Source organism: Zea mays, chromosome 8, assembly GCF_902167145.1.
Source record: "Zea mays cultivar B73 chromosome 8, Zm-B73-REFERENCE-NAM-5.0, whole genome shotgun sequence".
NCBI lineage: Eukaryota > Viridiplantae > Streptophyta > Magnoliopsida > Poales > Poaceae > Zea > Zea mays.
Window position 1 is genome coordinate 122,095,896 of NC_050103.1, and position 71,837 is coordinate 122,167,732.

The following is a 71,837-nucleotide window of genomic DNA, read 5'->3' on the forward strand; positions in this document are numbered from 1 at the left end:
CTTAGCCGTCGTGCCGTCAATGGGGCTCGGTGTATGCGGCTCGCTCTGCCAAGTTTGGGTTCGCCCCTTGGGGAGGAGTGCGGTGCATTTAGGAAACCTAACGGGTGGCTACAGCCCCGGGGAATCTTTGTAAAGGCTTCGTAGTGAATCCCTGGCCATTCACCTCGGGAGTGAATAAGGGTCTTGCAAGCCCGGGCTAGAGAGGGAATCACGGCTTGTGGGTAAAGTGCACAACCTCTGCAGAGTGTTATGAAACTGATATATCAGCCGTGCTCGCGGTTATGAGCGGCCAAGGGAGCTCCAGAGATTAGTGATACTTGATCAGAGATATTTTGGTACAGATGGTTATGAGATTGATGGTTCTGGTTATGATTATGGTGCTGGTAAGTGGTATTCTTTCCGTTTGGAAAGGGTACATCGGGTTAATAACTTGGGTTAATGCTAAAACTTGGCTTTCTACTAGTAAATAATAATCTGACCAACTAAAAGCAACCGCTTGACTTATCCCCACATAAAGCTAGTCCACTACAGCCAAACAGGATGCTTGCTGAGTATGTTGATGTGTACTCACCCTTGCTCTACACACCAAACCCCCCCCCCCCCAGGTTGTCAGCATTGCAACCACTGCTCAGGCGAAGATGAAGCTGTGGAAGGAGACTTCCAGGAGTTCCAAGATTACGACGAGTTCTAGGTGTGGGTTAGCGGCAACCCCCAGTCGGCTGCCTGTGAAGGCCGCGTTATCTACGTTTCTTTTCCGCACTTTGATTTATTGTAAGAACTATATGGACGTCTCAGACGTATGATGTAATCGACTATTTCCCTTATTAATACTATTTTGAGCACTGTGTGATGATGTCCATATTATGTAACTGCTGTGTACGTGAATAACTGATCCTGGCACGTACATGGTTCGCATTCGGTTTGCCTTCTAAAAACCGGGTGTGACATAAGTGGTATCAGAGCCGTGCTGACTGTAGGACCGCTAACCTAGAGTAGAATGGTCGTTCTAAGGATTATAGACCTCTGTCTCTTCCTTGACTTTGATATCCCTTCAAAAGTTGGTCCTACTGACCAAACCTATGTTCTACTACATATTATACCTTGCTGAAAATCATGTTTTATTCTAATCCTTCATTTATTTATGATTCATTACTTGCTGGTCATATTAATTCTGTTCTCACCCTTTTGCTTGCGATGTCTTTTGTAGATGGCTCGACTTAGACACACTGCACGAAAGTCAGTCATCCCCTTCTTACCTTCCCGCCTTGCTGAGCGTCCGCTTCGCCGTCCCGTGGCCGGACAGTCCAGCCACTTGGAGAGACTACACCACCGCCTGCGTGAGGAGCAGGAGCGTCGACGACAGGAGCAGCAGAGCTCTTCCCTCTCGCTCCACCAGGAGATAGAGTCTGTGAGGAGCTGCTCCCCTGTGCTTCCTCTGGAGCCGCCCCCTGCACCACCACTGGGCGCCCCAGCTTCTGGAGTAGCTGCTGGAGGAGACCCAGACGACGAAGGAGGCGACGACAGCTCGAGCCACGACACCGACTTCTCTGCTAACCCTGAGCCGGAAGGATGGGTTGCTCGACCCATCACTCGCGACGCTGCTCGCGGGTGTCACTTCCACGATGCGCTCGACACCCTGCTACGTCGGGCATTTGACCGGCATACTTGGTCTGTCGAGTATCGCTGTGTGGTCTACCAGCATAGTCGCGGGGTCTACCCGGACCGCTGGGAGGCAACTTGCTTGGTGCGCTGCCCGGAGGACAGTCTCCAGGGTGCAGAGGCCTGTTCAGAGCACTATTCTATCTCTGAACGGGACTCAGCTGAGGCAGCCATGCAAGATGCTGCACGGCGTGCGCTTTCGCACTACTGCTCGGTTTTCGGTGGGGCAGCTGACGGTCTTGACCTGAAGTATTACCCCCGCCGTTCATCTGGCAGCACAGGAGGCGTGATTGTCTCACCTGTCGGTGAGGGCAATCCTAGGTTGAGCAGCACAGTCAACCTAGCCACCGTGCTAAACACGGAGCTGGACCATGCACTAGACGAGCTGAGTAGGGCTCGTGCTGAGATCGCCCTGCTGCGGGCTGAGCGCGCGGAGCGTCGTTTTCTGGACGGTGGTTCCCCCGCTCCCGTTGGGACTCAGCACCCGTACCGCTCACCTCAGCGTGGACACCAGTCTTATGGCAATCCCGCCTGCAAGACCAAGATAAATCTAGAACCATAGATCGTTAGAGTTGGATCTTGTAATTAAAATACGAAATAAATATATACATGGAAGCTTCAGTCTTAGCGTTAGTCTCGATCTTAGTTAGTTTTAGTTAGACAGGGTAGTTTGCTATATCCTGTGCATTTATGTTTGTCATGATGAACTATGTTTGGTTTGGATCTTTGTAATGATTGTCACCAGAGTGTGGGTATCCCCTGCATTTTGGTTTACATACTATGTCAATAAAGTTAGTTATATAGTTGGGAAACCCATTATTCTCCTTTCCTCTTTATCTGAGAAGCTGTGTGGTCTGTGTTGGAGATCAGTGAAGATGCTCATCTGTTCAGTGCTGTTGGAGAATTCTATACTCTTTTCTTATGCTGCAAGCTTTGCCAGATCAGTTCTGATGTGTGGTTGCGTTCTGCAGATGTCAGAGAACAGGCGTAGAGGAGGAAGGCGTGCTCAGCAGGAGCGAGCCGCTCCGCAGGATGAGGTGCCCCAGCAGCAGCACCTGCCGCCCCCGCCCCCGATGTCGATTGAGCAGATGTTTCTGATGCAGACTCAGGCAGTTCAAGCCATCGGTCAGACTCTGGCCGCCATTCAGCAGCAGCAGCAGCAGCAACAGCAGCAAGCACCACCCCAGCCTCAGATGCCTCAGATGCCTAGAGATAAGCGTGCTGAATTCATGAGAGGTCATCCACCAACGTTCGCTCACTCTTCTGACCCCATGGATGCTGAAGATTGGCTGCGCACTGTGGAGCGGGAGTTGCATACCGCTCAGTGCGATGACCGGGAGAAAGTCTTGTATGGTCCCCGTCTGTTGAGAGGAGCAGCCCAGTCATGGTGGGAGTCTTACCTCGCCACCCATGCCAACCCCGACACCATCACCTGGGAAGAATTCAGATGTAGCTTTCGTCAGTACCATGTGCCTGCAGGTCTGATGACAGTGAAGAAGGAGGAGTTCCTGGCCCTTAAGCAAGGGTCATCGTCTGTCAGTGAGTATCGGGACAGGTTTCTGCAATTGTCTCGCTATGCTCCTGAGGATGTCAACACCGATGCCAAGCGACAATACCGTTTCCTGAGAGGCTTGGTTGACCCTCTGCAGTATCAGCTGATGAACCACACCTTCCCGACATTCCAGCACCTGATTGACAGAGCAATCATGACAGAAAGGAAGCGCAAGGAGATGGAAGATCGTAAGCGCAAGATCAGTGGACCCCAGCCTGGAAGCAGCAGCCGTCCCCGTTTCTCAGGCAATCAACCTCAGCAGTTCAGGCAGAACCAGCGTCCACCTCAGCAGCATCAGCAGCGTCAGCAGTATCAGCAGTTCCAAAGGCAGTATCCTCAGCATCAGTACCAGAACCGTCAGAGCAATCAGTCAGGAGGTCAGTTTCAAAAGCAGAATCAGCAAGCACCTCGTCTTCCTGCCCCAGCAAATCAGCAGAACAGTCAGGCAGCACCAGCTCAGGTTGGAAACAGAGCGTGTTTCCACTGTGGAGAGCAAGGCCACTGGGTGATGCAATGTCCGAAGAAGGCAGCCCAGCAGCAGTCAGGCCCCAATGCCCCAGCAAAGCAGAATGTGTCTCAGCCTGGAGCAGGCAATCGCTCTCAGCCGCGCTATAATCATGGAAGACTGAACCACTTGGAAGCTGAAGCAGTTCAGGAGACCCCCGACATGATAGTAGGTATGTTCCCAGTCGACTCCCATATTGCAGAAGTGTTATTTGATACTGGAGCAACACATTCTTTCATTACTGCATCATGGGTAGAAGCACATAATCTTCCAACTACTACCATGTTAACCCCCATTCAAATTGACTCAGCCGGTGGTAGAATTCGAGCTGATAGCATTTGTTTAAATGTAAGTGTGGAAATAAGGGGGATAGCATTTCCCGCCAACCTTATAGTAATGGGTACTCAGGGAATAGAGGTCATCCTAGGGATGAATTGGTTAGATAAGTATCAGGCAGTTATCAGTTGTGATAAAAGGACAATCAAGTTAGTGTCCCCACTAGGAGAGGAAGTGGTGACCGAGTTAGTCCCGCCTGAGCCAAAGAAAGGAAGTTGTTATCAGATGGCTGTTGATAGCAGTGAAGCAGACCCAATTGAGAGTATCAAGGTTGTGTCTGAATTCCCAGATGTGTTTCCAAAGGATTTACCGGGTATGCCACCAGAGCGGAAAGTTGAGTTTGCTATAGAGCTTCTTCCTGGAACCGCCCCCATCTCTAAGAGAGCTTACAGAATATCTGGACCAGAGTTGGTTGAGCTTAAGAAGCAGATTGATGAGCTGTCAGAGAAAGGTTACATCCGGCCAAGCACCTCGCCTTGGGCCGCCCCTGTCTTGTTTGTGGAGAAGAAAGATGGTACCAAGAGGATGTGTATCGATTATCGAGCTTTGAATGAGGTCACGATCAAGAACAAGTATCCTTTGCCCAGAATAGAAGATCTGTTCGACCAATTGAGAGGAGCCAGTGTGTTCTCCAAGATCGATCTGAGGTCAGGTTATCATCAGCTCAGGATCCGACCTTCGGACATTCCGAAGACGGCATTCATTACCAAGTATGGTTTATATGAGTTCACAGTGATGTCCTTTGGTTTGACCAATGCGCCAGCGTTCTTTATGAACTTGATGAACAGTGTATTCATGGATTATCTTGATAAGTTCGTGGTGGTATTCATTGATGACATTCTGGTTTATTCTCAAAGTGAAGAAGAGCATGCAGATCATTTGAGGATGGTATTGCAGAGATTGCGAGAGCACCAGTTGTATGCAAAGTTGAGCAAGTGTGAGTTCTGGATCAGTGAAGTCCTGTTCTTGGGTCACATAATCAACAAAGAAGGATTGGCTGTGGATCCGAAGAAAGTGGCAGACATTCTAAACTGGAAAGCGCCAACGGATGCTAGAGGAATCAAGAGCTTCATTGGAATGGCCGGATATTATCGGCGATTCATTGAAGGGTTTTCGAAGATTGCGAAGCCAATGACAGCGTTGCTAGGCAACAAGGTTGAGTTCAAGTGGACCCAGAAATGCCAAGAGGCCTTTGAAGCGCTGAAAGAGAAGTTGACTACAGCGCCCGTCCTAGTCTTGCCCGATGTGCACAAGCCCTTCTCGGTGTATTGCGATGCTTGTTACACAGGTTTGGGATGCGTGTTGATGCAAGAGGGAAGAGTTGTGGCTTACTCGTCCCGACAGCTGAAGGTTCATGAGAAGAACTACCCAATCCATGATCTAGAGTTGGCAGCAGTGGTTCACGCACTGAAGACATGGAGGCACTATCTGTATGGACAGAAATGCGATGTTTACACAGACCACAAGAGTCTGAAGTACATATTCACTCAGTCAGAATTGAACATGAGGCAACGAAGATGGTTAGAATTGATCAAAGACTATGAGTTGGAGATTCATTACCATCCAGGCAAAGCAAACGTAGTGGCAGATGCCCTGAGCAGAAAGAGTCAAGTCAATCTGATGGTCGCTCGCCCGATGCCTTATGAGTTGGCCAAGGAGTTTGACAGGTTGAGTCTCGGATTTCTGAACAATTCGCGAGGAGTCACAGTTGAATTGGAACCTACCTTGGAGCGCGAAATCAAAGAAGCGCAGAAGAATGATGAAAAGATCAGTGAGATTCGGCGATTGATTCTAGAAGGCAAAGGCAAAGATTTTCGAGAAGATGCAGAAGGCGTGATATGGTTCAAAGACCGCTTGTGTGTTCCCAATGTCCAGTCTATTCGGGAGTTGATTCTTAAGGAAGCTCATGAGACAGCTTATTCGATTCACCCTGGCAGTGAGAAGATGTATCAGGATCTGAAGAAGAAATTCTGGTGGTACGGAATGAAAAGAGAAATCGCAGAGCATGTGGCTATGTGCGATAGTTGTCGAAGAATTAAGGCAGAACACCAGAGACCAGCTGGATTGTTGCAACCGTTGCAGATCCCTCAGTGGAAATGGGATGAAATTGGTATGGATTTCATAGTCGGATTGCCTCGCACTCGAGCCGGCTACGATTCCATTTGGGTAGTAGTGGACCGCTTGACCAAGTCAGCCCACTTCATACCTGTCAAGACCAACTACAACAGTGCAGTATTGGCAGAGTTGTATATGTCTCGGATCGTTTGTCTTCATGGTGTGCCAAAGAAGATAGTGTCAGACAGAGGAACGCAGTTCACCTCTCATTTCTGGCAGCAGTTGCATGAAGCCTTGGGCACGCATCTGAATTTCAGTTCAGCTTATCACCCGCAGACAGATGGTCAGACTGAAAGAACCAATCAAATTCTTGAAGATATGTTGAGAGCCTGTGCGTTGCAAGATCAGTCCGGATGGGACAAGCGATTGCCTTATGCGGAGTTTTCCTATAACAACAGTTATCAGGCCAGTTTGAAGATGTCACCATTTCAAGCGCTGTATGGAAGGAGTTGCAGAACTCCGTTGCAATGGGATCAGCCTGGAGAGAAGCAAGTGTTTGGGCCAGACATTCTGCTTGAAGCCGAAGAGAACATCAAGATGGTTCGAGAGAATCTGAAGATAGCGCAATCGAGGCAGCGAAGCTATGCAGACACAAGAAGAAGAGAGCTGAGTTTCGAAGTCGGAGACTTTGTTTATCTGAAAGTGTCACCGATCAGAGGAGTCAGAAGATTCGGAGTCAAAGGCAAGCTAGCACCCCGCTACATTGGTCCGTATCAGATTCTTGCAAGACGAGGAGAAGTGGCTTATCAGCTCAGTTTGCCAGAGAATTTGTCTGCTGTGCATGATGTCTTTCATGTGTCTCAGTTAAAGAAGTGCTTGCGTGTGCCGGAAGAGCAGTTGCCAGTGGAAGGTCTGGAAGTCCAGGAGGACTTGACCTATGTTGAGAAGCCAGCTCAGATCCTTGAGGTTGCAGATAGAGTCACCCGAAGGAAGACCGTCAGAATGTGCAAAGTCAGATGGAGTCACCACTCTGAGGAAGAAGCAACCTGGGAGCGTGAAGATGATCTGATGGCTAAGTACCCGGAGCTCTTTGCTAGTCAGCCCTGAATCTCGAGGGCGAGATTCTTTTAAGGGGGATAGGTTTGTAACGCCCCGAATTTTGCAGTTGAATTTTTTCTTTTCTTTACTCGCCAAAATTCGGGCGTTACCTTTTCCTTTTCTTTTTCCCCTCGCTAAACCTTGACCTTTTCCAAAGTTCTAAGCGGGATTCGGTTTGGATTTCCCGTACGTATAAAAACCCTAAATACTTTATGTTGTTTGATGCACCATGCCGCCCTTGCATTTCTTTTGATTGCTTTGAAAGCGCAATTGCATTCATGTAGAAAGATCGGATTTCGAAAATGTGGAGAAGATCTTTTCTTTCTTTTTCTTCCTCCCTCTCTTTTTCTCTCCTCTTTTCCTCTCTCTCCCGCGCCGTGGGCCGACCCCGGCCGGCCCAGGCCCCTGCGCGCCCCCCCCCCCCTTGGGCCCAATAGGCCCAACCGCCCCCCCCCCACCTCCCCTTTTTCCCCCAATTCTTTCTCCCTCCCTCTCATTTTCTCTCATTTTCTCTCCCTCTCCCTAAGCCGCCGCCCCTACCCCTGCCCTAAGCCGCCGCCGCCCCCTGCCCAACCGCCGCCCTCGGCCGCCCCTGCCGCCGGCCGCCCCTCGCCGTCGCGCCCCTCCCCGGTGAGCTCCCCCCTCCCCCTCTCCTCCCTCCCCCATCCCCTCTCCCCTTTCCCCATGGCCGGTTCGGCCGCCTCCCTGCCCGCCCGGTTCGGCCGCCTCCTGCCACGGCCGGCTCGGCCGCCCCCTGCGCCGCCCCCTGCCCCGCCGGTTCGGCCGCCCCTGCGCTCCGCCGGTTCGGCCGCCCCGCCCTCGCCAGCTCGGCCGCCCCTGCGCGCCCCGCCTAGGGCCGGTTCAACCGCCCTAGGGCCGGTTCAACCGCCCCCCCCCCCTCTGTTTTTTTTATTTTTTTATTTTATTTTATTTACTTTCTGTGATCATAATTACTGTATTTTAAGTAGGCTAATCACTGTTCATGCTATGGGAAAATAGGAAGTTTAATTTAAAATTCCGTTATGCTATTGATTCACGTAGTTAATTGTTTACCCTGTGCAATGTTGATCAACTAAAAGTGATTAGGTTTCCATTAGTATATATAAATATGTATAACAGAATTATTTTGTTAAAAACCAATTGTGTCATTAGTGCATAAGATTTAACCCCCCCTGCGAGACCTTTCCCGTTTCTTTCTAACCATAACAAATGCGTTATCGAATGTCATACTTGATGCATATTCGCTTTATTTGTTATCTTGTATGGTGTACTGTTCTTTTGTATTAAATATGTGGATGTATGTATGTATGTTTGCGCTCGCATAGAGAACGATCCGGTCGAAGAGCCCGAGGAATTCGCAGGAGAAGCCCCTGAGCAGCAGTCGGTTGGTGGAGGCAAGTGTCCTTTGACCTATCTATGTCCTATTCATTCTTTAATTCACCTCCCGCATTACACATTTATACCTAAGGATTGACTAGCTTTTGTTATCCATGTCCTTGTTTACCTATTTGGGTCGGATTATTACTACTTAGTCTGATGCTATTGCTCAACTCTAATCAATGAACATGATGTGATTATCTATGATACGCTGTTTTCCCGTTCTTCTTTATGATTATACTTGTGGTTTTCAAGGGGACTCGAGCGGTTTCTCGAGTGCCTCTCCGTAAGGACCTGTTCTATGGATGACCGCCCGGGAAAACAGTGCAACCATGAGGGTGGAATGGGGTGCCCTTAGCTGAATAATTAGAGGATCCGGGGTGTAGTTCACTTAGCCGTCGTGCCGTCAATGGGGCTCGGTGTATGCGGCTCGCTCTGCCAAGTTTGGGTTCGCCCCTTGGGGAGGAGTGCGGTGCATTTAGGAAACCTAACGGGTGGCTACAGCCCCGGGGAATCTTTGTAAAGGCTTCGTAGTGAATCCCTGGCCATTCACCTCGGGAGTGAATAAGGGTCTTGCAAGCCCGGGCTAGAGAGGGAATCACGGCTTGTGGGTAAAGTGCACAACCTCTGCAGAGTGTTATGAAACTGATATATCAGCCGTGCTCGCGGTTATGAGCGGCCAAGGGAGCTCCAGAGATTAGTGATACTTGATCAGAGATATTTTGGTACAGATGGTTATGAGATTGATGGTTCTGGTTATGATTATGGTGCTGGTAAGTGGTATTCTTTCCGTTTGGAAAGGGTACATCGGGTTAATAACTTGGGTTAATGCTAAAACTTGGCTTTCTACTAGTAAATAATAATCTGACCAACTAAAAGCAACCGCTTGACTTATCCCCACATAAAGCTAGTCCACTACAGCCAAACAGGATGCTTGCTGAGTATGTTGATGTGTACTCACCCTTGCTCTACACACCAAACCCCCCCCCAGGTTGTCAGCATTGCAACCACTGCTCAGGCGAAGATGAAGCTGTGGAAGGAGACTTCCAGGAGTTCCAAGATTACGACGAGTTCTAGGTGTGGGTTAGCGGCAACCCCCAGTCGGCTGCCTGTGAAGGCCGCGTTATCTACGTTTCTTTTCCGCACTTTGATTTATTGTAAGAACTATATGGACGTCTCAGACGTATGATGTAATCGACTATTTCCCTTATTAATACTATTTTGAGCACTGTGTGATGATGTCCATATTATGTAACTGCTGTGTACGTGAATAACTGATCCTGGCACGTACATGGTTCGCATTCGGTTTGCCTTCTAAAAACCGGGTGTGACAATGGCTATCCCTGATTATCAGTGCTTAGATTAATTACTGTTGGTGTTTTCACTTACATATATTGTCAATATGCTTATTGCTTATTGTTTGGTTTTCAATTTCTTCTCATGTATCAGTTTTTTTTATTTCTTTTATCCCTGTTGATTAAATGTTTGTATACCATTAAGGTGTTTGATAATCATTAGGCCAAATGTGCTTATGGCCACATACATCATGGAAGTACATAGCCATGACAATGTTATTATCTCCCTGTGTTATAAGACTTGTTCTTATCTCCCTTCTAAGTTTTTTGAATACCTATCTTTGCTTCCCAACCCTATGTTATAAGACTTGTTCTTATCTCCCATCTTTGACTTGTCCATAGCCATGACAATGTTATTTGGACCCCTCTTTTTGCCCTATAAGCCACATCCTTGTTTTCCCTCTGATCCCTGCCTTTGTTGCGATCTCAATTTTGATTGTGAGACTTGGTCATTTTCAGTATCAGAGATGGAAAAAGAGCCACTTGACATGGTTGAGAGCTCAGTTCGAGTCATCGAGACACATGTTGACATCATTCGCAGTCTAGTGACTGATGGGGTTGTGGATACTAGTGAACCGGAATCAGTGTACACACTTAAGACCACTTTGTTTCAAATTGGAGATGTATGCGACATGCTTGAGAAGTGTGCTCTGTCCATCAAAAAGTATGCTGACTCCAAGAGGGCTAAAATTATTCAAGATGAAGCCCTGCAATATGCTGAAGATGATGAAACTGCAGATGATTTGGAGGAACTCCCAAGCCCAGATCTCCTTACTCAAGCCAACATATTGGAAAAATATTTTGGAATTCAGTATGATAGCGACCAGTCAAGGGGTTGTTGATGTTTAGTCCTAAACAACACGATATGAGTATCGTAGGTTTCACTCTTAGAGATAATGTATTTTGTATGAACCTCTTAGAGAGTGTCAAGTCAATGAACTATCTTCGAGTACTATTGGGAAGTGGATCTCTTTGATGTATTTGTTTTCCCTAGTGATATCGATGGTGCCGAGTAGCACCAAATTTGGACTTGTGTCCATATCTATAGATGCTAGTAGTTGAGCACTAGCGCCTACAATCTTGACTACCTCATCCATATTCTCTGTTTGGGACTTATATGGAGAATGGCATCGGCTGAATGCCTGAATCGGGTCGGGAAGCACGGAGCAGATAGAAGTGCACTTTCCAATGCAGTTAGACAGAGAAGGCATGGTTGTGATGTTTCCAGCCCTTGGTGAAGCCCACAAATAACGGGCAGTGGTGGATGACAGGGCATAATCTCTTCTTGGGGTCCTTCAGCATTATAACATCACAGCCATGCCTTCTCTGTCTAACTGCATTGGAAAGTGCACTTCTATCTGCTCCGTGCTTCCCGGCCCGATCCTGCCCCGGAGGCAGGTTTGGGCTTTCTATTTGGGGGGTAAAGGAGGGACACGAAGGCGGGTTTGGGCTCAATTTCTTTTGAATCACCTTTTCTCCAAGTTCCCTTATTGATGGAACCAGTATATCAGACTAACAGTATATCCCTTTATCGATGGAACCAGCTTGAATGGCAGACAACGAGCAGCCTAGGATGGATGTGGTCTGCACCGGTGCGTCTAACAAAGTTGATGAAGACGCGACCAAACTTGAATGGCAGACAACGAGCAGCTCCGGTGAAGGGAGCGGGTGAGAGCACCTAGAGGGGGGTGAATAGGTGATCCTATAAAACTTGAAACTTAAGCCACAAAAACTTGGTTAAGTGTTAGCACAATAATTGCCAAGTGGCTAGAGAGGAGTCTCAACAAAACACAATAACCACAAAGATATCAATCACAGAGATGGCACGGTGGTTATCCCATGGTTCGGCCAAGACCAATGCTTGCCTACTCCACGTTTTGGCGTCCCAACGGACGAGGGTTGCAATCAACCCCTCTCAAGCGGTCCAAAGACCCACTTGAATACCACGGTGTTTTGCTTTGCTTTTCTTAATCCCGTTCACGAGGAATCTCTACAACTTGGAGCCTCTCGCCCTTACACTTGAAGTTCACAAAGAAGCATGGAGTAAGGGAGGGATGAGCAACGCACACAAGACACAAAATCAGAATGTCAACACGCACACAAGTCGCAACAAGAGCTCGCAACACAACCCGACGATTTCACAACTCAACAAGAGCTCTAGATGCTATCACGAAGAAATAAATGCATGGAATCGAAGTCTTGGTGCTTAGGAATTCTTTGAGTATGCTTGTTCTTCTCCTCCATGCTCCTAGGGGTCCCTTTTATAGCCCCAAGACAGCTAGGAGCCGTTGAGAACATTCCAGGAAGGCTGATCTTGCCTTCTGTCGCCTGGCGCACCGGACACTGTCCGGTGCGGATATCCTTCCTTATTTGGCGAAGCCGACCGTTGGGGTTTGAGAGCCGTTGGTGCACTGGACAGTCCGGTGCCTCCTTCTAGTCGTTGGCTCGGCCACGTGTCCCGCGCAGATCGCGCGGCCGACCGTTGGCCCGGTCGATCGTTGGCTCACCGGACACTGTCCGGTGCACACCGGACAGTCCGGTGAATTATAGTCGGACGCCGTTAATTTCTTCCCGAGAGCAGCCAGTTCGCCTGAGCCAGCCTGGTGCACCGGACAGTCCGGTGCACCTAGACCGAGCTGACTTTGGCTGAACAGAGCCATCTCATTTCCAATTCAATCTTTCCTGTTTCCAGCACTTAGACACAATACATTAGTCCATAAAACAATGTACTAAGTCTAGAAACATACCTTTTGACATGATTTGCACTTTGTTCACCACATTGCATAGATCAACACAAAAGCACTTGCGTTGGCACTCAATCACCAAAATACTTAGAAATGGCCCAAAGGCACATTTCCCTTTCAATCTCCCCCTTTTTGGTGATTTATGCCAACACAACATAAAGCAACTAGAACAAGTGCAATATCAATGCAAATGAGAACTCAAAATTGTTTTGATTCGTATTTGGCATATATGGATCACTCTTTGCCACCACTTGGTTTGTTTTTGCAAATCAAACTCAAATTTCTATCTCTAAGTCAAACACACATGTTAAGACATAAAGAGAGTCATTCCAAGAGAAATTGATTCAAGATTTCAAAGACTCCCCTTTTTCCCATAATCAATACTTCTCCCCACAAGAAGCCAACTTTTGACGAGAGAACAATAGAAGAGTTTTGACAAACCAAAAGCTCTATTCTACTATTTTCAAAAACTCTCAAGTGGTAGCTGATCCATTTATTGCTTTGGCTTTTATTTTCTCCCCCTTTGGCATCAAGCACCAAAACGGGATCAATCTTGGCCCTAGAACCCCATTGCCTCACCAAAATCTTCAAATAAGAATACAAAGGCAATAAGAGTACGTGAGATGAACTTGGAATAAGTTACCCTCTCATCGGAGTGCAGTGGAAGTCTTTCATGGTCCAAGTCCACCTTTTTCCTTTCAAACCTCCTTTGAGACTAAAACAAGCAAACTCAAGCACCCGGTTAGTCTCAAAGGGTCAAGTTGTAGCACAGCTCCCCCTAAATGTGTGCATCACTTGCAAAAAGGACTTGTGAGGTCCAGGGAGTGTTTGTACAACTTGAGCACCACAAGTAAGCAACAAGATGCATAAGGAACATGATCAAAGGCATAAATACATGTATGCTATAAATCAGTCCAAGTTCCGCGAATCTAGGACATTTAGCTCACTACGCAGCCTGCAAAAGGTCTTCTCATCTAAAGGCTTGGTAAAGATATCGGCTAGCTGGTTCTCGGTGCTAACATGAAACACTTCGATATCTCCCTTTTGCTGGTGGTCTCTCAAAAAGTGATGCCGGATGTCAATGTGCTTTGTGCGGCTGTGCTCAACAGGATTTTCCGCTATTCGGATAGCACTCTCATTATCACATAGGAGTGGGACCTTGCTCAGATTGTAGCCAAAGTCCCAGAGGGTTTGCCTCATCCAAAGTAGTTGCGCGCAACACTGTCCTGCGGCAACGTACTCGGCCTCAGCGGTGGATAGGGCAACGGAAGTTTGTTTCTTGGAATTCCATGACACCAGGGACCTTCCTAAGAATTGGCACGTCCCCGATGTACTCTTCCTATCGACCTTACATCCAGCATAGTCGGAATCTGAATATCCAATCAAGTCAAAGTTAGACCCCTTTGGATACCAGATCCCAAAGCAAGGCGTAGCGACTAAATATCTAAGAATTCGCGTCACGGCCACCAAGTGACATTCCCTTGGATCGGATTGAAATCTAGCACACATGCATACGCTAAGCATAATATCCGGTCTACTAGCACATAAATAAAGTAAAGACCCTATCATTGACCGGTATGCTTTTTGATCAACGGACTTACCTCCTTTGTTGAGGTCAGTGTGTCCGTCGGTTCCCATCGGCGTCTTTGCGGGCTTGGCGTCCTTCATCCCAAACCGCTTTAGCAAGTCTTGCGTGTACTTCGTTTGGGAGATGAAGGTACCATCCTTGAGTTGCTTCACTTGGAACCCAAGGAAGTAGTTCAACTCGCCCATCATCGACATCTCGAATTTTTGCGTCATCACCCTGCTAAACTCTTCACAAGACTTTTGATTAGTAGGACCAAATATTATGTCATCGACATAAATTTGGCACACAAAGAGATCACCATCGCAAGTCTTAGTGAAAAGAGTTGGATCGGCTTTCCCAACCTTGAAAGCATTAGCAATTAAAAAGTCTCTAAGGCATTCATACCATGCTCTTGGGGCTTGCTTAAGTCCATAGAGCGCCTTAGAGAGCTTACACACGTGGTCGGGGTACCGTTCATCCTCGAAGCCAGGGGGTTGCTCCACGTACACCTCCTCCTTGATTTGCTCGTTGAGGAAAGCGCTCTTAACATCCATTTGGTACAACCTGAAAGAATGGTGAGCGCCATATGCTATCAAAATACGAATAGATTCTAGCCTAGCCACAGGAGCAAAAGTCTCCTCAAAGTCCAAACCTGCGACTTGGGCATAACCTTTTGCCACAAGTCGAGCCTTGTTCCTCGTCACCACCCCGTGCTCGTCCTGTTTGTTGCGGAACACCCACTTGGTTCCCACAACGTTTTGCTTGGGACAGGGCACCAGTGTCCAAACTTCATTACGCTTGAAGTTGTTTAGCTCATCCTGCATGGCCAACACCCAGTCCGGATCTAGCAAGGCCTCTTCTACCCTGAAAGGCTCAATAGAAGAGACAAAGGAGTAATGCTCACAAAAATTAACTAATCTAGAGCGAGTAGTTACTCCCTTGCTAATATCACCCAAAATTTGGTCGACGGGATGATCCCTTTGAATCGTCGCTCGAACTTGGGTTGGAGGTGCCGGTTGTGCTTCTTCCTCCATCACATGATCATCTTGTGCTCCCCCTTGATCACACGCCTCCTCCTGATGAACATGTTCATCGTCTTGAGTTGGGGGATGCACCATTGTTGAGGAAGAAGGTTGATCTTGCTCCAATTGTTCCTGTGGTCGCACATCGCCAATCGCCATGGTGCGCATTGCGGTCGTTGGAACGTCTTCTTCATCTACATCATCAAGATCAACAACTTGCTCTCTTGGAGAGCCATTAGTCTCATCAAATACAACGTCGCTAGAGACTTCAACCAAACCCGATGATTTTTTGAAGACCCTATACGCCTTTGTATTTGAACCATAACCTAATAAAAACCCTTCTACAGCTTTGGGAGCAAATTTAGAAGTTCTACCTTTCTTTACAAGAATATAACACTTGCTCCCAAATACACGAAAATAAGACACATTGGGTTTGTTACCAGTTAGCAGCTCATACGAAGTCTTCTTGAGGAGGCGGTGAAGGTAGACCCGGTTGATGGCATGGCAAGCCGTGTTCACGGCTTCCGACCAAAAGCGCTCGGGGGTCTTGAACTCTCCAAGCATAGTCCTCGCCATATCGATGAGTGTCCTGTTCTTCCTCTCTACCACACCATTTTGTTGTGGTGTGTAGGGAGCGGAGAACTCGTGCTTGATCCCTTCCTCCTCAAGGAACTCCTCCACTTGAAGGTTCTTGAACTCGGACCCGTTGTCGCTCCTTATCTTCTTCACTTTGAGCTCAAACTCATTTTGAGCTCTCCTGAGGAAGCGCTTGAGGGTCCCTTGGGTTTCAGATTTATCCTGCAAAAAGAATACCCAAGTGAAGCGGGAAAAATCATCAACTATAACAAGACCATACTTACTTCCTCCTATACTTAGATAGGCGACGGGTCCGAAGAGGTCCATATGAAGCATCTCCAAGGGTCTTGATGTGGTCATCACATTTTTGGTGTGATGAGAGCCTCCCACCTGTTTCCCTGCTTGACAAGCTGCACAAGGTCTATCTTTTTCGAAATGTACGTTAGTTAGACCTATCACATGTTCTCCCTTTAGAAGCTTGTGGAGGTTCTTCATCCCCACATGTGCTAAGCGGCGATGCCACAGCCAGCCCATGCAAGTCTTAGCAATTAAGCATGCATCTAGACCGGCCTCTTATTTTGCAAAATCAACCAAATAAAGTTTGTCGTCTAGTACACCCTTAAAAGCTAGTGAACCATCACATCTTCTAAAGACAGACACACCTACATTTGTGAATAGACAATTATATCCCATATTGCATAATTGACTAACAGATAACAAATTATATCCAAGAGACTCAACTAAAAACACATTAGATATAGAGTGTTCAGATGAAATAGCAATTTTACCTAACCCTTTTACCTTGCCTTGGTTCCCATCACCGAATATTATTGAATCTTGGGAATCCTTGTTTTTGACGTAGGAGGTGAACATCTTCTTCTCCCCCGTCATATGGTTTGTGCATCCGTTGTCGATAATCCAGCTTGAACCTCCGGATGCATAAACCTGCAAGGCAAATTTAGGCTTGGGTCTTAGGTACCCAACTCTTGTTGGGTCCTACAAGGTTACTGACAATGGTCTTAGGGACCCAAATGCAAGTTTTGTCTCCCTTACATTTGGCCCCTAACTTCCTAGCAATTACCTTCTTATCCTTTCTACAAATAGCAAAGGAAGCATTGCAAGCATAATAAATTGTAGAAGGTTCATTCATTACTTTCCTAGGAGCATGAACAATATTCCTCCTAGACATATCTCTACCATGCATATGGGAAGAACTAGAAGCAAACATGGCATGGGAATCAAAAGTATCATAAGCATTATAACTCCTATAAGCATTTCTAGACTGTCTCCTATGATGGTACATAAAAGCATGGTTCTTTTGCACACTACTAGCCATAGGGGCCTTCCCTTTCTCCTTGGTGGAGATGGAAGCCTTATGGCTTGTTAAGTTCTTGGCTTCCCTCTTGAAGCCAAGTCCATCCTTAATTGAGGGGTGTCTACCAATCGTGTAGGCATCCCTTGCAAATTTTAGCTTGTCAAATTCACTCTTGCTAGTCTTAAGTTGGGCATTAAGACTAGCCACTTCATCATTTAATTTAGAAATGCAAACTAGGTGTTCACTACAAGCATCAATGTCAAAATCTTTACACCTAGTGCAAATCATAACATGTTCTACACAAGAGTTAGATTTATTTGCTGCTTCTAGTTTAGTATTTAAATCATTGTTAATTCTCTTTAAACTAGAGATAGAGTCATGACATAGACACTTCACTAGAAAGCATTTCATTCCTTTTAACTTCTAGAGCAAGTGAATTTTGTGCACTAACAAATTTATCATGCTCTTCATATAAGAGGTCCTCCTGTTTTTCTAAAAGTCTATCCTTTTCATTCAAGGCATCAATCAATTCATTAATCTTATCTATTTTAGTTCTATCCAATCCCTTGAATAAACTAGAGTAATCTATTTCTTTATCACTAGACTCATCATCACTAGAAGAATCATAAGTAGTACTGTCTCGAGTACATACCTTCTTCTCCTTTGCCATGAGGCATGTGTGACGCTCGTTGGGGAAGAGGAATGACTTGTTGAAGGCGGTGGCGGCGAGTCCTTCATTTTCGGAGTCGGATGACGAACAATCCGAGTCCCATTCCTTGCCAAGGTGTGCCTCGCCCTTAGCCTTCTTGTATGCCTTCTTCTTCTCCCTCTTTCCCCCTTGTTCCTGGTCACTATCATTATCGGGACAGTTAGCAATAAAATGACCAATCTTACCACATTTGAAGCATGAGCGCTTCCCCTTTGTCTTGGTCTTGCTTGGCTGTCCCTTGTGACCCTTTAGCGTCGTCTTGAAGCGCTTGATGATGAGGGCCATCTCTTCATCATTGAGCTCGGCCGCCTCAACTTGCGCCACCTTGCTAGGTAGCGCCTCCTTGCTCCTTGTTGCCTTGAGAGCAATGGGTTGAGGCTCATGGATTGGACCGTTCAACGCGTCGTCCATGTACCTTGCCTCCTTGATCATCATTCGCCCGCTTACGAACTTTCCAAGGACTTCTTCGGGCGACATCTTGGTGTACCTAGGATTTTCACGAATATTGTTTACCAAGTGTGGATCAAGTACAGTAAAGTACCTTAGCATTAGGCGGACGACGTCGTGGTCCGTCCATCGCGTGCTTCCGTAGCTCCTTATTTTGTTGATGAGGGTCTTGAGCCGGTTGTATGTTTGGGTTGGCTCCTCGCCCCTTATCATCGCGAATCTTCCAAGCTCGCCCTCCACCAACTCCATCTTGGTGAGTAAGGTGACGTCGTTCCCCTCATGAGATATCTTGAGGGTGTCCCAGATCTGCTTGGCATTGTCCAAGCCGCTCACCTTATTGTACTCGTCCCTGCACAAAGAGGCTAACAGCACAGTAGTAGCTTGTGCATTTTTATGAATCTGTTCATTAATAAATATAGGACTATCCGAGCTATCAAATTTCATTCCATTCTCAACAATCTCCCATATGCTTGGATGGAGAGAGAACAAGTGACTACGCATTTTGTGACTCCAAAATCCGTAGTCCTCCCCATCAAAGTGTGGAGGTTTGCCAAGAGGGATGGAAAGCAAATGTGCATTTGAGCTATGCGGGATACGCGAATAATCGAAAGAAAAGTTTGAGTTAACCGTCTTTCATTTGTCATAGTCGTTGTCTTCGTTGTCCTTTTGGGAAGAAGTGGACTCATCGCTGTCGTCGTAGTAGACGATCTCCTTGATGTGTCTCGTCTTCTTCTTCTTCCCATCTTTGCGTCTGTGGCCCGAGCCCGAGTCGGTAGGCTTGTCATCCTTCGGCTCGTTGACGAAGGACTCCTTCTCCTTATCGTTGATCACGATTCCCTTCCCCTTAGGATCCATCTCTTCGGGCGATTAGTCCCTTCGTGAAGAGAACGACTCTGATACCAATTGAGAGCACCTAGAGGGGGGTGAATAGGTGATCCTATAAAACTTGAAACTTAAGCCACAAAACTTGGTTAAGTGTTAGCACAATAATTGCCAAGTGGCTAGAGAGGAGTCTCAACAAAACACAATAACCACAAAGATATCAATCACAGAGATGGCACGGTGGTTATCCCGTGGTTCGGCCAAGACCAACGCTTGCCTACTCCACGTTGTGGCGTCCCAACGGACGAGGGTTGCAATCAACCCCTCTCAAGTGGTCCAAAGACCCACTTGAATACCACGGTGTTTTGCTTTGCTTTTCTTAATCCCGTTCGCGAGGAATCTCCACAACTTGGAGCCTCTCGCCCTTACACTTGAAGTTCACAAAGAAGCACGGAGTAAGGGAGGGATGAGCAACGCACACAAGACACAAAATCAGAATGTCAACACGCACACAAGTCGCAACAAGAGCTCACAACACAACCCGACGATTTCACAACTCAACAAGAGTTCTAGATGTTATCACGAAGAAATAAATGCGTGGAATCGAAGTCTTGGTGCTTAGGAATGCTTTGAGTATGCTTATTCTTCTCCTCCATGCGCCTAGGGGTCCCTTTTATAGCCCCAAGACAGCTAGGAGCCGTTGAGAACATTCCAGGAAGGCTGATCTTGCCTTCTGTCGCCTGGCGCACCGGACAGTCCGGTGCACCACCGGACACTGTCCGGTGCGGATATCCTTCCTTATTTGGTGAAGCCGACCGTTGGGGTTTGAGAACCGTTGGCGCACCGGACACTGTCCGGTGCACACCGGACAGTCCGGTGCCTCCTTCTAGCCGTTGGCTCGACCACGTGTCCCGCGCAGATCGCGCGGCCGACCGTTGGCCCGGTCGACCGTTGGCTCACCGGACACTGTCCGGTGCACACCGGACAGTCTGGTGAATTATAGCCGTACGCCGTTAATTTCTTCCCGAGAGCAGCCAGTTCGCCTGAGCCAGCCTGGTGCACCCAGACCGAGCTGACTTTGGCTGAACAGAGCCATCTCATTTCCAATTCAATCTTTCCTGTTTCCAGCACTTAGACACAATACATTAGTCCATAAAACAATGTACTAAGTCTAGAAACATACCTTTTGACATGATTTGCACTTTGTTCACCACATTGCATAGATCAACACAAAAGCACTTGCGTTGGCACTCAATCACCAAAATACTTAGAAATGGCCCAAAGGCACATTTCCCTTTCAGTGGGGAGGATAGTTCTAGTGACGACAATCCTTGTACTCCTATACCTCCAAGGAAGAAAAAACATCAGATGAGCTTGATGCCGACTATATTCCCAACGATGAAGAGGTAAATAGAAATATGCCGACTATATTCTAAGATAATGTTCATATATGAAAAGGTCATTAATTGTTTCAATATATAGATTTCAAATGAAGAGAAGAAAGAGGATGCATGTTCTACACGAAACACGGAGGATGCTCCGATGCCTGAATCATCCGTTTCACATAAGCAGAAACGAGGGCGACGAGGTCCGAACCAGATGAAAGAAGGTGCAGTTATGTATGTAACAAAACTAAATGCAGAGGGGTTTCCTGAAGAACCACTTGACGTGGTTACAAAGTTTCAAAATTCCTGCGGGTCTACTGTTAGAGATATAGTGCCAATCACACTTCAAAAATGGAAGGATTTAGATGAAGACACCCGCAAAAAGCTATGGGCCAAGTTGTCTGAGTCATTCAAGTTCCCAAAAGGCACAGAGGATGCAGTAAGGAAGTCGATGCTCTCTGCTATGGCCAAGATGTTTCGTGGGTGGAAGGCCGAGATGAATAGGGAATTTGTTAAGAAGAATAAGGTTCCTCCGCCTAAGAAAATGGGGAAAATCACTCAAGCTCAGTGGGAGGAATTTGTTCGTCAGAAGATCGAACTGAAGGCCAAAGAACTGGGCGAAACTAATTCTCAGAGAGCGAAGATGAACAAACACCCCCATCGCCTGGGGTCAACCGGATATCACCATAAAGTTATGCAGTGGAACAGGATAATCGAGGAAGCTATAGCTAACGGCACTTTGGACCCAATATTAAAAGATATCGATGAGCGAGCTATTCGTTGGATCTTAGGTCGGGCAGGTTTGAGTGAGGACGGCAAACTTTTGCATCCAGAATTGGTAGGCGAAGTTTCGACAAAAATTCAAGAATATGCAGATAAGAGAAAAAAGGCAAATTTAAGCCTCGGAGGGAGAATGACATACTAACTGCAGCACTAGGCAATCCTGAACACATTGGACGGGCTCGGGGAATCTCTTCTAAGATTTCCTGGAGAGAGGCGTTTCCAGAGTATGCGTCGGCATATAGGAAACACGAGAAGTCGAAAAGGACCCTTGAAGAGACTATTGATGAAAGGGTACAAAAGGCTATTAATGACGTGATGAACAAAATGAAGAAAACATAATGCATATCATTTGAACTCACGCCAAGCCACATGAGTCCACCTATAGTCCCTAGCAGCGTAGGATCTGTGCAAGACTTCACCAAGTACCCTGTAGACGATATTGTTGAGGACAAGCCTTGCTTTCTTCATATTCCAATCAATCGATCTGGGACAAAAACAAAACAAGCTGCTACTGGTTTGGTAAAACTAGGACTTGTTAACTACAAGGATAATCAATGTCGACGTAAACATCAAAAAGGAAGCAAAGGTTGACACCAATGTTGAAGGGCCAACTATTTCAAAGAAAATTCATCAGCGAATCACCACTGACGATGTCAAGAAACCGTCAGAATCAGTGTCACGCTACCTGCATAAATTGCGGAGAGTTATGACAAATCAATCAAAAGCGGAATCAGCATCTCATGGAGTAGGCACACGGTCCTAAATAGACAATTTCGAAGTATGGGAAGAAGATGGAATGATTCATACTCGAGAATCATTACGTCTTAAAACCAATATCTCGATATACAAGAAGGAGGATGTTCCTCCTAAATTTGTGAATGGGAGGTCGTTCTTGACGACGGTGCAACTTTCTAAGTTGTCGACTCCGGAGATTAGAATGCATGAGTGGTACATGGTGGCTAGCAACAAATACAAACTCGAGGACTTCACATTTGTTGTGCCAGAAGATGCATTTTGGAGCAAAGATAATATAGATCCTGTGCGGCATTTATTCTTTGACGATATCTGGTCGTTGTACCACCGACAAAGGATGGAAACCAACTACTTAACCCTCTTTTGCTTGTAAGTACCTCTAAACTTTCATATTTGTTAGTTTTGTACACGCACACATAAACGAGAGTCTAACGATTAACACTTTTACACGTAGGATGCAATACATGGATGATAAGAAGAAACAACTTAAGACAGGGTTTCTTGACCCGTTGATGATATCCCAAGCTCGCTACAAAGAAGTTGCTCGGAGACATGGAGAAGAATACAAAGACTTGGACGATGCTGAATTTGAGAAAGCCATCAAACAGAATCAGAGAAAGAAAATGAAGGTAATGGCGGCATACATTGGACGAGCCATGTATAATCATGTACAACATGGCAAGGACTTAATAATAGCTCTGCACCACTTTAAGTAAGTTATCGACATGGTTTTGAACTATAAATTATGGCAATCGTGATCTTAACATGTGTTTTCGTCTATGTCTATATAGTGACCACTACATTTGTATCATGATCTTTCCAAAGGATGGTAAAGTCGTGGTCTTCGACTCACTGAGAATGGAAAAGGCTACGTATAATGACTTCTTGAAGATTTTAGAGAAGTATGATTATTATTGCACACTTGTACTTATTACAACTTAACAAATGTATTCTTAATCTCACAATGCTATTCTTATATGCAGTGCATACCGTTTTTATTGGAAAGATCTTGGCGGCGAACATCCAGAGGACAAGCCTAATTTGTCAATATCATTATTTCCATATGGTGACAAACAACCTCTGGGTACTGTCCTGTGCGGTTATTATGTATGCGAATGGTGTCGTGTCACCTTCCATTACATGGTCAATCGTGAGGATGTAAGTTCGCTATCATTGTCTATGTTGCAATTTTTATGTTATATTGTTGCTCATCACATTACTCTTAGCACTGCTTGCTTTTTGCTTTCATTGCAGGTTCCTAAATCTAAGATCAATGCTAAATGGTTAGAAAGAGATATGGTTTCCGTCGGCGTGGCTAAGGTTGTAAGAGACTTGCTTTACTTTATGCGTCGTGAAGTTCTTCATCAACAAGGGCTATTCTACAATACAAATGGAAATTTGCAACAATTCCCAGAACTAAGCTTGTACACGATATCACACAGTGTTTAGGTCTTTAGTTAGGAACTTTAGATGTTTAGTTGTCTATGGAACTTTGAGATGTTTAGTTGTCTATGGAACTTGATATGTGTATAAATCTGTGTATGACGATGGAACTTGATATGTGGATGAATCTGTGTATGGAACCTATTATGGAACTTGATATGTATAAATTTGTGTATGCAATCTGTGTGAATCTGTGTGTGAAATCTGTGTATAATCTGTGTATTGAATCTGTGTTTGAAAATTCTGTATATGAATCTGTATATTGAAAACCGTCTGTGATTTATATTGTATGCAGTCGGACTTATATTAAAAACCGTCTGTGATGTGTGGCTAATACAAGCGGCTAGGATAAGAAACCGCCTGTGATGTGTGTCTATCACAGGCGGTTCCTTTGAACTGGACCGCCTGTAATGTGTGTCTTTCACAGACAGTTTTTGATTGACCGTCTGTGATGTTGTTTTACATCACAGGCGGTGCACCACAAGCGGTTCCTGGAACCGCCTGTGTAGAGGCTAACCAAACCGCCTGTACAGAGGTTTGCTGTAGTAGTGCTAGATCTCGTCCCCTGGGGGAGAGATCTTAGGGTGCTTCGGGTCAACAGGTCACCCGGAGCGTCCCCTGACGATGTGAAGTCGCCTAAAAATTAAGAGACATACGAGGTAGAGTATCTTTAAAGGACAACTAGATCTTTCCCCCGGGAGGAGTAAGATCCTATGGTCGTCTTGGGATCAGTAGGTCACCTAAGATGGATATAGACGACGAAGAGTCGAATAGGGGTGGAGGTGGATAAGCGAAAAGCTATAACTAGAACTACGCTACATCCCAAAAAGTGTGTTGATGTCGATCTAGGCAACGCCAATCACTAGGAGTGTACCACCTGGCGATGCCCTCTGCGGCAGCGCAGACGGTCCACGGCTCTGGGCCGCACGGTCCGCGACCTGGGCGCAGCGGTGGCGCCTTCCCTGTGTCGCTCCGGATGGACGGCGCACAGGGCCAGACGGTCCGCTATGGCGTATGGTTGTCTTCGTCCTCGCTTTAATCTAGATTTCGATCCCTAAGGGAGAGATCTTAGGATGCTTCGGGTCGACAGGTTACCCGGAGCGTCCCCAGACAATGTGGGGTCGTCTAGGAATTAAGAGATAGTCGAGGTAGAGTATCTTTGGTCGGTAGGCCACACAAGACTGGTCTAGACGACGTAAAGTCAAATAGGGGTGGAGTTTGATACGCGGAAATCTATAACTAGAACTACGTTACATCTATTACTAGGACAGAAATAATAAAGAAAGTATTTAGACGATAGCTAACAAATCTCACGTGATTAAATAGATAACCACTCACGATATAGCAATAATTTCCCGAGTTAATCTGATCGCGGTGGCGCGGACCCGTCCGCCAGTGTAGTGTTCACTAGTAAACACGGTACAGCATGCATACACCAGGACTTGCTGGTGTAAATAAATGTTAAGATAAAAGTATATATAACTCCCATTACAATGATTGTTTTTTAAACCCCATTACAGTGATTTGAGAGGGCATCTCAAGATTACATCAATAGATATATCCGTGCGTTCTCATTTGGCTCACCCCCACCCAACGTCCCTTCTCCCTTCCCTAGGCTTCCTTCGTCTTTGTTCTTTTTGATGATTTTATTTCGCCGAGCAGCACAGGAATGGATTAGTTAGACTGGATGGTCAGAACACGAGGTGAAAACGGCGCCTTCGTCGTCTTTAGCGCGCGGGGGCGTAGGATGGCGGCAGCGGCAGCCCCACGACCTTGCCGCAGCGGAGGGCGTTGTCGGGCATGTTGTACTCGTCGCGCAGCGACCGCGCCGGCGAGATGACGCTGATGTAGAACTGCTCCCCGAGGTAGTACCGCTCCCAGACGTTGGACCGGACGCTCCACATGCCCGCGTTGTCGAATGTCAGCATGATCGCCGTCCATGACCGCGGGTACACCTGGATCGTGTGCCGGCTCACCGTGTCCAGTAGGTTGTACGTCTTCCTCATCTCCGGCGACCACGTCCCAGGCCCCATCCTACAGATATTTGCTAAAGAAGAAGAAAAAGAAATATAATCGAGCACGTAACGTAGCCGTAGCGTACGTACCCGACGCCGAAGAAGGCGTAGCCGTCGAGGTGGAGGGAGTCTATGCTCTTCTCGGGGTTCTCGAAGACGATCTCGATGAAGGTCCGGAACTCGGCGGTGATGACGTTGGGGATGACATGGAGTGGCCCGTTAACGGCGGGGGGCACGTCGCCCATCTGGTTGTAGCTGAACACCCCGTCGGTGACGTTGAAGTACTCGGCGAGCTTGAGGGGGGTCTCGGTGTCCCTGTGGGAGATGCCGTTGAAGCCGTAGCGGAGCTTGCCGTCGATGTGGCCGCGGGAGACCATGACCTTGATGGTGCGGGTGATGTTGATCTGGCCGTAGTGGTAGGAGCCCTGCGGGTTGGGGCGCGCGGCGCTGGCCGTCAGGTTCCAGCGGAACGACCTGGCCTGGTTGATGGACCAGGCCCAGCCGGCCGGTGGCTCGGTCATGTTGGGCGCCGGCGGGGCGCCGCTGGAGCCGGCGTAGCGGATGACGGCGGAGGCGGACTTGGCGTCGTGGATGAACCGCGTGGAGGCCACCATGTAGTAGTCGCCGGGCGCCTGGTCGGCGTCGACCAGCACGGAGAGGCAGTGGCCGACGTGCACGTCCAGCGAGTCGTACACGTCCTGCAGGGTATGTGAGCCCTCCAGCTCCACGAGCTTCATGTCGTGGCCCTGGATGCGGAAGTTGAGCGACGCCTTGATCCCGGTGTTGCACACGCGGAGGCGGTACGTCTTGCCCGCCTCGAAGGTGAGCATGGGCGCGGCGGCCTCCAGGTCCTTGCCTCCCTTGCCGTTGATGAGCACGCCCGCGGGGCGGCCCACGCTCTTGCCGGCGTCGAGCTGGCGCGCCAGCACCTCGTGGTCCTTGGTGTACCAGTCGCCGATGAGCACCGCGTGGTCGCTCTCCGGCGGCGGCTGGTCGAAGGGGACCGGGATGAGGAGGCGGCTCACCACGCTGATGGCGCCGTACCCGCCCGCCGCCCGCTGCATGCCGATGGACGGGAAGTAGAAGAAGCTGCCGATCTGGTCCTTGGGCTGCCACTTGTACGTGAAGTTGGTGTTGGGCGCGATGGGGCACTGCGTGCCTGGCATCCCGTCCATCCACGAGTTCTTCCTGTGCTGCATCCCGTTCCTGCGCGCGTGCAAAGCCATGTCATGTCATGTCATGTATCGAAATGAAATGCACGCATGCATGCATATTCATCACACGGCCGGACCAGGTGAAAAGGAGCGGATGGTCGAGCTGGTTGAAGACGTTGACGACGATGTTGTTGTTGGAGGAGCAGTTGATCCTGGGGCCAGGGAACTCGCCGTTGATGAGGATGACCTTCTGGGGCACTCCCAGCAGGGACCTGGTCCCGTACGTCACCTTCCACTCGAAGAACAGGTAGGGGTCCTCGGCCCGGGCCAAGGTCGCCAGCGCCGACACGACCAGCAGCACGCCGGCGGCAACGCGCATCGTCGACGTCGCCATGACTCTCCTCGACCGATCAGCAGCTAGCTCTCGGCGGGCCGGCGGATCGGAGGAGGGGCGCTCGACCTCTCTCTAATGTAGTGTAGTGTAGTGCTGCTCTCTTGAAGGATTGTAATGAGGAGTTGTTGCGGTGAGATAGAGCTTATTCTATGAGGAGGCCATGGAAGACGTCCCGGGTGGTGGTAGTGGTCAGGTGGAGGCCGGGGGATAACCGGGGAGGCTTCGGTTTGACGAGGGGACGCCGGGGTGGGGCTTTATAGCGCCAACGGGCGGTGCTCGTTTTAGAATGCGTGCCGGCCATGGCCCCAAGTGGAAGGTCGCGCGCGCGGGGCGGGCGGGTTGGTCGCGCGTCCGCCCGTCGTTCGCCACCGCGTCCTGGGCTGGCCGTTCCTTTTTCTTTTTCGATATTGCCGGAGTCCGACACTGAGCTGGACCGCTGGACGGATGGAGCCATGGACCATCCAGGGAAACGCATAAGCACTGCAAATTAGCGTGTCTGCAGCATTCGAAGTGGAGTGAATCCCTTTGCTAACCATTCATGAACCCAGAATATATATAATTCAGCAATTTGGACCGGAAAATCACGGTGAGGGAAATTGTGACTTCGGTAACAACAGGACAACTTATAATGCATGGTAGAATTAAACTCGATAAACCAATTTATATTCACGTGACAGCATCGACTAATATGCAAGCAAGTACTAGGTGTAAACAAATATGCAAGCAAGTACTAGGTGTAAACATGTGTGACAGCATCGACTAATATGCAAGCAAGTACTAAGTGTAAACATGCAAGTAGATTTTTTAGTCGGTAGATAAATTGTGGTTTGTTAGGAATCTTGTGATGGAAGTATAAATGTGACCAGCTGCGACCCGCACGATGGAGCATATCGGCCCAATCAAGCACATCTGGAGAAACAAAACAAGCCCTTATCCAAGATGAGTTAAGAATATGAACGGTCATTTTTTTTCAGGCATAAATATAAATCCGTTCTCTTGCCATGGTATTTAGCACGCACAAGCAACGCTTGAATAAGTCTTGCAAATTCAACACAGGTTCTACGAAAGTGGCTTTGGCTAAGGAACGACTGCAATGTCGAGAAACGACACTAAGTTCTTTCAGCGCTTCCCACCACCGCCGCCCAACTTGGGGCCCTTGGAACCCTTCTGGACCGCACCCTTTGTCTGCGTCTTCTGGGACTTGCTCACCTCCGCCTTCTTCGCTTTCTTCTCATCCTTGGTCTTCTTGATGCGCTCCTTGATCTCACTGCATGGTCACGACAGTTCAAATGAGCGGAGAGGTATTGAGCATCGGTATCTATTTGTTATGGTAATATAGAACTGGCAGACATACCGAAGAGCAGCTTCTCTAGCAGCATCGCGGACCTCTGGCTTCTCAGCTCTCTTCTTCTGGATTACTTCCAAGGAAGCACCCACAATTGACCTGGAGTATGGCTTCTTGGTGGCGCGGCGCCTCTTCTTTACCGCTTCAGCATGGATATCCTACAGACAAAAAAAAAAGCATGTAAGCTATAGACTTATAGCACTATTATAAGCATGGCAGAAATAATTTGCAAACGATGACATGATCAAATGGATCGATACAAAGATAATGATGAAATGTTCTCTACAAAGGATGCAACAAACACATGACTCAGAAGACAGCTAATTATATTAAATAACTTTAAGGGACCGTTTGGGCAGATTCAGAAAAATCGTGATTCCAAATGGGGTTTCCATGCAGGGAAACAGAACTGGAGCATTTCATTTTTTGCACAAACTTCAAAACAGCCTTCTGGTTTCACAGTGATTCTCTGGACCTCCAGTCCTCCACATATCCTTTCTTTTGTTGATAATTACAGGGACTGCACCCAGCTGGCCTAACTAATCAACCAGTATGGTAACAGGCAAGAGCCAAATGCTTTACTTTCTCAAAAAAATGTTGGTATAAAATCAGTGATATAATTTTATAGAAAAATATTGGATGTGATAAAATCTCAAAAAATCATCGATCTATAAATGTTTTATCTTCTCAAATTGGTGCAGCCCGGTGCATGTGCTCCTGCTTGCAGTTGCAGAGTCCAGGGAAGGGGCGAACCCATTTAGGTCTCTAGTATGCTGTCTTTCCCAGCATTTGCAAGAGGCTATTTCCACAACTCGAATCGATGACCTCTATCACAAGGCAGCAGCTTTACCACTCCACCAAGGCTTCCCTTCTATAATATATTTTTATATAGAAACTTATTGACTAATAAATTCTAAAATACTATCTGTAAATGCTCCATTTGAACCGTAATAACTCAAGGAAAACTCAGCATATGTCAATGGCACTTTGGTCTATTCAACCATATTCTCCTCTGTTCAGAATCTGAAAAGACAGACAGCCAACAAGTTCCAGCAAGTGGTCCTGTTTCTCAGGGAAATGTTTCTCCAAAATAAACTAGAACTAAAACGTTTTTAAGAATCTAAAACCCTACCAAATGAGCCCTAAATGTACATTAACACCTGAAAGGTAGCTAGTTAATGTTATATATCAGCACTGCATATAAACACAGAAGTTAATATATCAATCGTAATCCAGAATGGCGAGAAATTTTCCGAAGCTGAGGTTTATTGGAATTCTGGTCCAAAATTAAAAAAACTTGTAATTAGCTAATACAAGAAAGCTGAAGCTAATCTATAACCAAAAAGCATGGAATCATCATAAGGGAAATGAATGAATGACATTCTTATTGAAGTTGGCCGGGTAATATCACATACCTTCTTGTGCTGCTTCCTGTACATTGCTGTCCAGGTAAGCTTTGCAGGCTTCAGGCGGTTGTGGAAGTAGCGCTTGCATTTCGAGTTGGCAAAAAGGAAGACCTATAGAACAAATGTAAGTTCTTTCCATAACAAACATTTTCTATAAGCTTATAAATCTCTTATAAAAATGTAACAGCGAGTAACCTGAGAATCAGCACGGATAAATCTAATGCCTTTCCCAGGATAAATCTTCTGGCCGCTGAAGCGGCAAAGTTCCGTCCTGCAAGGAGATGAATGTACTTAGAATAACTTCACGATCCATAACTCTTTCTAATAACATTAGTTCGACAATTATTAATCAATCACAGAAAATACATTAGCCATGCAGAAAAATAAGGACATAGAGTCATAGACTAACCAGATCTATTAACATATTTCAATTGCAATAAAAGAAGTAGAAACTTACTTCAGCACCATGTTCTCAGCCTCAAGAAACCTTCACCAACTACATATTTTACAAGAACCAAAGAAATAAATCAGAATTGATTATATGTACATTAGACAATGCAGCTGTTCATGTAACAATATATTAAGCAACAAAGAAAGCTAGCTTCCACACAAAAACCAGGACTTGACAGGCAGCAGAAACCTATAAGTTTGCAGCGACACAAATTCAAGGATTTGAAAAGCAGAAGAAACACAACCAAAACTAATTTCCTGCTGCATGGGTGCTATCCTGCCATCCTGGTGCATCTCGCACATCAATGAAATAGGCAAATATGAAATGTCAAAAGCCATAGCAACTCAAACCAAAAAGATTTAGCTGTTGGGTGACTACTGGCAGCAGAAATACAGAACAAATCTCTGCCGCAAAGCGGGTTCCCTTGTCCATATAGCACAGACAGAAAAATTGGCAACTACACTATTAAAACAGATATATCGCCACAGTACATGTGCTCTGATCCGTCCCAGAGAAAGCAATCCTAAATCGCAACACAGCCATCGCAAAGGCATAATACCTCCCTATGACTATCTGCTTGCAAGACAGTGGCTACTGGCTACAACTAATCAGCTACAGGTGCAATAGAAACCATATGACCACGTAACTATATAAGTACAAAAACTGCAAAATCAATGGAAATCAATCAAACCAAGTAAATATGCAGCAAATAAATATCAGGGTTTGACAGGCAGCAGAAAAGCAACCAAAAGTGAGTTTCTGCCGCAAGGGTGCTATCCTGGTGCATCTCGCACACCAATTAAATAGGCAACTATGAAATGCCAAAGGCCATAGCACCTGAGTGCGTGTGCTTCGATTCAGAAGGATCTCCCAAACACCTAAGAAACCAACATCTTTCAGAACTCGAAAGATTAAACTGCCATGCGACTACTGGCAGCAGAACACGTAACAAATCTCTGCTGCAAAGAGGGTTCCTTAATCCATATAGGACGCACAAAACAATATACGCGATTGAAACAGCTATAGCGTCTCAGACACTCAGTATGGTGCTTCGATACGTCCCTGGTAAGGGAAAGCTAAACACAAACAGCCAACTCAAAACTCAACTGGACGTACTTACCTGCATGACAGTGACTACAGTCACACCTAATCACCTACAGATGCAACAACGAAACCATCTAATGACCAAAACCATCAGAACATGGGAATGAAATTAGGGACGTTTCCAGCGACAACAAGAGATAACGCGAACGCGTAAGCTAGTCCAAGGCAAGAACACAAAGTGAGAAGGTTTTGACGGTTGCCATACCTTCCGTGCGGAAACGCGGAGCCGCAGGCGGCCGCGAGGCGGTGGTAGCGGCGGCGGCGGCGGCGGCGGCGCAGGAAGGAGGCGACTGTGTTAGTGGCTCCGCTAGGGTTTCTTATATCAGTTCGTGCATTGGACACTTGGGCTGGCTAGCTGGCTGGCGGCGAAGTGGCCTCTTTTGGGCCCGAAACTGCATTGTGGGCTTTAGGCTTAACAATCAGCCCATAGCCGTTTTAGGGCGCAATTAGGGTGTCGTTTGGTTCACGCAATGTAACGTAAATGGTAATGCTAATTATTTACACTCGAATACATGGGATAACAAGTTTGAATAAACCGATATCCATTTAATGTGTAGTATCGATTACGGTTGGACTTAAACAAACATAATTTAATATTATGTGTTGCACATTACATTACCAATATGTGAATCAAACGACACCTAGAAAAAAGTTATTTCTACTTTCACCTTCATGAACTATGAACTATCTTGTTTAAAACATGTCATCTCATCTGTCAACTTCTAGATTGTTCAAATTACCTTTCCTACCAAGTTAGAAATGTTTTTCAAGCATGTTTCATCTTTTTATAGTTAAAATCTACTCAATAGCTTATGAAGTTTTAATTTACAAAAAAATATCTCTAAACTTATGAAAATCTTAGAAGAATTCAAGAGATAGTGTAGGATAAGAAAAACTAAAATAAAATATTTATAACTCGTGAAAAATAAATTTGGAAGCTTATAAAAAAGTTGACCAGCTTGAGGGAAAAAATATCTAATGTCTGGAAATATCCCAAAACTTCATGTTTGATGTCTACATGCATTCTAAAACTTTCTATAATAAAAGTATAAGATGAAATCAAAAAAATATAATATACATTTAATGTTTATACATACATGATGGTTGCATCTTGTGTTTTTAGTGTGGAAAGTTTTTGGAACATATTTAAACATCGATTAAAATGTTTTGGGAATTTTCTACATATTTCCCGTTTTTCTAGAGCTAAGTCTAATTGTTAATTTAGTTTGTTTTTAGTTTAGATCTTGATGATCCAACTAATGCATATCCACACAACCCCTCAATAACCACCACCCGCGATGAGTGTTGGTTTTGCATCTCATGTTCATATTTGTTTCCATAAAACCTTATTTCAAAAGGCATTTCTTAAAATAATCATATCTTTCTCGTATGAAGTTAAAATCATGCAATAGTATTATATCTATGGACATCTATATAATAATCCACATTTGATTCTGGAAGATTATCGACCAGGAAACGACTGTAAGTTGTCCGGGAGCCGGCACACGTGGAGTTAAAAAGTGTGTTGTTGTTACGGTCGTCACTACCCATTGCGACTCTAAGTATGAGAGGTTATAGGCATGCCACCTGGCTTGACCTGCAAGTGAAAGTTGTGCTCATGTTGGTAGATCACTCTAGAAGCACGAAAATAAATTATATGTTAAATTTCAACTAGATCGCGTGAATCGGTCTATGTTGGTTACGCCGATTGGCTTCTCTGGATAGGTTATTATCATATTTAATGAAAATAATAATGCATTAAAAGTCATCGATGAAGAGAGTAAAGTTGTCTAAATATATTTGAATCGGTTGTTACTCTAGAGCGATGCAGGCTACGTGCATGGCTAAAGACATGACAACGGACCAAAAACCACCATTATTATCCATGCTATTAATCAAATATAGAGCCAGATAAACAGTAAGCCATCTTAAAGAACATCCCATGAATTAGGGCCTCTAAAGAAATCCATCTAAAATATACAATGAGACTAAACATGTAATACATGATGATACATGTATATCGACCTCTTGTGACTGACGTGCGAGAGACAAACATGAGCAACTGGCTGCGAGAACAATGGTGTATCTCTTATATTTGATATCTTTCGATGTCTTCCTGACGTTAACTTCCAACAATCCTAGGATTAGCTATCGGAAGTCAATTTAACTTCCAACAGTAACTATGTCGAAGTCATATTGGTTGTCAGATATTGTTTAGAATGTTGGGTTTCTTGTGTCTGTCAACCTGGCCTAACCTCGCGAGCCCAGAAAGCAAACACGTCTAGTGCACCACACTTGTCACTTGCATACCGTGAAACAACCAAGGCCAGCCCTAGCAATAGAGGCGAACCTCGGGGTTCCAAAAAGGAGATAGGCCCAAAGTTTAATAGAATATAATAGAACAGCAATGATATTGTTAGTTGTCGTCTTGTCGAAACGCACAGAAGCAGTGGTCCCACACGTCGGGCTAGAGCACCGATTGAAGGCCTCCTGCAATGCTGCACGAAGCCGGTCTCACCCTCATTGTCATCTCTAGTGGCAGGCTCGCAGCTCCTATATTTTTTAGCAGTTCATTTCTTTATTTATCTAGCATCTAACATCGTAAACTTTCATCTCCAGTGAAATAATTACTTCTTTTCTGGTTAGCTCTTAGATGTTGCCGAAGAAGTATATTTTTATGAGAAATAATGGATGTACTGAAGTTCTATTCTTTATTAAGGTAATCATATTAGCTCCAAAGTATAAATATATTGTTATTTTGGTTGACTTTATTCCTCGATAATTATCAGACATGTTAAATTAAATATACCAGTGTATTTTTTTGTTTTGCAGGTAAAATAAACGTATATTATATATATCATAAAGAATTTTATATAGTCTAGAGAACCTATCATTTGTTGGCTTGTGGTCCTAAAAATGATAGGACCCCGGCTAGAAACAACTGCCAAGTTGAGTTTATGTCAGAGCACAGTACACTCTGCGTACATGTACATGTCAGTACAACTTTCATGCTGACACAAAAAAAAAATTAGTCGGCGATAGACCCGGCATGGCCAACTTTCTGCTCTAGCGTTGTGATCCGAAACCATATCACTGCATGCCATCCCTAGTAGAAAGCTTGTGTTGACGATCCAGCGTGATCTTAGGATGTGTTTGTTTGCAGGTCAGCTAGGACAGGGACGTCACCTGGCGTCCTCTCTCGTCCCTCCAATTTTGAGAGACAACAGGGGATAACACTGGGATAGTCCTGTCCCAACCCTTAACCCAGAACCAAACAACCTAATTTGAGTGATCGTCCCATCCCATCTCGTCCTGTCATTGCAACCAAACGCACTCTTACACAACAGATCAGGCGAGAGCAAAGCGTCGTTCACACGGCCACCCGGGAAAGCTAACGGCTGCCACTGCGCTGTCCCTGTCCCCGCCGGCCGCCGCCTCACCGGGCGCGCATCGCGCCGGTGGATTCGCCGTCGAAACCGGCCGGTTTCCCAGCCAGCCCGGATCGTTCGAGGCGCGCAGGTCTTCGATTCGCCATGCACGTCTCTTTCCTTTCCGGTCGCAAGTCATGAGAGGCAGGCAACGTGGCGGCGGCGCGCGCGCTCGGATCCGGCGGTGGGATCGACGAGATGTCGATGTCCTGACCAGACCGCCGCCGAGTCCGATCCGGCACATGGCGTTAGCTTCTCCCGAGTGACCCGATCAACGGGAGTACTGGAGGGATCGGACGACGCGACCACACCCGGCCTTTTACGCGCCGCGCGCGCGTGCGGCCTCCCCGCCCGGCGCTCGATCGGCGTCAGCGCGCGCCTTCTTCTCTCCATCGCGGACGCTGAAATGCATTTGGTGCCGCTGGCCGGACCACCATGCATTATTCACACGTGCGCGCGAGGGCAGAGGCAGACAACTCATCACCGGGGCCCGGCCATCATGACCAGTGATTGAACGAACAAAAGAAGCTATAGCTTCCAGTGACACAGCTAGTCAGGCCACACACCACTCTTGCATTGGTGTGTGCTGCTCGGCTGGTCCCAGCCCCACACGGCCCCGGCTGTGCCGTGTGCCTAATTTTCTGCAGCCGCAAAACAACGGGCGGGCATGCAAGTGTAGGATCTTGCATTCTCAATACCCTAGCTACAAATAAAGTTACTATGGGGGCGTTTGGTTGGTTTCTTGCTCATCCAAAAACCCGTGTTTGTTTGGTTGGTTGGATCCCGACGAGTGGTGGATATCTCGCTCGGTTTTCACCGAAAAAACGGTAAAATTTCCCATTCCTGTTACTGGGAAACGAAAACAAGTCCGTTTTTCAGTGTGTCTCGGTTTAAAATTTGAAAATATAAAATTTAAATTTGGTCAAGAAAACGGCTTTTTCAAAAGAATCAAAATAAACATATAATTAGTGTGTATTAAATAATTTTAACATATAATTAATATCTATTAATAGATTTTCGTTTATTTAACACTTTTTAACTTATACAACAAGTATTAATGCAAGTAACCAAACAACATCTCTAAAACTGGCCATATACATACAACCAAACACGCTAGACTACATGCACTCAGTCAGGTTAATCAGAGCCAGACTTACCAGATAAAAGCCACTCATGTAAGCAACTAATGTGTTTGATTCGGTGTCAACGAGGGATGGAACAGGATCAACCTTAGGTTGACCCCGTCCCTTATTTTTTGAGAAATGACCTCGTCCATTATTTTTGAAGAATGTTTCTTGACCCTAACTTTGAACCTTCAAACCAAACATGAGTCAAGTTAAAATGATCCCACCCCATCCCTCTTCATCATTCCTCATCCATCCATCCAAACACTATATATTGCGGCGACAAAAGTAATGCTGTTCTTCACAGCTCTGACTCGGAACTTAAGCGGAAGGTCATCATCTTAGTTGTTTGTTGGAGCCAAGTCACTCTGCAGAGCGAAGTCAAATGGACAGCAGGAGTTCTGAAACGCTTTCCTTCCCGAAATGCAGAGTTCGGCGCGATCGGATCGAGTGCCGCCCGCACAGGGTCACCCTGCACTGTGCATTCCCGGAAGCACGGTCGCATGATGAACTTGGGCGAGATGGGCAAGCCAAAATTCGAAAGGGACTGGACTGGAGCTTGCATGGGAGCTGTTGATGCGCGGTGAGTGCCGGCCGGTAGTGCATGCCCAATTAGGGCTTGTTCGGTTATTTACAATCCATATGGATTGAAGGGGATTGATACGGATTGGAAGGGATTTTGACTTACTAGGGATTGAAACCCCCTCAATCCCCCTCAATCCATATGGATTGGGGTAGAACCGAACAAGCCCTTAGGGTTGACGAGTTTCAGTAAAAGACTTCGCACACCACACAAGGCCGGGTGGTGGTGACCTGCCAACCTCCACCGCCTCTGCCCTGTGGCGTCTCAAACGAGAACTGTGGACGGGTGCAGCAAGTATATACGAAAGCAAAATTGTTGTCCAACGTTGTTGTACTGTACAAACCGGAAAGAAAATCCTTGCTTCTATGCATCCCATGAAAGCTTTATTTCGATGCTAGTTATTATTCCTCCTAATGGTTCTGAACTAGAGATGTTAAAGCGATTGGATTACTATTGTATTAATAATCAAGCAAATATGAAGCTCCTTTATTTGACTTGGAAATATTGTAATCTATAGTGCAGTAAGTGGCCACATAATTAATTTCAATGGTTAGGTGTGCCACTCAATATCTATCTTTATACATGCCTTGATATTATTCTTACCAAATTTCAAATATGGCATGTGCCAAGGCACGAGAGTTATAAGGCTAACATGTCGGCTTAATAGACATCTTGCTTTGACGTTGGTTTGCGTAACTTCTCCATCAAAGAAAACCCGATGTTATTGCTTTTATTTGACTCAAAACAATTAGAGTCAGCCAGGATGGTTTTAAAAGTTGGTTAGTCTAGCTTTGATAGTATTTCTTCGCATGGGGTATACCCATCTAGGCTATCTCCTAATCATTGTTCAATGTTGTACTATAGAAACCGGAAACAAAATCTCTACTTCTACCTAATGGAAGTTTTATTTCGATGGATCGGCTTGTAAAGAAAATCAAGGTATTTGTATAGTTATTATTTTTCCTAACGGTTTTGAATTTGGGATGTTAAGCCGATTAAATTACTAGTGCATCAACAATCAAACCGAATATAGAACTCTTTTATTTGAGTTAGAAATATTGCAATTTATAGAGGTAAAACATGTTGAGCCCTTTGGTGATTCCTTTCTAATAGTGCAGTAAGAAAATTTAAATGTTTAGATGTGTCATCCAATGGTTGGGGGCTATACTTGATTGGCCAAATTCATCCCCCATCATTAAAGGGGCATCACTTTATCTTGGTTGCTACAGATTACTTCATTAGCTAGATTGCGATTGTTCCTTTGATGAATATAACACACAAGGAGATATTTTAGTTTATTATTGAGCATATCATTCATAAATTCTACATCCCTCAAACATTAACTATGGATCAAGGAACATCATTTGTACCCAAAGAGGTATGAGATATTGTCAAATTATACAAGACCAAGTTTCTCAATTCATCTACACACTATGCTCAATCCAATGGCCAAGCTAAGCTTAGCAACAAGACTTTGATCAAGCTTATCAAAAGAAATTAAGGATGATCTAAGGAGGTTGGCATGAGGTTTTGTCCGAAGCTCTATGAGCATATTGTGTTTCTAGACATGGTGCTTCTAGAGTTACTCGTTTTGAGAATCTGAGTTATTATATAGGCAAGAGGTCATGTTACATGTTGAAGTAGATTTGGATGCATATAGACTTGCTAAGCAAAATGAGTTATCACCACGATTTGATGACAGACAATATTGGTGAGATAACAGACAATATACACTAGTAAAAATGTGATCATCAGTGACGATTTTCTAGTGACGCTGGTGACTTCGGTCACAGATTGATACATTTCTATGACCAAATTTACATCTTCGTCAACAATTACAAGGGACGAAGATTAGACTTGAATATTAAAGACGAAAATGAAAGGAACGTCGACGAAAATGAAAGGAACGTCACAGATTAATTTGGCTTGATCGGCTGACGTAATGATGAAATAAATTGGTCACAGATGAGTTTTAGTAAAAAACGGCCCACGTGTACACACCACTTGACGGCGTGGGATCCTTGGCCTACATGGGCCGCAGTTTTTTGGGCCACAGCCCCCACCTGGCGACGCGGACCCGGCCCAGTACTGGAAGCGGCAGTTAGTTATTTGGCAAAAAAAAGTTGTGCCCGCGGAGCTTCGAACCAGGGACCTGCGACTTGTTTTAAATAGTTGCTACCACCAGACTACGCACTTGTTCTTGTATATAAAGAAAGTATCCATCTGTTAACAGGTGTTCCCATCTGTCGTTATGTTAACAGGTTTTCCCAGCCGCCATTCTGCGATCTGCATGGCTGTTCGCCTGTTCTGATTTTTCCTGCTGCGATCTGCGCTTCTGCGATCGCCCGTCAGGTTACGGCACACAACGACGCCGGCGTCTGTCGTCGTCCGCTTGATCGGCAACTGGGTAGCGTCGCAGCGAACGAGCGATCTTGTCGCCTGATCCATTGATCCAACTGTGTTGGAAGAACGACGTCGTCTGCAAACAGCGAGGCAGAGAAGCTTCGGGCGCGGCAAAGCAGCGGCGTCTTGCGCAGAGCTACGGCGGGCGTGGACAGAACAGCGGCAGGGCGGGGAGAAAAGACAAGGTTTGATGTGTTGTGTTTTTGACAATAAGGTTCCATGTGCATTTGAATTTTATTTCATATATGCATGTGTTTGATGTGGTTTTCAATTTTGTTCAATGTAGTCATAGTTATGGAGTTAATGCAAGTTTTAATTTATTGTCAAAATAGATGGATAGAAGATGGGTTTATGGGAAACAATTCACACCTGCATATGTGAAAGGAGTTGAAGAGTTCATGAATTTTGTTACTGAAAGATACCCAGAAGACACAAACATTCGTTGTCCGTGCGTGAATTGTCTTAATCAAAGGTTGCGACCTCAGAGTGAAGTAGAAACTCATATACACATTTATGGAATGTCAGCTACATACACGAGGTGGATTCATCATGGGGAGTCAGCAGATACAGAAGTTGAGGGTATAGAGGAGGATGTCGAAGGATATGATAATGACTTTGGGATACATATGGATGTGGACGATGATGTTTACGATGATGATCATGGAGTACCTGAGATGATCGGTGAACTGTTTGCAGCGGCAGAGGCTGATGGAGAAGAGCCAAGATTTGCAGGAGTTCTTGGAGATTCAAAGAAGGCACTTAGTCTGGGTTCTAGCCATTCAAAATTTTCTTTTATGGTGAGGATGTTGTATATGAAGTCTCGTTATCGAATCAGCAATACAACATTTTCAGCAATGATGAAGCTGATGTCCGATGGATACCCTAACAGTGAGTTGCCAAAATCATATAATGAGGCCATGAAATATCTTAAAGAATTGGGCATTGGATACGAAAACATCCATGTGTGCAAGAACAATTGTGTGTTGTTTCAGAATGTTAATGCTAAATTGAATGAGTGCCCAGTATGCACGGAGTCTAGATGGAAAGATGAAACTGGTTCGAAGCGGGTTCCACATAAGGTTTTGAGGCATTTTCCACTGTTGCCAAGGTTGAAAAGAATTTTTGCTTCAAAACAAACTTCAGAGGAAACACAATGGCACAAGAAAGTGAGGAAGCCAGTCGCCAATGTGATGAGCCATCCAGCTGACGGGGAAGCGTGGAAGGACTTTGACCGAAAGTACCCAGGTTTTGCAAATGATCCGAGGAACCTGAGGCTAGTCTTAGCTACCGATGGATTCAATCCATTTGGCAACATGAGTACCCAGTACAGTATGTGGCCAGTGCTTGTGACACCGCTTAATCTCCCACCATGGGAATGCGTGAATCCAACAAACTGCTTTATGTCTTTACTCATCCCAGGTCCAAGATGTCTAGGAAAGGATTTTGATTTGTTCCTTGAGCCCCTAATTGAAGAACTGCTGAAGCTATGGAAGGGTGTCAAGACCTATGATGCATGTACTGGTAGGAAGTTCGACCTTCGTGCTGCTGTACTATGGTGTATACATGATTATCCAGCGCTGGCCACGTTATCTGGGCGAACAACAAAAGGGTATTATGCATGTATTTATTGCGACAAGAATCCGTTGTCTATGGCAATAAGGAACAAGTTATGCTACATTGGACATCGTCGTTACCTTAAAAGGACACATTCATGGCGGAATAGCTTGGATTTCAATGGTAAGCGTGAAAACAAAGTTGTGCCTGGCCGGTTCACTGTGGATGAGGTCCTACAAGAGCTAGAGAAGGTGAAAGATGTCAGGCCAGGGAAGCAGGCTGACATTACTGGAAATAAAAGGAAGCGTAGTAGTGACGGTCCAAAGATTTATAGCCGGAAATCTGGGTTGTGGCAATTGCCATATTGGAAAGATTTGATGCTTCCACATAATCTTGATGTGATGCACATAGAGAAAAATGTATGTGAAAATATTCTTTGCACACTACTTAGTATACCAGGCAAGTCCAAGTACACACATAATGCAAGGCTAGATTTGTATGATATGGGCATAAGACCTGAACTGCACTTGCAACAAGATGGCAACTCGGCCTGCAGGGCTCCACCTGCTCCATATGTGTTGGGGAAGGATCAGAAAGTCGAGTTTTGCAAGTTCCTCAAAGGTATCAAGTTTCCTGATGGATTTGCGGATAACCTAGCAAGATACATAAGTGAAGATGGTTCAAAGGTGGTTGGAAAACTGAAAACACATTCTTGCCACATACTCCTACAGAGAATCATAGCCGCTGGACTTAGAGGACTGGTGAGGAAGGATGTATATGAAGCAATTGCAGAGCTGGGGACCTTCTTCAGGGAACTATGTAGTAGAAATCTACGGATAGATGTTGTGCAACAGCTAAAAGGAGATATTCCATTGATCCTATGCAAGCTTGAGAAAATCTTTCCACCTGCCTTCTTTGATGTCATGGTGCACTTGAGTGTCCATCTTCCCGATGAGGCAATGCTTAGAGGACCTATTCAGTATGGATGGATGTACCCAATAGAAAGGCGACTAGGCACTTTGAAAAATTTTGTAAGGAACAGGGCTAGGCCGGAAGGATCAATTGCTGAGGCATATATGGCAAGTGATACCTTAACATTTTGTTCTAGGTACATGAAGGATGTTGACACTAGATTTAACCAGGATGATGATAGTGGTATAGAGATGCCATTGCCTAATGACATGTCTATTTTTAAGCATGGTGCTACTCTTGTTGGAGCTACTAAGACTGAGTACATTGATGATGCTATCATGAATAAGTTAGTTTGGTATGTGCTACATAATGCTGATGAAGTACATGAATATTTGACGTAAGTTAGTTTGGTATGTGCTACATAATTTATGTTATGTTTATTAAATTTGAAAATATGCTTATGAATAAAGTATGCCATGCAGTCTGTACAGGGAGGAGCTATCGCAACAAGGTGCACGTCCAAATGATGTTGATCGAATGGTTCAACAAGGATTTGCAAAGTGGTTTATGTCCCATGTAAGTCACTAAACTTTTATGTTATAGGTTTACTAAAGTTTTGGGTATGCATATGTAATTGCTCACCTGAGTAATTTTGTTGCAACAGGTTGAGAAGAAGCGTAATGAGAATCCAGAATTGGTTAGCGAAGGACTGTGGGCACTGTCATGTGGCCCAGCTCGGCGAGTTAAGACTAGTACAACTTGCAAGATTAATGGAGTGCGGTTTAGCACAGTGGATCGTGAGAAGTTCATGCAGACACAAAATAGTGGTGTAATGACTGAAGGTGAATATAATGGGGAGAACATAGATTTTTATGGTGTCCTTAAAGAGGTAATTGAGTTACAATATAACTCGAATTATCAAGTTCGTCGGTCGGTGGTTGTATTTCGATGCGATTGGTACAACCAAGTAGGAAAGATTGTGGGCATTCGAGATGACAGCCATTTCAAATCCATCAATGTGCAGTCATTTTGGTACAAGTCCGATCCTTTTATCTTGGCAGACCAAGCGAAAAAGATATTTTACCTGCAAGACACAACTCCACAATGTAAAGATTTCCGAGTTGTGCAGAAATTTGAACATAGGAATATTTATGATGTGGCTGAAAAATATGAGGGCAGTAATGATGTGCATCAGGATGATTATTGTTCTGATACAGACCATATAGTGCAAGAAGGTGATGATAATCAGGTTCTGCACAATGTTGAAGGTGGAGAAGCCAGTCTAATTGAAGGCAATTTAGAGGAACTAATAAGAAAAAAGAAGGAAGCTGCTATTATTCTTGAAGATAGTGAGGATGAGGAGGAAGATGATACAATGTTTCAATATTTTAATGATGGTGGCGACGACAACAATGATGACATGTCCATAGAAGATAAAGATGAGGATTTCTAGTATTGATAGTTGATTTATGAACTGTTCAGTTCAGATTAGTACAACATACTGAATGTGTGTCTGAAATTCAGTTCATGTTTAGATGATACAATGTATTTTCTGTATTTTCAGAACTGAATGTGTGTCTGAAATACTGAATTTGGGGTGAACTGAACTTGTGGTGAACTGAATGTGTATTCTGTATTTTTTGTATTTTCAGAACTGAACATCTGAAAATTTTCAGTTCATGTGATCTAAGCTGGGTTTATGGGAAACAATTTTCAGTTCATGTGATCTAAGCAAGTTTTAATTTATTGTCAAAATTTAAGCTGGGTTTTAATCTAAGCTGGGTTTATTGTCAAAACAGACCATCTGAAAATTTGAAAAATGACCATCTGAAAATCTGAAAAATGAAATGACCATCTGCTAGAAATGAAAACAGAAAACAGAAAATGCAGAACTCTGAACTGAACTCTGAAAATGAAATGACCATCTGGGCAGTTTAGAATCTGAACTTTGAACTTTGGACTGGGCAGTTTAGAATCTGATTTTTGGGGTGTTGATGGAGGTGTACTCTGAACTGGGCAGTTTAGAATATGATTTTTGGGGTGTTGATGGAGGTGTACTCTGAACTTTGAACTTTGGACTGGGCAGAACTCTGAACTTTGGCTGGGCAGAGTTCTCAGATTGCTTGTGAGGACTGGGCAGAGTTCTCAGAACACCCAGCAATCTGAACTGGGCAGTTTATAATCTGAACTGGGCAGAACCGACTACTAAGTGAGAATTTATGACATCCTGCAGAAGGCTTAAGTTATATCTCATTACATGTTAGCAACATCGACTCGTTGTAGTTACATATTCATTAAAATAGATAACCAACAAATAAAAATGGTTTTGGCAGAGCTGGTTTTGTGGATTTTTTATGCATATAATGTAATTTTGAACTGGGCAGTTTAGAATCTGAACTTTGAACTTTGGACTGGGCAACTTTGAACTTTGGACTGGGCAGAGTTTACAATCTGAACTGGGCAGCAATCTGAACTGGGCAGCAGAGTTTACTCTGAACTGAACAATCTGAAAATGAACTGGGCATTCAGAACTATGAACTGGGCGCTCGGTTACATCCTGGACAGAGAACAGTTTATGCTTAAATATAACTGCGCTCTGTTACTAACGAACAAACGTGACTAGTCCAATGGTAACTCCTTGCTACTGTGAACCCTGGCGTCTTGTGTTTGAGCTTTGGGATAGGTAGGTTTTTTTTGGTTTTGTTTAGATTTTTCAATCATTTTTGAATTTTTCTTTTATTTATTTACATGTATAGCACCAGTTTCTCCAAATCATTTCAACCTTTTTTTGGGGTGTTGATGGAGGTGTACCATGATGTTTTGTGTCGGTGCAATTTTTAGAACTAGTTTAACTATTAATGTAAGTATTTGTTATTTTACTAAAGAATAAGTGCTAAAAAACCTTAGGTAGCTAGAAAAATCTAGAAACTTGCATGTACACTTCATTTTGGTGTACAATGTTGACAAAAAAATGCAATTTATTCTGACAAAGTGGTGACATACATCCTACAAAAATGCATACAACCCTCATATAAGGCTAATTACTAAGTGAGACATGTTCATGCTTGTGATGGATCTATACTACCACTTTCTCCAAATCATTTTAAACTTTAATGGCATGTTTATTGAACCAACCTATGATGTTGTGTGCAGTTATGCATTTTTCAGACCTAGTTTACTAATTACTGTAATTATTTGTTGTATTTCGTAAAGATATTTGTTACAATACCATAACCTAGCTAGAAAAATCTAAAAACTTGCATGGACCATTCATTTTGGTGTACAATGTTGACAAACTAGTTTCAACTCATTCGGACAAAGTGGTGACACACATCCTAAGAAAGGCATACATCTCTCATATAAGGCTAATTACTAAGTGAGAGATGCTATTGCAAGTGAGAGATGTATAGTACCACTATGTCAAAAATATTTCAAAATATTATAACATGATCCTAAACCAAACTAATGTGTCCATGAATAGATAATTGCAAAAAAAAACATAGAGATAAATAAAAAACAAAGAATTAATATAAAATGGTAGGCAAAACACAAAAAAAGTCTCCTTGCAGGCGCTTGAACCTAGGAGCTCGGTCTTATAGTTAGTAGGTCAAACCATTGAGTTATGCACGTGTTTTCGATATATACCCAGCGCTAGTATACTTAAATGCATTAGCCTCCGCATTGCCAAACACATTGGGCGCCAAAAAACATTTTCGCCGTCGTCACTAAAACAGACTCCACTCTCATCCTCTATCTCCCGCACTCCTCTTATTTCTCCCCCACTCTTCTTTCTCCCCCACTATTTTCTCCAAACCTAATCGCCGCCGCCGGGACACGACGGCTGTCGACGACCTGCCCCCTCGACCAGGTACCTCACCGCCGCCGCTGGGACACATCCGCCGTCGACGACCTGCCCCCTCGACCAGGTACCTCACCGCCGCCCCCTTACCTCTCATCGCGTCGATGAGCTGCGTCGTCGCCGACTTCACTCGTCGCATCCCGCTCTATCTCATTGCCATCCGCATTTCTCTCGCCCCTTCCACCTAACACGCCCCATCCACATTGCTCTCGCTAACCCCTAAACCCTAACATCGCTGGATTTGGGTCATCGCAGACGACCTTGATGGTGAACAAAAGGAGGCACAGAAGTCAGAAAGGTCCAACCCCTAAACCCTAACCATCGCTAGATTTAGTTTAATTATTCATTCGTTGTTATCAGAGATATTGTAAATTGATTTATGTAATCATTGTGCACTGATACAGTTGTGTTTGGTTCCTTACATTGTGTTATATGCAGTCACATCCATGTTTTAGTAGAGAACTTATGTTTCTAGTACTGGTAGACAAGGTTCAAGAAAGCGCGATTAGGCGTGCGATTAGGCGGGGTTAAGCGCTGAGCAGAGGGTCAACACATCGCTTACCTACTAAGCGGGCAATTAAGCGCTGACCCTGCTTAATCGTGCCCATTCGGCATGTTTAAGGGAGAAGAGGAGGGAGAGGAAGAGGAGGAACACCTCCGGGGTCAATCCAGCAGGCAGCAAATCGACGGATCGACGAGAGAGAGAGAGAGAGCGGACGGACCTACGATGGCTGCAGGCAGCAGATTGGTGAGAGAGAGGCGGAGCGGCTTCGCGGTAGAGGTGAAGATCGCACGAGGGAGGAGAGGCTTCGGGAGAGGGAGCCGGACAGCGTACGGCACGGAGGAGGATAGGCTTCGGGAGAGGGAGGCGGAGAGCACAGGGCGGCGGCGCGGGGCGTGGAAGGAGGCAGCAGAGTACTAGGTCATCACGGGAGAGGGGTTTTGCGTTGAGCCTTCTGGCAGGTGGGCCTAGTGGGCTACAGACTCATGAAGAGAGGAGGTGGGGGTTAAGGGCTGCTGCAGGGTGGCCCAATATCATGTATTTTTTCTCTTTTTAACAAAAATGATTAAGCACGATTAATCACGCTTAAGCATTTTCACCACCATACCGCTCGCTCAGCGCTTAGTGCTTTCTTGAACCTTGCTGGTAGAAAGAGATGAGAATATCTTCACTTTTTTTGTTCATCAGCTTGTGTAAATCTACATCGCCTAATCAATGTACTAGCTAGTACTTTGAACATTGTTTAAGCCTGCATAAAGATTTCCACAACCAAACAGGGGAAAAACTACAGTTATAGTGCAACCACAATTATGAACTTGCACAATCATAACCAAGCTTCATAATGACTGAATCTACACATCTTATCTATTTGCTTTTAGTCAAATCCTTCCCTGCAAATAGTAGTACCTCTTAGCTTTTAGTAAAATCCTTTACATTATCTAATACACACAGTATGCTTGTTCTTATCTATCTTGCAAGTAGTTCAACATGAGCGAACTGCTTATGAGAGAAGACGGGATAAACAAGTGGAGGAGAATATAAAGAAGATGCAAGATTTGGGTCTGAACAAATATACTTCTGTTCTAAATAATTCTGTCTCACCATCTGCATCAACAAAGGGGAAAATGCAGCAAACAAGATAAATAATAGTTCAGATTCGGATTCATATGTCTCTTTCTATCTCCTTGACGGTGATGACCAAGGAGATACTGATGATGACACTGAATATTATGAGCAGCCAAAACCCCTGGCAATGAAGGTGCTCCTTCTATCTTCAAAGTAGTGGATGCCAAATAGTTGCATTGCATTTCAATGTTTTTAATCTGGTGTTTAATATATGCTCATGCTTTTAGATTCATCTTCTTTATTTCATACCTCTTAATTAATATATGGTCTTGCTTTTAAATGCACATGACTATTTTTTTGTGGACAGTATCCTAGAAGAGGTAGAAACACAACCCTTGCTTCAAAGAAGAAGATAGACCCCAACATGGCTCCAGGCATTAGGTTCAGCAAGAGAGTGAGGGCAGGTGCACAACCAGAGGAGCAATCTTCAAAAAGGCTTCACTCTACAGAGACAGATGGCCACAATGTACATGAACCAACAGATGGAAATGATCACATACCAAACAGCCCTACTACACCTGGACTTGCTGATCATTTCAGCAGAGCTGCAGAGGAAGCCATGGCATCTGCTGCTCATGACAGTACAGGTGATGCTGAAGGCAACACCCGTACTACACCTGGACTTGCTGATCATTTCAGCAGAGCTGAAGAGGAAGACATGGCATCTGCTGCTCATGACAGTACAGGTGATGCTCAAGGCAATGTAGCTAGAGATGAAGAAACTGAAGGCAAGTTCTATTTTTTAGTCAAATAAGGCATCTCTTTTGCTGATTTGCATGAAACAAAACAATTTCATTATTCAATAAAAGCGAATTATATTTTGTAGCTCCTACACAGCGAGCACCAAGGAGACCCAGGGCAGCAACCAAGGGAAAACAACTGGACAGGATGACTAAAGTTATGCAAAGGAGACTACCCATAGCTGTTGAGGAAGGCAAAAAAAGGCCACATGAACCTGTTCAAGCTGCCAAGTTTGCATCAGAGGCTGGCATCATTATTCGGGAAACCATGCCTATCCTAACTCGTTGGAAAGATTACAAGGCCGACCAGAAATACTACAACAGCTTTGTGTCACAGCTAAATGTAAGTGCATTACTGATTCTATGGTTCACTTGTATACTGCTTAACCTGAATTGACTAACTATGGAATTGTCATATGCATAGGGGCGCTTGTCCGTTAACACTGAGGACAAGGCAACAAAGGAAGCTTGCACCGATATGCTACGCTCTGCGGTAAAAAACCAGCGTTATCGGCTCAAGCAGAAATACTTCAATGGTGTACCTGCAAATGAGATTAGCACAACTTCTCCTGTATCTTACATGACTGATGAACAGTGGAGGGCATTAGTTGCAAAGTGGTCTGATCCAAAGAACATGGTATGGATATCTTGTCATATATTGTTCTTTCACTATAAGTTTGCAAAGGATCTTCGCATATTGAACCTATGATCTAATCTGACATGTTCATTCTCTTGTAGGAAATAAGTGAAAAGAACAAGCAGAACCGCAGTCAAGTCAAGTTTCATCAGGCTACGGGTTCTCGCTGCTATGTGGCACACTTACATGCATATGTAAGTAACTATTACCTTGTACTACTACCTGCACTTTTGCACTCAACTTCTATTGCATTTGATCTGAGCAAACTTCGCTGTGATTGTTTATCCACGAAACAGAAGCAGAAGAGAAACCGAGAAGAACCCAGCTTAGATCAGACTGAAGAACTAGATGCGGTGGACGCCTTCAAGACCTATCATACCAGCTCCAAACGTGGCCTGAGTGAACCGGCAAGAGAAGCACTTGTAAGTTCATTTGTTTGCTTTATTTAGTGTAATTTTTATGAGATCATATGAGGGAGGCTGGCTGTGGGTCGATGGAACGAAGGGGAGTGAGATCGATGAGTGAGATCGCCTGTCCCATCCCAGGGGAGTTCAGATCATAGTCTATTTTGTCTGCCATTTGTCTGCCATCAAATTTCTGAAATGAAAGTAAATATCATAGTCTATTTTTTGTAGGACCCGTGCACTAGAAATGTATAGGTTTTAGAGTCTTTGTTAAGCAAATCTGCTATAATTTGTAACTGTTTTCACATTATTTTTCATAGTCTATTTATAGAGTCTTTCAAATGTATAGCTTTTAATTTGCCATCAAATGTATAGCTTTTAAGCAAATCTGCTATAATTTGTAACTGCTATAATCTGCTATAATTTGCCATCAAATGTATAGGTTTTAGAGTCTTTGTTAAGCAAATCTGCTATAATTTGTAACTGTTTTCACATTATTTTTCATAGTCTATTTATAGAGTCTTTCAAATGTATAGCTTTTAATTTGCCATCAAATGTATAGCTTTTAAGCAAATCTGCTATAATTTGTAACTGCTATAATCTGCTATAATTTGCCATCAAATGTATAGCTTTTAGAGTATGTCAGTCTATTTTTCATAGTCTTTGTTAATGCCTTGTAGGACCCGTGCACTAGAAATGAAAGTCACTGTTTTCACATTATTGTCAGCGACACATCTGCTATAATTTGTCATCTCTACATGCCTCAAATTATTGCAATAACTAACAATTGGCATCTTGCTGTTGCTCATTAGCATTAACATGTAACTGTTTCTGTCCATGATATTTCAGTCTCATATGGAGGCTTTGAGGGCTGAACCTGTTGCTGAAGGTGAGATGCCAGCATCCAGTGTGCACCTTGTGTCGATGGTGCTGTCCCAGAGCAGCTCACACCAATTCCTGAAAAGCGTCGGCATCAAAACATCGGCAACCTCCAAGGCATCATCATCAAATCATAGTGAGCTTCGGGAACAACTTGCAGCTGAAGCGACGGCTGCTGTTCAAGGTGAACTCGACCAGCTCAGGAAGAAATGTGAAGAAGCTGAGGAACAGCAGGCGAGGACACAAAGGGAGTTGGAGGAGTACAAGAAGATAACAGAGAAGAACAGCAAGGAGATGGAGGAGACCAATGTGCTCATCAAGAAGCTCTTGTCCTTGCATGGTAACTGTTCTTCGACATGAGGGCTGCTAGTCAGAGCTGTTGTTTTTGGCCTGTTCTTTGACATGAGGGTACCCAAAAACTCTAGTTGCTCATGGGTGTCAACTTTTGATTATATGCTGTTATGTTTGTGCGAACTCAACTGAAATGTGAAGTCAAGTGGTGATGCTGTGAACTGAGTTTAGTGTTGTCCACTTAGTTTGTATGTGCACTGGAATACTAGTTGTATTCATCTATGGAATATGGAATTGTGTGCTCATTCCTCTGTTCTAGTATATTCTGCAATTTCCAATAAAATTATTCTCTGCACATCTGTGACCAAACTGGTGGCATATAATAAAACATATGCCACGTCAGCTGCCACTGTACTAGCCACGTCAGCGTTGACGTCAGCTGCCACGTCACTAGCCACGTCAGCGCTGACGTCATACGCATCAGCACCTTCCAAACGGCTGTTAATGACCAAACCACGACTCTATCTATGACGATATCGTACCGTCACAGAAACCAAACGGCGTTAACAACGCCGTCAGTTTGCTCGGGCAGACGACGAATTATGACGGAAAAGTGCCTTCCTCTATGACCACAACTGATCGTCATAGAATGAATTCACTTCCATGACAACGCGGCTTTCGTCACAGAATGTATACACATCGATGACGAAAATGGGTAGTCCGTCACAACACAACAAATGTGACGCGACCCCTATGACCAAATCGAACTCGTCACAAATTCGTCACAAACCTTTATCTGTGACGATATATACACATGCAGTGACGCAATACGAACGTCATCGATGATAAGATCTCTACTAGTAATATTAAAGGCTCTCAAGGATATGCATGGAGAAAGAAAAGACTCGAATTGCTAGAGTGTACAATAAGAAAGTCAAAAGTAAGTGAAAGTCGCCTAGAGGGGGGTGGATAGGCGGAAACTGAAATTTTCAACTTTAAACACACTACAAGCCGGGGTTAGCGTTAGAATAAAATTCGAGTCCGGGAGAGAGGGGAAAACAAATCAACCAAGAAAATAAAGCGGATGACACAGTGATTTGTTTTACCGAGGTTCGGTTCTAAAGAACCTAGTCCCCATTGAGGAGGTCACAAAGACCGGGTCTATTTCAACCCTTTCCCTCTCTCAATCGGTCACCTAGACCGGTTGAGTGCTTCTTCTTAATCTCACGGGTCACTAAGACCCTGCAAGGACCAGCACACAATTAGGTGTCTCTTGCAAGCTTTACAATTCACTTAGAAGGTTGAGAAAGGGATGAAGAAAGCATGATTGCGAAAACCAAGCAACAAGAGCGACAAATAACACACGGATCACTCTCTCTCTCAAGTCGCTAATCACTAATGATCACATGTCTCAATTATGGAACTTGGAGAGATTGGAAGCTTTGATTGTGTCTTGGAATGGATTGCTAGCTCTTGTATTGAATGTGAAAGATTGGAGTGCTTGGGTCATGTGAATGGAGGTGGTTGGGGTTGTATTTATAGCCCCCAACCACTTCCTAGTCGTTGCTCCCTTTCTGCCAACCGTGGATGGTCCGCGCCCCTGGTCCGGATGGTCCGCCCCTGCACACCAACGGCTGAAATCGCAACGGTCAGCAGTAACGGCTATATCAACGGCTACTGTGCATTAAATGCGTCGTCAGATGTCAGGTACCGCAGTCGCGGACGGTCCGGTCGTGCACCCCGGACGGTCCGCGAGGATGCTTAAAATTCATTTTACTGAACCCGTCACCTTGGGTTTTCTGATTCTTCACCGACCGGACGGTCCGCGCCTGAGGCCGGACGGTCCGCGCTTGGTCTCGGACGGTAATCGCTTCTCCATCAGACGGTCCGTAGTGTAGACTTGTGTTTTTGCAGTGTTCCTGTCCGAGGGTCACCTTGGTGCCACGGACGGTCCGCCGCAAGGGCCCGGACGATCCTCGCTTAGGTGTTTTTTCCAAAAAGCTTCTCCTATCCGGAATAATCTACGATATTCCGGACAGTCGATTTAGAATAGTTGTAGATGAACTTATGCACCTGTGAAATGATCAACTAGGCAAACTGGTTAGTCCACAAGGTTTGTGATGGTCGTCAAACACCAAAATTGATTATAGGAAATGTTGAGACTATTCCCTTTCAATCTCCCCCTTTTTGGTGATTGATGCCAACACAAACCAAAACAAATGTAAAGTGTAGTAATGTAACTAGTTTGCATTTTGACAGATGTGCATAAGTTATTTTGAAATGAAAGCATTTCTAAGCATATTAGTTTGATTTGATATATTTAACATTTTGGACCACATTTGCACCACTCAGATTGTTTTTGCAAATCTTTTGAGAATTTTTTTCATGTTGTTTTGCAAATAGTCAAAGGTATATGAATATGACTGCAAGATGCATTTTTAAGATTTGAAATTTCTCCCCCTGTTTCAAATGCTTTTCCTTTGACTAATTAAAACTCCCCCTGAATGAAATTCTCCTCTTAGTTTTCAAGAGGGTTTTAGTAGATACCAATTGGAAATGTTTTGAAAAACTATCTTTAACTATACCAATTGAAAATAATCACACTAATTTGAAATATACCAATTAAAATATTCAAAACATAATTTAAAATTAGGTGGTGGCGCGGTCCTTTTGCTTTGGGCTAATACTTTTATCCCCCTGTTGGGGACCATAATTAGGGGTACCCCAAGACTCCTAATCTCAGCTGGTAACCCCCATCAGCACAAAGCTGCAAAGGCCTGATGGGCGCGATTAAGGTCAAGGCTCAGTCCACTCAAGGGACACGATCTCGCCTCGCCCGAGCCCAGCCTCGGGCAAAGGCAGCCGACCCCGGAGGATTCACGTCTCGCCCAAGGGCCCCCTCAAGCAACGGACACACCTTCGGCTCGCCCGAGGCCCAGTCTTCGCAGAAAAGCAACCTTGGCCAGATCGCCACGCCAACCGACCGTATCGCAGGAGCATTTAATGCAAGGATCGCCTGACACCTTATCCTGACGCACGCTCTTCAGTCGACAGAGCCGAAGTGACCGCAGTCACTTCGCCGCTCCACTGACCGACCTGACAAGAAGACAGCGCCGCATGCGTCGCTTCGACTGCTGTGCCACTCGATAGAGTGAGGCTGACAGTAGCTAAGTCCAGCCTCGGGCGCCATAGGAAGCTCCGCCTCGCCCGACCTCAGGGCTCGGGCTCAATCTCGACGCTGGAAGATGGACTTCGCCTCGCCCGGCCCCAGGGCTCGGACTCAGCCTCGGCTCCAGAAGACGATGAACTCCGCCTCGCCCGACCCTAGGGCTCGGACTCAGCCTCGGCTCTGGAAGACGATGAACTCCGCCTCGCCCGACCCCAGGGCTCGGACTCAGCCTCGGCTCCGGAAGACGACGAACTCCGCCTCGCTCGACCCCAGGGCTCGGACTCAGCCCCGGCTCCGGAAGACGACGAACTCCGCCTCGCCCGACCCCAGGGCTCGGACTCAGCCTCGACCTCGGAGGAGCCTTCGCCTCGCCCGACCTCAGGCTCGGACCCGCCATGCCACAAGGAAGGTCATCATTACCCTACGCCTAGCTAGCTCAGGCTACGGGGAACAAGACCGGCGTCCCATCCGGCTCGCCCCGGTAAACAAGTAATGATGGCGCCCCGCGTGCTCCATGACGACGGCGGCTCTCAGCCCCTTACGGAAGCAAGGAGACATCAGCAATGACTCGACAGCCCCGACAACTGTCCTTCCACAGGGCTCCAGCGCTCCTCCGACGGCCACGACATCACATGAACAGGGTGCCGAAACCTCTCCGACTGCCACAACGGCATGTACTTAGGGTTCTAGCTCCTCTCTGCTAGACACATTAGCACACTGCTACACCCCCCATTGTACACCTGGACCCTCTCCTTACGCCTATAAAAGGAAGGTCCAGGGCTCTCGTACGAGAAGGTCGGCCGCGCGGGAGAACGGGCTGGCGCATAAGGCTCTCGCTCTCTCCCACGCGGACGCTTGTAACCCCCTACTGCAAGCGCACCCGACCTGGGCGCAGGGAAACACGAAGGCCGCGAGTTTCCCCTTTGCCTGCTTTCTTCCCCCCTTCGTGCTCCGTCTCGCGCCGACCCATCTGGGCTGGGGCACGCGGCGACAGTTTCACTCGTCGGTCCAGGGACCCCCAGCGTCGAAACGCCGACAGTTGGCGCGCCAGGTAGGGGGGATCTCCGAAGCTGCCGCCAGCAGCCGAGAGAGTCTCTCCGGGACTACATCCGGCGATTCTCGAAGCAGCGCACCGAGCTGCCCAACGTCACCGACTCGGACGTCATCGGCGCGTTCCTCGCCGGCACCACCTGCCGCGACCTGGTGAGCAAGCTGGGTCACAAGACCCCCACCAGGGCGAGCGAGCTGATGGACATCGCCACCAAGTTCGCCTCTGGCTAGGAGGCGGTTGAGGCCATCTCCGGAAGGACATGCAGCCCCAGGGTCGCCAGCCGGAAGATGTCCCCGAGGCGTCCACTCAGCGCGGCACCAGGAAGAAGGGCAAGAAGAAGTCGCAAGCGAAACGCGACGCCGCCGACGCAGACCTTGTCGCCGCCGCTGAGTACAAGAACCCTCGCAAACCTCTTGGAGGAGCCAATCTCTTCGACAAGATGCTCAAGGAGCCGTGCCCCTATCATCAGGGGCCCGTCAAGCACACCCTTGAGGAGTGCGTCATGCTTCGGTGCCATTTTCACAAGGCCGGGCCACCTGCGGAAGGTGGCAGGGCCCACAACAACGACAAGAAGGAGGATCACAAGGCAGAGGAGTTCCTCGAGGTCCACGACTGCTTCATGATCTACGGTGGGCCAGCGGTGAACGCCTCGGCTCGGCACCGCAAGCAAGAGCGTCGGGAGGTCTGCTCGGTAAAGGTGGCGGCACCAGTCTACCTAGACTGGTCCGACAAGCCCATCACCTTCGACCAGGGCGACCACCCCGACCATGTGCCGAGCCCGGGGAAATATCCGCTCGTTGTCGACCCCGTCGTCGGCAATGTCAGGCTCACCAAGGTCCTCATGGACGGAGGCAGCAGCCTCAACATCATCTACGCCGAGACCCTCGGGCTCCTGCAGATCGATCTGTCCTCGATCCGGGCAGGCGTGGCGCCTTTTCACAGGATCATCCCCGGAAAACGCGTCCAACCCCTCGGACAACTCGATCTGCCCGTCTGCTTCGGGACTCCCTCCAACTTCCGAAGGGAAACCCTCACGTTCGAGGTGGTTGGGTTCCGAGGAACCTACCACGCAGTACTGGGGAGGCCATGCTATGCCAAGTTCATGGCCGTCCCCAACTACACCTACCTCAAGCTCAAGATGCCGGGCCCCAACGGGGTCATCACCGTCGGCCCCGTGTACCGACACGCGTACAAATGCGATGTGGAGTGCGTGGAGTACGCCGAGGCCCTCGCCGAATCCGAGGCCCTCATCGCCGACCTAGAGAGCTTCTCCAAGGGGGCGCCAGACGTAAAGCGCCACGCCGGCAACTTCGAGCCAGCAGAGATGGTCAAATCCGTCCCTCTCGACCCCAGCAACGACGCCTCCAAGCAGATACATGTCGGCTCCGAGCTCGACCCCAAATAGGAAGCAGTGCTCGTCGACTTTCTCCGCGCGAACGCCAAAGTCTTTGTGTAGATTCCCTCGGACATGCCTGGCATACCGAGGGATGTCGCTGAGCACTCGCTGGATATCCGAGCTGGAGCCCGACCCGTGAAGCAGCCTCTGCGCCGATTCGACGAAGAAAAGCGTAGAGCCATAGGCGAGGAGATCCACAAGCTGATGGCCGCAGGGTTCATCAAAGAGGTATTCCATCCCGAATGGCTTGCCAACCCTGTGCTTGTGAGAAAGAAAGGAGGGAAATGGCGGATGTGTGTAGACTACACTGGTCTAAACAAAGCATGTCCGAAGGTTCCCTACCCTTTGCCTCGCATCGATCAAATCGTGGATTCCACTGCTGGGTGCGAAACCCTGTCTTTCCTTGATGCCTACTCAGGGTATCACCAAATCAAGATGAAAGAGTCCGACCAGCTCGCGACTTCTTTCATCACACCTTTTGTCATGTACTGCTACGTTACTATGCCATTTGGTTTGAGGAATGCGGGTGCGACGTACCAAAGGTGCATGAACCACGTGTTCTGAGAGCACATTGGTCGAACGGTCGAGGCTTACGTCGATGACATCGTAGTCAAGACGAGGAAAGCCTCCGACCTCCTCTCCGACCTTGGAACGACATTCCGGTGTCTCAAGGCGAAAGGCGTAAAACTCAATCCCGAGAAGTGCGTCTTCGGAGTCCCCCGAGGCATGCTCTTGGGGTTCATCATCTCCGAGCGGGGCATCGAGGCCAACCCGGAGAAAATCGCGGCCATCACCAACATGGGGCCCATCAAGGACTTGAATTGCGTACAGAGGGTCATGGGATGCCTTGCGGCTCTGAGCCGCTTCATCTCGCGCCTCGGCGAAAGAGGCCTACCTCTGTACCGCCTCTTAAGAAAGACCGAGCGCTTCACTTGGACCCCCGAGGCCGAGGAAGCCCTCGGGAACCCGAAGGCGCTCCTCACGAACGCACCCATCCTGGTGCCTCCCGCTGCCGGAGAAGCCCTCTTGATCTACGTCGCCGCTACCACTCAGGTGGTCAGCGTCGCGATCGTGGTTGAGAGACGAGAAGAAGGGCATGCATTGCCCATCCAGAGGCCGGTCTACTTCATCAGTGAGGTACTGTCCGAGACCAAGATCCGCTACCCACAAATTCAGAAGCTGCTGTACGCGGTGATTCTGACGCGGCGGAAATTGCGACACTACTTCGAGTCTCATCCGGTGACTGTGGTGTCATCCTTCCCCCTGGGGGAGATCATCCAGTGCCGAGAGGCCTCGGGTAGGAGTGCAAAGTGGGCGGTGGAAATCATGGGCGAGACAATCTCGTTCGCCCCTCGGAAGGCCATCAAGTCCCAAGTCTTGGCGGACTTTGTGGCTGAATGGGTCGACACCCAGCTCCCAGCAGCTCCGATCCAACCGGAACTCTGGACCATGTTTTTCGACGGGTCGCTGATGAAAATAGGGGCAGGCGCGGGCCTGCTCTTCATCTCGCCCCTCGGGAAGCACCTCCGCTACGTGCTGCGCCTCCATTTCCCGGCGTCCAACAACGTGGCTGAGTACGAGGCTCTGGTCAACGGGTTGCGCGTTGCCATCGAGCTAGGGGTCCGACGCCTCAACGCTCGCGGTGACTCGCATCTTGTCATCGAACAAGTCATGAAGAACTCCCACTGTCGTGACCCGAAGATGGAAGCCTACTGCGATGAGGTTCGACGCCTGGAGAACAAGTTCTACGGGCTCGAGGTCAACCACGTCGCCCGACGATAAAACGAGGCTGCAGATGAGCTGGCTAAGATAGCCTCGGGGCGGACAACGGTTCCCCCGGACGTCTTCTCCCGAGACCTACATCAACCCTCAGTCAAGACCGACGACACGCCCGAGCCTAAGAAGGTCTCGACCCTGCCCAAGGCACCCTCGGCTCAGCCCGAGGTGCCCTCGGCTCAGCCCGAGGCACCCTCGGCCCCCGAGGGTGAGGCACTGCACGTCGAGGAAGAGCGGAACGGGGTCCCGCCTAATCGAGACTGGCAGACCCCGTACCTGCAATATCTCCACCAAGGAGAGCTGCCTATCGACCGAGCCGAAGCTCGGCGACTGACGCGGCGCGCCAAGACGTTCGTTGTTGGGGCGAAGGTGAAGACGCCACCCTTCGCTCGATGCCTTCGCCGCAATCGTTGGACCAACAGAGACAAGACAACAGACATGCTCACCCTTCGTCCCATACGTCATCGGACGAAGACCTGTGACGAGGTCGTCCCATCTTGCGACCTCGTCCAGCATGGAGGCCCACGTGTGATCCGGCCCATTGTAACAGGCCCTGCGTGGCCGCTGCACGTTACGAGCCTAATTTGTAAAGGCATCCCTGTAATTACGGTCTGTAACCCCGCTTTATGGGAATATTCCGGGGATAACCTAGGTGTCTGAGGGCACATGCGTCCTTAACACAGGACGCTGGGCACTCAGATACCTATAAATACCCCCGCACAGTGCCCCTGAGAGGCTAGATTAACAGAGCTATTGCCATCTCGTGCGAGAACCCTGTTTACGTCACTACACACCCCCGTTGGATCCCCTTGCACCAGAGAGCAACTTCCAACATTTGGCGCCCATCGTTCGGGCTACGAAAAAACCACCCGCGATGGCACCCAAGAAAGCTAACTCGAAGGCTGACGAGGCTGCGAAGGCAGCACTGCTTGCCGCAACAAAGGGCAAGGCCCTCGCCCTCACCCACTCCACCCACCAAGAGGCTACTGAAGACGACGTTCTCCGCACTTGCGAAGACGACGCTCTCCGCACCTGCGGCCCCGAAGGACAACCGCAACCTCCCCCAGGCTTCGCCCCAACGGAGGGCGCGGACCTCATCGAGGACGGCGAGGTCCTCGGTGTCTCAGCGGAAGAACAGTTACAGCTGCGTGCTTTGCGCATCAAGAACCGCAATCTCCAAAGGCAAAAGGAGATACTGGAGGCCAAGCGCCAGCGCGTGTCCGCACTAGCCAAGGTGCGGCAAATGATACGCGACGAAGAGCAGAAGGCCTAGGACCTCGAGCGGGAGATCGCGCTGATGCAGCGCGAAGGCCACCTCGGCCTGCAGCACGGGCCACCCCTGCAACAGCGCGCACAACTGGAAGACATACGCGAAGGCCACCTCGGCCTGCAGCACGGGCCACCCCTGCAACAGCGCGCACAAATGGAAGACCTGCACTTCCCCCAGCGCGACCACGCCTTCCCACACGCCGCGCCTTTCCAAGGGGTCAACTACCTCGACGAGCGAAGTCCCCTGGCGCCACACCTGCAAGTGACACCCTGGCCTGCCAACTTCCGGGCAGGGACCTATCCCAAGTACAACGGCAGCACGGACCCAGCACAGTACATCATGAGTTATCAGGTCGCCGTTGCATCTGCCGGAGGGGACGACGCCACGATGGCCAAGTCTTTCATCATCGCCCACGAAGGCCCAGCTCTCACCTGGTTCACCAGGTTGCCCCCGCTGTCCATTGACTCCTAGAGAAGCCTCCGGGACAAATTCCTGCTCAACTTCCAAGGGTACCGCCCAGACACCGACGCCTTGGCCGAACTCTCACTCTGCAAGCAGCTGGAAAAAGAGACTCTGCGGGAGTATTACCGCAAGTTTCTAACACTCAAGTCACAGCTGCCCTCAGTTGATGACCAGATCACCATCCACTACGCCATCAGTGGCCTTCGCGCCGGCGTCCTTTACAGCCACTGCATCAGGGACCCGCCTAAGAACCTCCAAGAATTATATCAGCTCTTTGAAAATATGCCAAATCCAAAGAGCTCCACCAGCGCAAGGATGAGTCTCAGCGGAAACCCAAAGATGCTCCACAGTCCAGCCGCACGTGGACGAGGACTCCGCAGCCAGACTCCGGGCGAGATGGCCGCAATCAGCAGCAAGTGCACAACATCGCCAACCAGCACCCCGCTACTGACGCCCCTCGCCGCCAGGAGTATCCCCCCAGGGCCGCGGAAACGGAACTCGCGGTAGGGGTCGGGGGCGTGCGCAGCCACCGCGCCGTTTCTACTGTCTTTTTCATGGCGAAGACTGCGCCCACCAAACCAGAGACTGCCCAGAAACGAAGGCCACCAAAGACAGGATGGCACGGGCGCAGCCAGCCGACAACCCTAGAGTTGTCGCGCACACTTATCAGCAACCCCCTCCACCATACATCCACGCCCCCGCCCCGCATCCACCGCACCACGCATACCAACACCACCAGGAAGTACAAATCGTACCTCCCCCACCCCCACCTCCACACCAGCAACATCAAAACATCCCCCACCCCCACGCCCCGAAACAAGAAGACTTCGCCGATCAGCCATATCGCGGAGTCATTCATATGATCACTGGGGGGTCCAGCACCGACTTCGACACAAAGCGGCAGAAGCGGGACCACTACCGCAGCATCAACCACATCACCATCACCGGCCCAGTCGTGCAGACGAAGTGGTCCCACGTACCGCTAACCTTCGACGCATGAGACGTCGACCTGCGCAGCGCCCCCCACATCGACGCCATGGTTATTAACTGCAGCGTGGCAGGCTGGGACCTGCACAAAGTCCTAGTCGACAATGGCAGTCAAGCAGACATCATTTTCCTCCATGCCTTCGACCGCATGGGCATAAGCCATAGCCTGCTCAAGCCTTCGGACAACCCATTGTATGGTTTCGGCGGCAAGGGCACCTTTCCTGTCGGTAAAATAGAGCTGCCTCTCTCCTTCGGTGTAGCACCCAATGCCCGAAGTGAGCAAATAACCTTTGATATCGTCGATATGGTGTATCCATACAACGCCATCATGGGCCGGGGCTCTATCAACAAGTTTGAGGCAGCCATTCACGGACTGTACCTGTGCATGAAGATACCAGGTCCGTTAGGCGCCATTGCGGTCTACGGCAATCAACAGACTGCGCGCAACATAGAGCGGGACTTCATCCCCGGACAAAGAAATGTGCACTGCCTCACGGCCCAGCGCGAGGTCCCTGCGTCCGTCAGCCCAACCGACAAAGAGCACGACAAGGCACAGATGCAGAACAACGACGGGACCAAGACTGTTCCCCTCGACTAGGCCACGTCCAAGCAGACAGTCACTATCAGCGAAGACCTCACTTCGCATGAAGAGGAGAAACTCCTCTGCTACTTGTCCAAGAACAAAGACGTCTTCGCCTGGTCAGCCCTCGACCTGGTCGGGGTCAGCCGATCCATAATTGAGCACAACTTGGGAATCGACCCTTCGGTGAGACCAAAAAAACAGCGGCTTCGCAAAATGTCCGACGAGAAGACAGAGGCCGCCAAGGCAGAGGTACACCGCCTCCTGGAAGCCAAATTTATCGAGCCAGTGGCTTACCCCACGTGGCTCTCCAACGTTGTGATGGTGCAGAAAAAGAGCGGCAAGTGGCGAATGTGCATCGACTTCACCAGTCTCAACAAGGCCTGCCCAAAGGACAACTTCCCGTTGCCGCGGATCGACAAAATAGTCGATAGCGCGGCCGAATGCGAAGTCATGTCACTCCTCGACTGCTTCTCCGGATACCACCAAATATACATGAAGGAGGAAGACAAGGCTAGCACCAGCTTTATAACACCCTTCGGCACATATTGCTTCATCAGAATGCCGGAGGGACTCAAGAACGCCGGATCCACCTTCTCCCAGCTTACCAAAACAGTGCTCGAGGGGCAAGTTGGCAGAAATATATTCACATATGTGGAAGACATCGTCGTCACCAGCAGGAGCAAGGAGGACCATCTCTCTGACCTCGCCGAGACATTCGCGAACATGCGAGACGCACGACTTCGCCTAAACCCGAAAAAGTGCGTCTTCGGCGTTCGCCAAGGGAAAATATTGGGCTACCTGGTATCACACCGCGGCATCGAGGCCAACCCAACCAAAATTCAGGCCATCATCAACATGACGCCTCCGCAGTCCGCCAGAGACGTCCAGCGCCTGACGGGCAGGTTGGCCGCCCTCAACAGATTCATCTCCAAATCTGCTGAGCGAAGTCTCCCTTTCCTCAAAACTCTCCGTGGTGCAAAAGACTTCGCTTGGGGACCAGAGCAGGCAGCGGCCTTTGCCTCATTAAAAGAGTACCTGTCGGAGTTGGCAGTCCTTACAAGCCCCGACTCTTCGCTACCCCTGTTGCTCTATGTTGCGGCTTCGCCACATGCGGTCAGCGCGGCACTGGTGCAGGAGCAAACAGTTGACGACGTGATCAGGCAGTGCCCAGTCTATTACGTCTCCGAAGTGCTAACACCATCCAAATGTAACATGACAGAACTGGAGAAGATTGCCTATGCAGTTGTTATGTCTTCGCGCAAATTGCGCCATTATTTTGAAGCATTCAAGGTCCGAGTCACCTCAGACAGGGGACTAGGTGAATTGTTCCGAAACCCGGAGGCATCGGTCAGGATTGCCAAGTGGGCGGCCGAGCTATCCGGCTACCACATCAATTTCGAGCCCAGGACAGCCATCAAGTCACAAGTCCTGGCAGACTTCGTCGTCGACTGGACTGGGCCAATAACACAGCCAGACCCGTCCGCAGAGAAGGTTTGGACGATTCACTGCAACGGCGCATGGTGCCACGCGGGGGCAGGCGCCGCTGCAGTCATCACCTCACCCGCCGGGGTCAAGCACAGATACGCGGCACGCCTCAGCTTCGCTCTGGAGTCTGACAGATGCACAAACAACATAGCAGAATACGAAGCAGTCATCCTCGGCCTCCGCAAGCTGCGGGCCCTTGGTGTCACCACCTGCATTATCAGAACAGACTCCAAGGTAGTTGCCGGCCAAGTCGAAAAAGACTATGCAGCAAAGGACCCCGCACTTATGCAATACCTCGCGACCATCCGAAGTCTCGAGAGACAATTCAAGGGATTCACCTTGCAGCATGTGGACCGGGCCAAGAATGAAGAGGCCGACACATTGGCCAAGGCTGCCGCCAGAGGCGAGTCCCTACCCTCCGACGTGTTCTACCATGTCATCGGCACGCCAGCCGTCCGGAGCCCCGAAGGGCTCCAAATAACCAATGACAGCGAGGGCCACCGCATAGTCAACCTTATTATGACCGAAGACTGGCGGGCACCAATAACCCTGTTCCTACAGGGGTACTACCACCCAACCGACATCAATGAGGCCAAGCGCCTCAAACATCGAAGCCGGGACTTTGCACTGATTGAGGGCCAACTCTACAAGAAAGGGGTCAGTCAGCCAATGCTTAAATGTGTCACCGAGACCGAAGGCGTCCAAATCCTACGCGAAGTCCACAGTGGTACTTGCGGCTCTCACGCAGGGCCAAGGGCCCTAGCCGCAAAGGTGATCCGCCAAGGTTTCTACTGGCCCGCAATGATCTGCGCCGCAAATCGGGTTGCAAGGTCCTGCGAAGCCTGCCGGAAGTTTTCTCCTCGATCAGGCAGCCCCTCGCAATTCACAAAACTGATCGCCCACACATGGCCTCTCCAGCGCTGGGGCCTGGACATCGTCGGGCCCCTGCCCATGGCTCAGGGGAACCTTAAGTTCGCCTTCGTCGCTGTCGAATACTTTACCAAATGGATCAAGGCGAGGGCTGTTTCCACAATAACATCAAAGACTGCACAGAAATTCTTTTGACAAAACATTGTTTGCCGCTTCGGAGTACCGTCCGAACTAACAGTTGACAACGGCAAGCAGTTTGACAGCCAAGACTTCAACGATTTCTGCTTCTCCGTTGGCACCAAGCTTGCCTTCGCCTCAGTATATCACCCGCAGTCCAACGGAGTTGTGGAACGCGCCAATGGAAAAATTTTCACAGCTGTCAAAAAGATGCTCCTCGACGAAAAAAGGGCAGGTGGGCCGATTTGTTACCCGAGGCGGTCTGGGCGCTAAACACGACTGAGTGTAGGGCGACCGGGTTCACCCCTTTCCGCCTTCTATATGGATCGGAGGCCATGACCCCACAAGAAATAAAACATGGGTCCCCGCGAACAGTTCCTTCAGCCGTCCCCGACGTGGACGAGCCCACTTCGAAGGATCTCATCGATGGATACCGAGTCTTCGCCCTACAGGCTCTAAATAAATACCAAGCCCAGACAAAAGCATGGCGCGACCACGCAGTCATCACGAGGGAATTCAGCGAAGGGGACCTCGTACTCGTCCGAACAGCTCGGACAGAGTCCAGGGGCAAGCTGGAGCCCAAGTGGGAGGGCCCTTTCATTGTCAAGACGAAGGCTTCCCCCAGCGCCTACAGGCTCGCAACGCCAAACGGCAAAGACCTGGAGCACTCCTGGAACATCGACAATCTCCGCAATTTTTTTGTTTGACTCATCAGGGCCGATTCACCCTTGTAATTCGCAAAAACAATTTTATTCTGGCCCGCACTCTTTTCCTCCCGGGGGGTGAGGTTTTTAACGAGGCGGAGTCATGCAATATACAAGTGAAAAATCCCCCGCAAAAACCTGCGTCGAAAAAAGACCGCGCCGACGGTCTTCGACATTCGACCAATACAAAGTCACCGCGAGGCTCAGCGCTAGCCACCCTCGTGTGCGACAACTCCGCGCAGAAGTCGCCTAAGGGTGCAGCCGGACTAGCACAACAAGTGCAAAAAATCGAAGTCTTCCACGAAGACTATCCGTGCAGAAGTCGCCTAAGGGTGCAGCCGGACTAGCACAACAAGTGCGAAAAATCGAAGTCTTCCGCGAAGACTATCCGTGCAGAAGTCGCCTAAGGGTGCAGCCGGACTAGCACAACAAGTGCGAAAAATCGTGGTCTTCTGCGCAGACTATCCGTGCAGAAGTCGCCTAAGGGTGCAGCCGGGCTAGCACAACAAGTGCGAAAAAATCGAAGTCTTCCGCGAAGACTATCCGTGCAACAGTTGCCTAAGGGTGCAGCCGGACGAAGCTTAACAAGTGTGAAAACGACTACACCAAACTGTCCGCGCAAAGACCGACCACCTGCGCACCTGACCAACATAACAAATACACCAGACCAAGTACATAACGCCTTCGCGAGCATAGCCGAATGTGCGAAGGCACACAACCTTATCATACAAGCCATTACACATGTACAAGCGAGGGCATCACACTCTACATCGGCTCAACCTTCGGAATAATTCCCATCTCCCTATAGTTAAATAACATTATCCTAAGCTCCTCACCCGCAAAAAGACTTCGCAACTCCCCCTCACCTGCACTCACAGCGGCCGGCAAGGACAACAGTTCCTGCCTGCCAGCCCTACTCACATGAAGCCGACCGCCGTCCGCCCCACTCACTCTACGCTTCGCAACCGCCCTTCGCCGCCTACGCCCAGTACTCGGACCAGGCACAACTTCAGCATCCGCAGCATGCGGCAAAGCCTCCGCCGCTGCCACATCCAAGGCCGCAAAGTAGTCCAAGTCCTCATCCGACGACTCCTTAGTCCACTCAACCGAGCTCCCAGAGTCACCAAAATCAGAAAACTTAGATGCAGACCCATCTGATTTATTACCATCATCCACGGTCGAAGCCGCCAAAAAATTAGTAGTAGCGGTTGCGTGCGCAGGCCCAAAACCTTGAACCTGCGCAGCAACCAAGATTCAGCAACATATCCAAAATTCCCTAACTACCCACACCCACTAAGCCACCTGCGAAGACCCAGCCGTCGCGGGATCCTCCGCTGTCGGCTCCGCCGCCACCTTCACAGGATCCCCAGCCCTCGGCGTGGCAGTTGGCGACGGGCCTCCGCCGACCGCAGTGGCTGCGGGGGCATCAGGAACGCCTTCGGCGGCTTCCGGGGGCGGCTGCAGGGCGGCCTCGGACACAGCCACCGCAGGGTTCGGCTCCGGGTCAGGCAGCACGCTGTTCAAAGCCCCGAAGTCATCCACCCTCTCGCCACGCGCCGCCTGAGACACAACACACAGATTCAGCAAACCCACATATAGCCCACATTCAACTAACACCAAACAAAAGCCAAACATTACCTGACCCCTCGCCGTCTCGGCCCGCTCCCTGACCACCTCCCGACCGTGGGGCCCCCACATCTGGTCGTAGAGGGCTCCCGCGGATTCCTTCACCATAGGGTCTTCAACCTTGTAGATACCGCGCTCGAAATCCTCATCAGCTTGGTCGAAGACCTCATAGTGCCGGCACCCTTCGCGAGAGAGCGCGTTCATCGCCCCCCTCGCAGGTGACCAGGGAGGCATAGGACATAAACCCCTCCACGATGGCGGGAAGCGCTAGCAACTCCTCCTGTATCCACTCGAGGCGGCGAAGTCCGGGCTCTCGGTCCGGCACTTCGAAGTCAGCGGTCCGCGCGCCCAGCTCATGGTATGAATCCATAAGCTGTTTGCGTGTCCGCCCAGCCTCCGAGCGCGTCGAGGCCTCGGCCCTCTCCACACGGGCCTACAGAGCGCTGAGCCGCTCCTCCAACTGCTCGGCGCGCTGCCTGGCAAGACTGCCCTCCGCCCGCGCCAAATTGGCCTCCGCCTGCGCAGACTGCGCCTTGGCGAGGGCCTCATTAGCCTCCTTCCTCTCCTCCGCCGGTTGGCGCCGGAGGTCAGTCTTCTCACCCTCCAGCGCGGCCACCTTATCCGCCAGCTTGCGGCATTTACTGTCGACGACCGACTTTTCCCGGACGGTGTCAGCATGTTGCGTCCGAAGTCTCTCGACTTCGGCAGACACAACTGTCGTGAGGGCCCCCGACGCCGCGCGGTCTGCGAAGTCAGCCGCCTACAAGACACACATAAGGCCGCAGCTCCAACGAAGCCGGTAAAAAACCGAAGTCTAGCTCAACGTACCTGACTTAGTGCCTCCTTCATCTCCTTCAGCCGGCGGGACACAGCACCCGCCTTGTCCCTGACGGCAGTGAGTGCCGGTATCTCACCGCCGGCACTAAGAGCACTGCCCTTCGCCCTGGGCACCACGGCAGCCGCCGCGGTCGCCACAGCAGGCGGAACAACAACAAGTTGGCCTTCGTCCGACCCTGCAACGTATCAACAGATTAAAAAAAACTCGAGCCAACGACTTACCAACAAGATAATCTTCCACACTAATGTCGGTGGCGAAGTCGGCGACGCGCTTGCCCGGCGGCGACAACTCTCGGGCCGCCTTCGTAGCCTCCGGCACCCTGCTGGACACAGGGGCGGCCTTCGCAGACTTGGAACCACCAGCGGCAGCAGCCTTCGCAGCCTCCGGTGCCCTGCTGGATGCAGAGGCGGCCGACTTCTCCGTCAGCGGCGGCTGGCTTCCGCTAGGGGCAGCAGCCTTCACAGCCCCCCGCGGCCTCTTCGGCCTGGCCTCATGAAGCCTGACGACCGCCTGGCGCTTCTGCGCAGCTCCCTGACGATCCTTGTCCATCACTGCCGACACAACAACAACAATATTCCGCCCGTAAGGAAACACTTTCCAATCACGAACCATGCGAGATGTAAAAAAGTCTTCACCGGCCGCGCGGGGGATAGGAACATTCCTAGGCCACCAACCCCCGGTAACCCTCAGCATCCGCGCCGAAGACTCCCGGAGCTCGGGCGAAGACATCCTTCCCCCTGGGGCCACACATGTCCTCATCAATTCCCTAGCAAAACCATTAGAAACCCCCAGTCCTCCCATAGCAATACCTAGTTTCCTCTTCTTAGAGGACGGGGCGGTCGCCGGCGCGGGGTCGTCTCCAGTCTCTACCACCGGTTTCTTCCCGCGACGATCCACATCGTCTTGGCCGGGATAACCGCCATACGTCAGACGGTTCAACTCGAAAACCCTATTCAAGCGGTCATTAGACCCGCGAATATCCCAGCTACGCTGGCCCTCTGTCTTCGGCACGTACCGACCGACTATCCGCACCGCCCCATCCTCCGCCTCACGCACAAAGGCGGCCGGATCGCGGCTATGCAGATCCAGCGCGAAGGCGGGACTTCGCACCAGCTTCCCACCATGGGAAGGCATCTGGCGAGGGCATACTTCGCCCAACGCCCAGCCATGCGCCAAAGGCCATACCCCGTACGCCACAAACTCCTCAACCAAATCGCGCCTGCTGCTCAGGCCGGCGGCGCACCGAAGGGCCCCTTCGTCCACATCCTCCTCCGCCACTTCAAACGACGGGTATGCTGAGTAATAATGCGAGCACATCTCGGACACGGGGAGCCCCGTATGGTCTTCGACTGTGCCCTCCGCGACGTAGAACCAAAACTCATGCCAGTTGCCCCACTTGTTGCGGGCGCAAGGAACCAACTCAACTACCTCCATCGAGGTCTTGCCGGTCTTCGGCGTAAATGTACAGGACCCAAACTGGGCAACTTCATTTCCGATCATCCTCTTCTGCCAGTGCAGGCAATAGTACTTCGCGAAGACTTCAACTGATGGATGTCCACCGTACAAAGTCGTCGCCCAGACATACTTCGACAGAGCCACCACGGCATTCGGAGTCAGCTGATGGATCTGAACGTTAAATCTGCGCAGGACTTCTCCCACAAATCGGTGCGCAGGCAGGCGAAGACCAGCGGCAAAGAACGCCTCGAACACAACCAACTCGCCTTCCGGCTCGGGGACCTCCTCCGTCCCCGGGACACGAGCGACTCCGCCACCAAAGTAACCAAGCTGCTGCATATCTTGCACGCGGACCGAGGACATCCGTGACACACCGAAATCCACCGTATCGCCGGCGCGCAACTCCTCCACCGCCACAGTGCTCAGCGTCTCCTCAGACGACGCGTCGGCCGGTGGCGTAGCGGCAGCAGAAGAAGAAGAGGTCGGCATCGCTACGTACCGTCGGCGGCGGCGGGCGGTCTGCTTCACTCCAGCCAGATCTCTGGCGAACAGGAGCAAGGAGGGCAGACGAGCAGCAATAAGGTGGAAAAGGCGGCTAGGGTTTTCACGGAGCGTGGAAAGATAAAGTTCAAAACGCGCCGCCCCCCGCCCCCTTTTATAAAAAGGGCACGGCGCTTCGGGAAACCCGCAGTCCAACAGTACGGTGTCAATCAACGGTCATGTCAAAAACCCTCGCGGAACCACTTCGAGCGAGGGCAGCGTCTCCACCATCTAGCGACGTCTTCGGCACTAGATGACTTAGACGAACTGGTCCCTCGGAGGGCAAATGTTGGGGCGAAGGCGAAGACGCCACCCTTCGCTCGATGCCTTCGCCGCAATTGTTGGACCAACGGAGACAAGACAACGGACAGGCTCACCCTTCGTCCCATACGTCATCGGACGAAGACCTGTGACGAGGTCGTCCCATCTTGCGACCTCGTCCAGCATGGAGGCCCACGTGTGATCCAGCCCATTGTAACAGGTCCTGCGTGGCCGCTGCGCGTTACAGGCCTAATTTGTAAAGGCATCCCTGTAATTACGGTCTGTAACCCCACTTTATGGGAATATTCCGGGGATAACCTAGGTGTCTGAGGGCACATGCGTCCTTAACACAGGACGCTGGGCACTCAGATACCTATAAATACCGCCGCACAGTGCCCCTGAGAGGCTAGATTAACAGAGCTATTGCCATCTCGTGCGAGAACCCTGTTTACGTCACTACACACCCCCATTGGATCCCCTTGCACCAGAGAGCAAGTTCCAACATTCGTCTTGCTGGGGGACGGGAAGGAGCTCTACCACCGCAGCCCCTCCGACATCCTCCAGCGATGCATATCCATCACCGAAGGTCAGGAGTTATTACAAGAAATACACTCGGGGGCTTGCGGTCATCACGCAGCGCCTCGAGCCCTTGTTGGAAATGCTTTTTGACAAGGTTTCTACTGGCCGACCGCGGTGGCCGACGCCACTAGAATTGTCCGCACCTGCCAAGGGTGTCAATTCTACGCAAGGCAGACGCACCTACCCGCTCAGGCTCTACAAACAATACCCATCACCTGGCCATTCACTGTGTGGGGTCTGGACCTCGACGGTCCCTTGCAGAAGGCACCCGGGGGCTACACGCACCTGCTGGTCGCCATCGACAAATTCTCCAAGTGGATCGAGGTCCAACCCCTAAACAGCATCAGGTCCGAACAGGCGGTGGCGTTCTTCACCAACATCATCCATCGCTTTGGGGTCCCGAACTCCATCATCACCGACAACGGCACCTAGTTCACCGACAGAAAGTTCCTGGACTTCTGCGAGGATCACCACATCCGAGTGGACTGGGCCGCCGTGGCTCACCCCATGACGAATGGGCAAGTAGAGCGTGCCAACAACATGATTCTGCAAGGACTCAAGCCACAGATCTACAACGACCTCAAAAAGTTCGGCAGGCGATGGATGAAGAAACTCCCCTCGGTGGTCTGGAGTCTGAGGACAACGCCGAGCCGAGCCACGGGCTTTACACCGTTCTTTCTAGTCTATGGGGCCGAGGCCATCTTGCCCACAGACTTAGAATACGGTTCCCTGAGGACGAGGGCGTACGACGACCAAAGCAATCGAACCAACCGAAAAGACTCACTGGACCAGCTGGAAGAGGCTCGGGACATGGCCTTACTACACTCGGCGCGGTATCAGCAGTCCCTGCGACGCTACCACGCCCGAGGGGTTCGGTCCCGAGACCTCCAGGTGGGCGACTTGGTGCTTCGACTACGACAAGACACCCGAGGGCGGCACAAGCTCACGCCTCCCTGTGAAGGGCCGTTTGTCATCGCCAAGGTTTTGAAGCCCGGGACGTACAAGCTGGCCAACAGTCAAGGCGAGGTCTACAGCAACGCTTGAAACATCCGACAGCTATGTCGCTTCTACCCTTAAGATGTTTTCAAGCCGTTCATATACCTCGTTTACATATGAAGTCTAACCATCAAGGAAGGGTCAGCCTTGCCTCGGCAAAGCCCGACCCTCCCTCGGGGGCTAGAAGGGGCGAACCCCCTCTGCGTCAAAATTTTCCTCGAAAAAAGTCTTCCATCAAAAAGACTTTCGCGTCTCCCGGCTATATCAGTAACAGGACCCCAAGAAACGAATAAGGGTGCATGTAAGTGGCAAGGCCGACCGAGCCGAGGGATTCCTACGCCTCTGGGATACGGATACCTCACTCGTCGCCTACCACGAAAAATAACTCTTACTTGGGTAAGCAATCCTGCTACTGACGACGAGTCCGGATACACAAAACAGGAGGAAAAGAGACACAAGCTTATATTACGATAATAAAGTGTTCGGGCCTCGGCGGCCGCAAAAGACACATATGCATTCAAAATAAACTGCTCCGGCAGAATCAGGCGTCGCCTGGAGAAGGAGCCGTGCCCTCGGCTTCGTCCCCACCCTCGGTGAGATCCGCCCCGGCCTCGGACGACGGCGCGAGCGGGAGGATCTCTGCTTCGAAGGTGGTCGCTAGCACCGCGCTTGGGCCCACGGCGGCCGCGTCAAGCCTCTGGACTTCGGCCAGGGTAGCTTCATCTTCGTCGGGAAGGCAATACCCCTCGCTGACCCGCTCCAGATCCACGTCATAGTGGGAAGCGAGTACGGCGAAGGCCTGCCTGACGCCGTGATGCAGCGCCTCGCGGAGTCTACCGCGCGCGTGGTCACCCAGGGCCTGCAGGCGACTCTGAGGGGAGCTTCCCGAGGGGACATCGTCGGAACCAAAGACCCGGCAGAAGGCCGAGATGGCCTCGGACATGGCCGCGCGGTCGGCCTCCTTCTGCTCGGCCGCCTAGGCAAGTGCCTTGGTGGACTCATCGAGAGCAGACTCGAGCTCTGCAAACAGCCAAAGCAGAAGACTTCAAACATGAGTTGAGGAACGAAGCTGAATCAAAATCTTAAAACAGCCAAGACACACCTTCGGCTCGGGCACACTGCTCCGAGGATGCGGCTTGGGCCATGGCTAGGTCTGCCGCAAGGGCTCCGGCCCGAGCAGACGCCTCGGCTAACTGGACTCCAAGAGCCTCAGCCCGGCTTTCAGCCTCGGCGGCCCGACCCCGAGATTGGTCTCGCTCGCCGATGACCTGGTCAAGCTCCAACTACTGCCGCTGCGCCTCTGCGCGTGCCGCTGATGCCTCTGCTCCCAGATCGACACAGAGCAACCGAAGGTCCGCCACCTCGGCGCTCCATTGGGAGAGGCGCTCGGTAGCCCCGGCAAGCGTGGTCCTCAGGGACCGCAGCGAACCCCAGACATCGGCCTCGCGGCGGATGAACGACGACTTGGCGGCGCTCAGATCCGTCAGATCCTGAGGAAAGGAAGCGGGGCATCACAAAGAATGCCTTGATCACGTGAAAGGTATGCTTGTGAGACCCTACCTCCTGGGGATGGACGAAAAGTCTCGGCTGTGAGAACCAAGGGCAATCCGACACAAGAAGAAAGAAGGAGCGGACACTCACCAGGGACACACACCCGTGATCGGGACGCATCGAGAGCTGGGAAAAGGTGCCGGCGTCTAACTTCCCTACCATGCCGGCTACCCGCCTGTGGAGGTCGTCGACGGGAAGGGGATCCGAGGACATCTGCAAACCCTCCAAGTCGACCCCCGGCGTCATCT

The 71,837-nt window shown here is 48.6% G+C and overlaps 3 protein-coding genes across 3 annotated transcripts; 1 reads left to right on the forward strand and 2 right to left on the reverse strand.

Annotated features, from left to right (window-relative positions):
• Positions 1–24,851: 24,851 nt before the first annotated feature.
• Positions 24,852–27,269, reverse strand: LOC100285407 (uncharacterized). The gene is made up of 3 exons (NM_001369861.1): positions 26,810–27,269; positions 25,609–26,724; positions 24,852–25,537 (listed from the first exon to the last, which is right to left on the reverse strand). The coding sequence occupies exons 1-3, from the start codon at positions 27,064–27,066 to the stop codon at positions 25,231–25,233; spliced, it is 1,680 nt and encodes a 559-aa protein (NP_001356790.1). The 5' UTR covers positions 27,067–27,269; the 3' UTR covers positions 24,852–25,230.
• Positions 27,270–27,980: 711 nt separating this feature from the next.
• LOC100283730 (60S ribosomal protein L24) lies at positions 27,981–31,780 on the reverse strand. Its single transcript, XM_034059480.2, has 6 exons — positions 31,578–31,780; positions 30,275–30,313; positions 30,013–30,088; positions 29,827–29,928; positions 28,421–28,569; positions 27,981–28,333 (listed from the first exon to the last, which is right to left on the reverse strand). The coding sequence occupies exons 2-6, from the start codon at positions 30,283–30,285 to the stop codon at positions 28,186–28,188; spliced, it is 486 nt and encodes a 161-aa protein (XP_033915371.1). The 5' UTR covers positions 30,286–30,313; positions 31,578–31,780; the 3' UTR covers positions 27,981–28,185.
• A 16,844-nt stretch (positions 31,781–48,624) lies between these two features.
• Positions 48,625–49,886, forward strand: LOC109941980 (uncharacterized). The gene is made up of 2 exons (XM_020543281.1): positions 48,625–48,661; positions 49,493–49,886. Exon 2 carries the CDS (start codon positions 49,499–49,501, stop codon positions 49,880–49,882), a length of 384 nt encoding a protein of 127 aa, XP_020398870.1. The 5' UTR covers positions 48,625–48,661; positions 49,493–49,498; the 3' UTR covers positions 49,883–49,886.
• Positions 49,887–71,837: the final 21,951 nt, after the last annotated feature.

Coding starts and splice junctions, on each gene's coding strand:
- LOC100285407 (NM_001369861.1), bottom strand. CDS start 27,066: ATGGCGACGTCGACGATGCGCGTTGCCGCCGGCGTGCTGCTGGTCGTG. Junction 26,725..26,809: donor CATCCGCTCCTTTTCACCTG/GTCCGGCCGTGT, acceptor GCACGCGCGCAG/GAACGGGATGCAGCACAGGA. Junction 25,538..25,608: donor TACGCCTTCTTCGGCGTCGG/GTACGTACGCTA, acceptor AAATATCTGTAG/GATGGGGCCTGGGACGTGGT.
- LOC109941980 (XM_020543281.1), top strand. CDS start 49,499: ATGGAGGCTTTGAGGGCTGAACCTGTTGCTGAAGGTGAGATGCCAGCA.
- LOC100283730 (XM_034059480.2), bottom strand. Junction 28,570..29,826: donor ACAGGAAGCAGCACAAGAAG/GTATGTGATATT, acceptor TTTTGTCTGTAG/GATATCCATGCTGAAGCGGT. Junction 28,334..28,420: donor GCTAGAGAAGCTGCTCTTCG/GTATGTCTGCCA, acceptor GTGACCATGCAG/TGAGATCAAGGAGCGCATCA.